The 72,089-nt window shown below is 41.2% G+C and overlaps 1 protein-coding gene across 1 annotated transcript; it reads left to right on the top strand.

Annotated features, from left to right (window-relative positions):
- The first annotated feature begins 34,289 nt into the window (after window positions 1-34,289).
- On the top strand, window positions 34,290-60,237 carry LOC103696109 (GATA transcription factor 19-like). Its single transcript, XM_008777638.3, has 8 exons — window positions 34,290-34,615; window positions 36,327-36,410; window positions 36,498-36,613; window positions 41,356-41,478; window positions 41,661-41,766; window positions 59,285-59,353; window positions 59,451-59,539; window positions 59,702-60,237. Exons 1-8 carry the CDS (start codon window positions 34,331-34,333, stop codon window positions 59,844-59,846), a joined length of 1,017 nt encoding a protein of 338 aa, XP_008775860.2. The 5' UTR covers window positions 34,290-34,330; the 3' UTR covers window positions 59,847-60,237.
- Window positions 60,238-72,089: the final 11,852 nt, after the last annotated feature.

Below are 72,089 nucleotides of genomic sequence, written 5' to 3'. Positions count from 1 at the left end.
CTTCAGATTGTTTGATTTGAAGCCCGAGGAAGTAGTTCAGCTCTCCCATCATGCTCATCTCAAACTCACTCTGCATCAAATCAGCAAACTTTCGCAGAGGCGATTGTTAGTAGCACCGAAAATGATATCATCAACATAAATCTGTACTAATAACATATCCTTATTTTGCTTTTTCAGAAATAATGTTGTATCTACATTTCCCTAGAGAATTCATGTTCTAATAGGAATTTACTAAGTCTCTCATACCATGCTCTAGGTGCTTGTTTTAATCCATAAAGTGCTTTGTTCAGTTTATACACATGATTAGGGTATTGATGATTTTCAAAACCAGGAGGTTGTTCTACATACACTCCTCATTAATATACCCATTTAAAAAGCACTTTTTACATCCATTTGAATATAGTTTGAAGTCCTTAGAGCATGCATATGCTAATAATAGTCTAATAGCCTCAAGTCTAGCTACGGGAGCAAAGGTTTCATCAAAATCTATGCCTTCTTCTTGATTATAACCCTTTGCACTAGTCTAGCCTTATTCCTTATAACAATTCCATTTTCATCTAGCTTATTTTTATATATCCATTTTGTACCTATAATTGGATATTCAGAAGGTCTCTCTACTAGATCCCACACTTTGTTTCTAGTAAATTGGTTTAGTTCTTCTTGCATTGCATTTATCCAATTTACATCATTTTCGGCTTCTTCTATATGTTTGGGCTCAAAGTGTGAAACAAAAGCTAGATGGTTATTCAAATTTCTAAGGAATGCTCTAGTCCTAACCGGTTGAGATGGATCATCTAGAATTAGTTCCTTAGGATGCCCGTGAGCATACCTCCAAGCTTTGTTAGCCCATGATCCACAATAGGCTCTTGGCTTGATGATTCTCCTTCAATCAACTTTTGATTATCATCTTGTAATCCCATCTCATCTATCTTTTCTTCAAGTATTTCAACATCATCATCAAAATTAACTTCTTACTAGAGGAGATGTCACTAGAGTCATCAAAACAACATGTATAGATTCTTCTATAACTAAGGTTCTTTTATTAAAGACTCTATAGGCTTTACTAGTTGTAGAATAACCTAAGAATATTCCTTCATCAGATTTAGGAGTCAAATTTCCCTAGATTATCTTTCCCATTATTATGTACAAAACACCTACATCCAAAAACATGAAAGTAATTAACTTTTGGTTTTCTGTTTTTCCACAGTTCATAAGGTGTTTTCTTTATAATGGGTCTTAAAAAACTCTATTTAATATATGGCAAGAAGTATTAATGGCTTCTCCCCAAAAGTACTTAGGGAGGTTACTTTCACATAACATAGTTCTAGCCATTTCCTCTAGTGTTCTATTTTCCTTTCCACAACTCCATTTTGTTGTGGTGTCCTAGGTGCTGAAAAATTATGGGTTATCCCCTTTTTACTACAAAATTCTCAAATGATTGATTTTCGAATTCGGTACCATGGTCACTTCTAATGGCTATGACTGAAGACTCTCTAGCATTTGTTACTTCCTTATGGAACTTCTTAAACAGAAAATGCTTGATCCTTATGTGCTAGAACATGACCCATGTGTACCTAGAGTAATCATCTACTATAACTAGACCATATTTATTTCCACCTAGGCTTGTTGTTCTAGTTGGACCAAATAGGTCCATGTGTAATAATTCTAGAGGCCTAGAAGTAGAGACACATTTTATGGATTTAAAGAGTTCCTAGATTGTTTGCCAAATTGACATGCTTCACATATTTTGTTCTTTTCAAATTTTAATTTTGGCAAACCTATCACGGAGTCTCTTTTAACTAGTTTAGTTATTGTGTCCATGCTTGCATGACCTAACTTACGGTGCCATAACCAACTAGCATCATTATCTTTAGTTTCATTTACAACTAGACATTGGTTATGTTTTGCAAGATCTTCTAGGTCTACAACATATACATTTCCACGTCTAATCCCTTTAAAAACTAAACTATTATCATTAGGATTTGTTATAATGCATAGTGATGGTTTAAACATAACATCATATCCTTTATCACATAATTGACTAATGCTTAACAAGTTATGCTTAAGACCATCAACATATCTAACATTATCTATAAAAGTAGAAGGGGTGATTTGAACTTTACCAATACCAATGATGTGACCTTGGTTGTTGTCTCCAAAGTCACAGCACCTCCCTTCTTAGCTTCAAGGGTGAAAAATTGATCTTTATCACCCGTCATGTGCCTTGAGCAGCCACTATCCAAATACCAGCAGTTTTTGTTGACCTTGGCTGCAAGACACTCCTACACAAGCAAATCATGTCATCTTAGGTACCCAAGTTTTCTTGGGTCCTTCATGGTTAGTCAAGTTGGTTCCTTTTGGAACCCATACCCTTTTAATTTTTCTTTTAGTTTTACTTTTCCTATAGTCACATGCATTTGCTTATGTCCTATAGTTCCACAACAAAAGCAGTTATTTTCTTAGTTTTAGTTTCCAGCTTTAACAAAGAAGTTACTAAGAAGTTTTTGTTTATTTCTTGGTTTATACCCTAAACCCGCTTTATTAAATACGGCTCGTTGACTATTAAGTATCATGTTTAACTTTTCAGAACTATATGTAAATTTTTCAACTAAGGGTTTGTATTTGTTAAGTTCTTTAGTTATGTTTGATTTTCTGCTTTTAGATCATTTAGTTCTTTTGTAGATCCTTGTTTAAGATTTGTTTATGGTTTTTAAGTTCTGAAAAGTTCCTTAGTTAGTTTTTCATTATCTTTAGTTAAGTGTTAGTCTTTTAATTAAAGTTGGTTGCTTGTCTTAAGTTCTAGATTTTCTTTGGAGATTATCTTATCCTTAATTAATAATCATGTTTATGATGTAAGTTTGGTTAGTTACTTTTAGTTCTTTTTTTAACATTTATATCCTTATATTCAATCATTAATTCATTAAACGCATCATAAAGTTCATCAAATGAAAAATCAAATGCGTATCGGAAGTTACCTCGTTTTCGTTGGCCATGAAGCAGAAATTGGCCTTCTCTTCTTGTTCTTCATCCGATGATGAAGATGATGCGTCGGAGTCCGATAGGGTGGTGACAAGGCTTTCTTCTTCTTCTGTACTTGCTGCCCTTCTTTAGTAAGGGACACTCAGCTCTTATGTGTCCCGGCTTTTTGCACTCATAGCACCCAATCCCCTCATTTTCCCTTTCCTTACCTTTGTCCTTGCGGTAGGAATTTGAGGGGCCTCTCCTTTGATGATAGGACTTCTTGTGGTTGATGAATTTCTTGAACTTGCGCACAAGAAGAGCCTCACCACCATCTTCCTCATCTTCTTCTTCTTCACTGCTGCTACTGCAAGATAAGTCCTTGTTAGATGAAGTAGATTTTAAAGCTATTACCTTTTTCTTATGGGAGGACTCTTCCTCGTTGTGTTGTTTCATGGTAGCTCGTGCGTCATAAGGGATCCAAGAAGCTCCTCAAGTGGAAGCTTGTTCAAGTCCTTGGCTTCTTGGATTGCCGTCACTTTAGCTTCCCACGACCTTGGTAGACACCGAAGGATTTTCCTGACAAGCTCACTGTTAGTATAGTTCTTGCCAAGGCTTTTTAGGCCATTGACAATATCAGTAAACCTAGTGAACATGCATGTGATTGTTTCATTTGAATCCATTTTAAATAGTTCATATTTATGAACCAAATGTTTATTTTGGATTCCTTGACTTGATTCGTGCCCTCATGGGTCACTTCAAGTCTGTCCCAAATTCTTTTGCAGAATTGCAAGTAAACCCTATTGAATTCATTACGGTCTAAGGCACAATAAAACACATTCATAGCTTTAGAGTTTAATTGTGCCTTCCTCATGTCATGTTCATCCCAATCCTTTCTAGTTTGGGTACCTTAACACCATCTACATATATGGATGGGATGTATGGGCCATTTACTACAATGGTCCACATCTCATAGTCTTGGGCTTGGATGAATATTCTCATCCTAGCCTTCCAGTATGAGTAGTCGGATCCATTGAAGAAAGGGGGTCTTTGGGTGGACTGACCCTCAATGTGAGAAGATCCAAATGGGGTTGTCATTTTGATCTTTTAACTCTTGAGTGGAAGAGTTTTTGGCTCTGATACCACTTGTTGCCCAGATAGACAACCCAAGAGGGGGGGTGAATTGGGTTTTAAATTAATTTGATAATTAAAACGTTATGGATGATTAATTAAAAACTATTGCAAGTTATTTAATTAATGCTAAGTGCTGTGAGTGATGTGAGGAAGAAGAGAGAGACAATCCAACAAACACAAGTTTTATAGTGGTTCGGAGCTAACCCTTGCTCCTACGTCCACTCCCCAAGTCTCACTTGGGAATTCACTATAACCCCCTTGGATTACAGCCGGTTGTTTTGCAAGCTCACAACCAAACTTGTTGTTTTACGAGCTCACAACGAACTCGGTCGGTTTTCCCAGGCTCACCGACTAGAACCAACCCCGATTGTTTTCCGGGCTCACAATCAAACCCTTACACACGTTGGTTTTAACTTGGCTCACCAACCAACCTTAATCCCCTTGATTCAATCCCCGATTGAATCAAGTAAATACAAGAGATAGAAGAAAACAGAAAATAGCTTCTCAAAAAGCAGATTTAAAACAATATAATCGTAAAGGAGTTTAGAAGCCCTCAAACGCTTTTAAGCTGGTGAAGAGGAATGGCTTTGAACTCCGGTCTCCTCTTGAAAGAGGTCGACTTGAATGCAGGAGGAGGAAGCTTTAATTGCTGGGAAGAAGTTGTTGGAGCAGTAAATGCAGATCTTCCCTTTTTCGTTGAAGAGCACTTGAGAGCTTGAAACTTGAATGCTTGGAGTGGAATATTGTTCTCTGCCTTGCTACAGTCCTCTGTGGCTATTTAAGCCAACCCCCACGGAAACTAGCCGTTACTCTGCTTTTTCTGCCGTTCTGCACACTCTGCGCAGCCTGACAATATGACCGTTGGTGGGTTGGAGTCGACTCGCGCGATCAGGAGTCGACTCGGCTGTAGGGAGTCGACTCAAGCTTTTCCGGAGTCGACTCGGCAACTGTTCCAAATTTGAATTAAAGTTGCCGTCTTGACTGGGAGTCGACTCGTCTTGACCTGGAGTCGACTCGCCAACTTCTGGAGCTGACTGGCAATTTTGGAGTCGGCTCATCCACTGAAGTCCGTGGATCCAATTTTGAATTTTGTCCGACTCGTCCGAGTCGACTCGAATCTCAGAGCCCGAACTCCCGATTCTCTGTCTTTTGGCTCATCCAGTCTTGGAGTCGACTCGAACTTCCTTGGAGTCGACTCGGCTCTCAGTTTCCGAAAGTTGGTCTTCTGCCTTTTGACGTGAAGCTTGTCTTGGAGTCGACTCGAGCTGTCTGGAGTCGACTCGAATCTCAGAGGCAGTAACATGGTTCTGTCTGTGATGGTCGCTCAGTCTCGGAGTCGACTCGCGTACTGCGGGAGTCGACTCGAATCTCAGAGTCCGAAAATCGTTCTCTGACTTTTTCTTTGTGTCTCTTGGAGTCGACTCTTACTACCCTGGAGTCGACTCGTTGAACATTGGAGTCGACTCGCCACTTCGGAGTCGACTCGTTGACAGTTCTGAGTGAAGCTTTCTGTCCTTCTGTCTGTTCTCAGTCGGAGTCGACTCGTACTGATCTGGAGTCGACTCGAGCTCGTGCCAGTGAACTTGATACGCTTGGAGTCGACTCGTGATACTCGGGAGTCGACTCGAGTCTCAGACATTGGTTCATGCAGACTTCTTAACTTATCCAAAATACTATGAACCAAGTCTAGAACACTTGGACAGGATTTTCACTGAAACACTCAATTGAATTCATTAGTAATCACAAGATATACTCAAATGCTTTGAGCTCATCAAAATCAAATGGGGTTTTAATCAATCACTCCACACAAATAGGTCTTGTCCGACCAATTCTTGTAAACTACTAATATTAGTGATATTTTGGAGATCCGAAACCTTAACTGGTGCATGGTCTAGACTTCACTAAGCACTCAAGTATAAATAAGTCTTACAACTTCCTAACGGAAAACTTAATAACTTCAACTTAAATTGCATACTAACCTAGAAATTGGGCTACTTAGTAATTAAAACCTTGTGTGCTTTTGAAATTCTTATCAGTTATTTACTTGAAATTTGAACTTTCATTTCATAAACCAAATTTTATTTTGGGATTGAAGTTTGTTGGGTAACTCACTGCAAACCCTCACGAGACAATACTCGTCACTAGGGTAACCTAGGGGTTTAAAGGCTTGTTGCACGTGCTAAGTGCAATCGTAATGCTCTACGAAAGTGAGTATTTATCTTAGTTCAGGTATATTTAATACATATAATAAAACAACACTTTTGCACTCTCATTTTTTTATTTCCACATTAAATTGCTAGAGACTAGCAATAAGTTAGTTGGGGGGTGTGATAAGAGCACAAAAGTGCAATCTTCATACTACTTTAATTAGTACTTTAGCCAATCATTAATGATGAAATCAACTAATTAACGTTGTATTTATGTTGAGTGCAGTAATCAATAAACCCAATAATATCGGTTTGAGGCCCAATGCCTGGCAGCCCGAGCTCAAGTCAAGCCAGCATCTTCCAAGGGGTCTGCACATCCTGACTTCATCCCGCGATTGCAACACAACATCGCGAGGCATCATCGTGTCCGCATCCAAAGATCCAGATCAACTCCCTCCGGCTTCAGCCCCTCTTCCAAGACTCCCAAATAAGCAAGCCGCATCAAATTTCCCCCTTCCAGCAAGGCAGCACCCACAGCCGTCCGTATTCATCTTCCAACTCAGCCCTCCTCCAGGCTCATCATCCACGGATCCTCCTCCCCGTCGATCCCACTTCCAAATCCACCCCGCCATCAACACCACCGCATTGCCAGCGATCCCGCCACTGCAGCCTTCACCGCGTCCTCACCGCGTCTCCACCGCATCCATGCCTGGCATCTCCATGCCAGCGAACGCATCAAGCTCCATCGATCACGGCAGGACCCCAGCTGCCTTCCGCTTCCAATCCTGACGATCCCGCGGCGATTCCCTCGCATCCAAGCGTCCGTGCCAGCTCGCCATGATCCCAGCAACGCCCCGACTCACAGCCCCTCCGTGCGTTCCTCCCATCGATCACGGATAGATCCCAGCTCTTCGTGATTCCGGCATCCTTCCCAGCAACCGAAAGAAGGAAGCCCCGTCCCCACCTTCCTCTTCAGCTCCCAGCACGCCGAAGAAGGAAGCCCGCCCCTTCCGGCGATCCCGCATTCGTGGCCCCAAAGAAGCAAGTTCCAGCCTCCCTTCCCGCGATCTTGCCCGGACTGATCCAGCCTCCACCCGCATCTCCAAGGGGGCTATAAGAAGAGGGGAGAGAAGTAATGGGAGGTGTGCTCGGTTTGGGGTGGTGGCTAGCTGGTCGAAGGAAGAAGGAGGAGTTTGGCTCCTTCGGTTTGTCCAAGAAATAGGGAAGAGGCGAACGAGGGAGAAAGAAAAAAAATGGCATTGCTCTGCAGAAGCATAAACGGCTAGTTCTGCAGAAGTACTTTTTGACCTTCCAACGGCTAGTAACGGATAGTTTTTCAAATCTAAACCAATGGGGGGTAACCTAAACATGTGGGAAAGTATTTATAATGATACTATTCATCAGAACAAATGACCTTTTGCATGAAAATCAAAGTTTCACTCAAGAAAGACAAAGCTCTAGTATTCTTCATCAAGGTGCTTCATTCAAGAGTTAAAAGAAAGTGGTTGAGCAGATCAAAAGAGGCATTAAGAGCTGCACCAAACCTTTGAAGAGTGAAGCATTCCTTGACAAGAAGAGAAGAGCTATATCAAAGCGGATAACTATATTCTAACTCTTCTTTGTAGCTTATATTTGTTATATCTGCTCATCTAGGAGTTTCAACCTTCTTCTTCTTCTTCTTAACAATCTTGTAAGGTTTGTTGGTGAGCTTGTAAAAACAACGGTGTAGGTTCGTTGGTGAAACCCGTAAAACCAACGGTGAGATTTGTTGGTAATCCCGTAAAACCAACATAGGTTTTGGTGATCCCGGAAAACCAAGTGTAAAATGTTTTTGGATTGTGAGCCCGAAAAATAATCCCAACTGTAATCCGCGGAATTATAGTGAATTCCCAAGGGGTCGCTTGGAGAATGGACGTAGGTGCATAGGAGAGTACCGAACCACTATACTTCTTGTTGTTTGTATTGTGTATTGTTCTTAACTTCACTATTTGTAGTTAATCTATATTAACCAAATTCACTCACTCATCATTAGCATAATTAAGAAATCGAAAATCAAGAAAAACCAATTCACCCCCCCCACCCCTCTTGGCTTGTCATCTTGGGCAACAAGTGGTATCAGAATAAGGTGCTCTCATAATAATTGTTGATCTTACGATCAAGAGTCAAAGATCATGACAACCCAAGTAGGATGTTCTATTAGCAAGGGACAATCCACAAATAGACCATCCTTATTTAATGGCACTAATTATACTTATTGGGAAAGCTAGAATGAGGATATTCATTCAAGCACTAGACTATGACATGTGGAACATCGTAACTAGGGGCCACACACATCCACAGTTAGTATAGAGGGCACAATCATTCCTAAGCCTGAAATGGATTGGAATAAGAGTGATAGAAGACTTGCCACAATTAATGCTAAAGCAATTAATGTACTCTACTGCTCACTAGATATAAGTGAATTTAATAGAATAGTTCACATGCATCTCCGCTAAAAAAATTGGGATAAACTAGAGGTCACACATGAAGGAACTAATCAAATCAAAGAGTCTAAAATAAATATATTAGTACATAACTGAAATGGAATCCACTGAGTCCATAACTGAAATGTTTACTCGATTCACTAAATCATAAATGGACTAAAGAGTTTGGGAAAGTCTTATGTTAACTCTGAACTAGTGCGAAAAATTCTCAGGTCTCTACCAAGAATTTGGGAGGCCAAAAGTAACTGCAATTCAAGAAGCAAAGGATCTCAATACACTGCAATTGAAAGAACTTTTTGGATCACTCATGATCTACGAGCTGACTATGAAACAAAACTCAAAAAGAGGGGGTTAAGAAAAGGAAGACCATTGCCTTGAAATCCACAGCTCCAAAGCAGGAAACTGCATCAGAGGAGTCCGATGATGAGGAGGATATGATGAAGAAGGAATGGCAATGCTTGCAAGAAAATTCAGAAAATTCATGAAAGGCAAAAAAAATTCCATAAAAGCAAACCTTTCGTAAGAGGTAGCTCAAGCCGGAAAAAGGAAAAAGAAAAAGAAAAGAAAAAGAAGTGCCAATATGCTATGAGTGTAACAAGCCCGGGCACTTCAAGATAGATTGCCCGGAATTGAAATGGATGGCAAAAAAAACTTAAAAGAGGAACCTCATGGCTGAATGGAGTGAAAGCGAGGAGTCAAGTTCGGAAGAGGAAGATCAACAAGAGACGGCCCAAATCTGCTACATGGCCAATGACGATGAGGTAGATTCTGAACTTGAATGTGATTTTTCGGTAGAAGAGTTACATGATGCATTTTTAGAACTGATGGAATAACACAAGAAGCTAATTCATAAAAATAAAGTTCTAAAAGATGAAAATCATCTCTTATCAAAGATAAGCTGAAACTATCTAATGATTCTGAAACATTAAGTTGGAGGTTCACAAATGAAACCAAGAATCTAATTGCTGAAAATATCAAGCTAAAATAAGATGCAGAAAAATACAAATTCTTAGTGGACAAATTTACACTTAGTTCAACTAAATTAAATATGATTCTTGATAGTCAAAAAGCTGTATATGATAAGGCTGGTTTGGGATATAAAAACAAATAGGAAGCAAAATACTTAAAGAACATATTTGTGAAAGCCAAAACTGAAAATATAACTTGTCATTGCTGCAATAAAGTAGGACACAAAGTATATGAATGCAATCTTAGAAAGCCTAGCTATAACAAATTGAGTGATATAAGTAAGCTAAAATCTAAAAAAATCTGGGTTCCAAAAGGAACATTAAATACTAACCTTAAAGGACCCAACATGGTTTGGGTACCTAAAGCACATTCTTGACTTGGATTGCAGGAGTGTCTTACAGCTAATAAGAGGGATAAACGATGGTATCTAGATAGCGGCTGTTCAAGACACATGATAAGTGACATAAAACAATTTATCACTTTGGAATCTAAGGAGGGTGGAGTGGTAACCTATGGAGACAATGAAAAAAAGGACTTATCATTGAAAATGATAAAATCTATATTACTCCATCCACATTTATAGAAAATATTTTATTAGTTGATGGTCTGAAACATAACTTGCTTAGCATAAGTCAATTTTGTGATAAAGGTCTTAAAGTCACATTTGAAGCTTCAGTATGCATAATTACAAATCCAAAAGATAATAGCATTGTACTTATGGGCATAGGCATGGAAATATTTATATGGTAGATATTCATGATTTAGGCAAGAAAAATGAATTATACTTAATTACTAATAAAGAAAGAAAAAGTAAAACAAGTTGGCTTTGGCACCGTAGACTTGGACATGCTAGTATGGACTTAATATCAAAACTAGTCAAGAAGGATCTGATAAAAGATGTGCCGAAATTAATCTTTGAAAAAGACAAAATCTGTGGACCATGCTCATTGGAAAAGCAAACAAAATCATCTTTCAAATCAAAGAATATAGTATCAACCACTAGGCCCTTTGAACTCATACACATGGATCTATTTGGGCCTACTAGAACTGCAAGTCTAGGAGGGAAAAAGTATGGACTAGTCATAGTAGATGATTTCTCAAGATACATATGGATTTCATTTCTTGCATATAAGAGTGAAGCATTTTCAATATTCTTGAAATATTATAAAAATATCATAACTGAAAAGAAGCTCACCTAAATTGCAATTCGAAGTGATCGTGGAACTGAATTTGAAAATCAACACTTTGAAGAATTTTGTAATGAAAATAGTATCTCCCATCAATTTTCAATACCTAGAACGCCTCAACAAAATGGGGTTGTTGAAAGAAAAAATAGGACCTTGGCAGAGATGGCACGCACGATGTTGTGTAAATCAAATCTTCTAAAGTACTTTTGGGCTGAAGCTGTAAGTACTGCTTGTCATATTTTAAATCGTATTTTAATACGACCTATAACCAAGAAAAACTCCTTATGAACTTTGGAAGAATAGGAAGCCAACTGCTAAATATCTTAGAGTATTTGGATGTAGATTAAACAATGGCAAGGAGGATCTAAGTAAATTTGATGCCAAGTCAGATGAAGGTATCTTTTTAGGATACTCTACATCTAGCAGGGCATACAGAGTATTCAACAAAAGAACTCTTGTAGTTGAAGAGTCAATTCATATCATTTTTGATGAGTCTGATAGTGAGTCTCCTAGGAGAGAAAATACTTCTGATGATGATGCAGAAATTCTTGAGTTTGAAAAATTGAATCTTAATGACGTACCAAATCAAGATAAGGAAGATGACCATGTACCACCACACTATCAAGACTTGCAAAAGGGATGGAGGTACGCACATGGGCATCCTAAAGACTTAATCATTGGTGATCCATCTCAATGGATAAGAACTCGATCCTTTCTTAGAAATATAAATGACTATCTTACTTTTGTTTCACAAATAGAACCTAAGAATTATAAAGAAGCTGAAAAAGACGTAAATTGGATAAATGCTATGCAAGAAGAATTAAATCAATTTAAAAGAAGCAATATATAGACATTAACTGAAAGACCAAAGCGTAATTCTGTAATTGGAACAAAATGGGTCTTTAGAAATAAATTAGATGAAAATGGGGTAGTTATAAGAAATAAAGCTAGACTTATAGCTAAGGGATACAATCAAGAAGAAGGGATAGATTTTGAGAAAATATTTGCTCCTGCAGCCAGATTAGAAGCTATTAGATTACTTCTAGCTTTTGCATGCTTCATGGATTTCAAATTGTATCAAATGGATGTAAAAGTGCCTTCTTAAATGGTTATATAGAGAAAGAAGTATATGTAGAGCAACCTCCTGGTTTTGAGAATCATGAATTGTCAAATCATGTGTTTAGATTACATAAGGCATTATATGGATTGAAACAAGCACCTAGGGCTTGGTATGATCGATTAAGCAAATTTCTGCTAAATAATGATTTCAGTAGAGGAAATGTAGATAAAACACTTTTTCTCAAAAGAAAAGACAAAAATTTGCTAGTAGTACAAATATATATAGATGATATAATCTTTGGTGCCACTAATGATAATCTTTGTAAAGAGTTTGCTAAATTAATGTAAGGAGAATTCGAGATGAGTATGATGGGAGAACTAAATTTCTTTCTTAGATTACAAATCAAGCAAACTAAGGAAGGCATCTTTATTCATCAAACTAAGTATACAAAGAAAATACTAAAGAAGTTTGGAAATGAAAATCGCAAGGGGATAGGCACTCCTATGAACCCCACTAGTAAACTAGACAAAGATGAACAAGAAAAAAGTATAGATATGAAGCTCTATAGAGGATTAATTGGATCATTGCTTTACCTAACTGCCAGTAGGCCAGACATAGTATTTAGTGTAAGAATATGTGCTAGATACCAATCAAATCCTAAGGAATCACATTTAAGTGCTGTCAAAAAAATCCTTAGATATTTGAGAGGAACCGCAAGAATAGGATTATGGTACTCTAGAGACTCCTGTATTGATTTGCTTGCATATTCTGATGCTAATTTTGCTGGATGCAAATTAGATAGGAAGAGCACCAGTGGAATATGTGAATTCTTAGGAAATAACTTAGTATCATGGTTCAGCAAAAAGCAGAATTCAGTAGCTTTGTCAACGGCTGAGGCCGAGTATATAGCTGCCGGAAGTTGCTGTGCTCAAGTACTATGGCTCAAGCAACAACTAGAGGACTATGAAATTAAATTAGACAGCACTCCTATAAAGTGTGATAACACTAGTGCCATTAACCTTACCAAAAATCCAGTTCAGCACTCTAAAACCAAGCACATTAAAATAAGGTATCATTTCATTAGAGATTATGTGCAAAATGAAAACATATGTATTGAGCATGTATGTACTGAGAAACAATTAGCTGACATATTCATAAAATCTTTAAGTGAAGATAGATTTTGCATGCTTAGGAGGAAATTAGGCATATGTGATCTCTTTGATTGAGAGGAAATGGAAGGAATAAGTTGCCTCATGATACTCCTCTCTTATTTTGAAAACCCCATGAAACATGAGTAAAATTATTCATTTCTAGATTTCTTACTCACATATCAATGTCCCACAAAAATTTGGCAAGGATCGGAAGAAAAGAAGAATTTTTTTTAAAAAAAAATTGTTTGGGCTGAACTGGGGCTGACTCGAGCCAGAATGGGGTCGCCCCATGTTGAGTCGACCCTAGCAGAAACTGGGGTCGACCCAACGACGGGACCCCATTTTTAAAAGGGACCCGTGAGCTATTATAGGGCACTGTTTTATCTTGTCTTCTTCCTAAAATTCTATTTTCCACTTTCCAAATTCTTCCAATCATCTCCAAACAGTAGAAGATTGCTTCCCCAAAACATTGGATCAAGACCTAAGGAAGCATTTGGTGAAAATGGGACCCAAGCGAGAGCTGTTGCTAAGAGATCCGGGAGAGTTTCACGGCCAACCCTTGTTGATAGACATGCTAGAGAGTCTTCTACAGTGCCTCCACAAGGTGAGACACATGTAGAGCCTCCTCCTCCTCCCTCCCCTTCAGTTCAACTTGCAAAATATGCGAGAAGATCGGTTACCATAGGGAGAAGGATCCATTCCGAATTTTTGGATCAAGAAGGGTTCCATTTGGGGGATTGGATCCGAAGGCAAGGATGGGAGTATCTTTGCTCCCTAGATTTGGTGACCTACCCGGGCTTGGTTCGTGAGTTCTACGCCTTCCTAAAAGTTGGACCGGGAGGGCTTGTGTCTGAAGTCCGAGGAGTAAGGGTTAGGGTCTCGGAAGAAAGTTTGAGTGAGTTGCTTCATCTCTCCTGCGAAGGTACAACTCCAGAAAGACCGGAATGCAAGTTAAGAGCTCTACAGTTGATCTTTGAGAGAGATGATTTTGATTACTCCGAAACTGTGATAGCTAGCTCTCTATCAGCTGAGATGAGGTTGTTGCACAACTTCATAGGTCGGATTTTGTTTCCGAAGAGTGGAAGATTGATCACATATCTGAGCGAGATTTGGTCATTATAGAGCACGTTATTTAGGGCATTCCCCTGAACCTCCCAGCTATGATGATCAGGCAGATGAGAGAGGCTATATGTAAATCGAGGGTTTCTCTGCCCTATGGTATGATACTCATCCTGGTCTTCCGACAGCATGACATATCTGTGGAGGAAGAGATCTTCAGGCATGTATTATTCATTGACACTTACACTGCACGGTCCCTAGTTCGCATGGGTTATGAGAAGGTGAACGGGCAGCGGGTGCGTACAGGAGCAGGGATACATGCACAGGAGGGTGATGCACCAGAGGTTGGAGACCCCATCCCTGAGGCTGAGGTACCTGAGGATCATCCTACGGCACCTTCAGAGGCTGGCCCGTCATCATCTGTACCCATGGGGTGCGCGGAGGAGTTTTGGAGTAGGATGACTGAGCTTGTGTTAGCTCAAGTGAGGACTCTCTCTGACGGATCGACGAGCAGGATGGACATTATGACTGCTGAAATTAGAGACCTCAGAGAGCAGGTGGAAGCATTACAGAGAGAGAGAGAGGCTCATGGTCCATCTGTGCCCCGAGCAGTTGAGTCGGAGGTTTCGGCATAGAGTCATCCAGCTCAGCGAGGTCCACGCCAGACTCAGTCCCATCAGGCTCGATCTCCCCTCGCCACTTATACTAGGAGGATGAGGACTAGATCACAGCCCTTAGATATTCCCTAGGCTGATGTTAGCATTATGATTAGTGCCTAGGATTTATCTAGCTCTCATATATATTTTGCTTTGTTGATGTACTTTGCACTTTGATTGAAGAACATTGTACTTTTGGCATTAATGTACTACAATGTTCCATTTTGATCAATGAAACTTGAATGTTTCTTATTTACTGCCTCTACTTATCTATTGCCATACACTTGTTTGATGATAACAAAAAGAAGGAGAAGTAAGGAAAGAAAGAAGTTGCAATATAAAGGGACAAATAAGTTGACAAATAAGTTTGAAAACAAATAAGTTGACAAATAAGTTTGAAAATTATAGTAGGAGATAATATTCACTTAAGGGGGAGCAATCTGTAACAATGAAAATTTTAAAGTCTAAATTTTCAATCAAAATTTCAGAATTTGGCACATACCTCTCATGCCTCGATACATAAGAAAGGGGGAGAAAATCATAAGTTTCATCCTTAACTTAAATTTTTGAAGTTTCATCCTTAACCAAATACAAAAGAAAGGGGAGAAAATCATAAGTTCTAATTTGCAATATTTGGATGAAAAAGGGGGAGACTTCACTTTCAAATTTGAAAAGCTGAAATCCAGCAACTTAAGCTCTTCTAAAATAAATTTTTTAATTTTAAGATAAGTATCAATTTGCTCATACTCAATATTTTGTAATCATCAAAAAGGGGGAGATTGAGGATGATAGTGTTATTTTGATGATTAACACAACCATTGAGAAAATATCTAATTAAGTATTACAAGCTAATATGATACATCATTACTGAGTTCGACACTCTCGATACATTAGAAGAATGAGATTAAGATGTCTTTCAATGATTAATAATGAGATAAATTTATGATAGAAAAAGGATAGTGAATTTTAAATTCTAATTCAGCAAAGTTTCAAGTGAAACGTACTCTTAAGGGCAAAATAGTAATTTTTATTGTTAAGAGTATGTAGCACTACCATGGTATACATTCAAAATTGCTTGAAGTATATTTCATTGATTGTATGGATGAGTCTAACCAAAAAATGCAGCAAAGTGTGGAATGAGTCGACCCCAACAAAGGTAGAGTCGACCCTGGCACATCATGGAACCATCAGGCACACCTCTACGAAAATGGCACGGATGAACAGTAGTGGAGTCGACCCCAAGTATGCTTGAGTCGACCCCAGCTTCAAGCCTCAAGAAAACAAGTCTCTGAAATTTACTGAAAGGGCCAACCCCAATGGAGTCGACCCCAGGAATGCTTGAGTCGACCCCAATGGAGTCGACCCCAACTGAACATGAGTCGACCCCAAGGCTATGTCGTTCAAAACTGTGTCTCTGGAATCCCTGAGAGGGTCGACCCCAATAGAACTTAAGTCGACCTCACTGTAGCTTGAGTCGACCCCAGTGAAAAACAGTTGAAATACAAGGTTCTGTGATTCCTGAGAGGGCCGACCTCACTATAGCAGGAGTCGACCCCAGTGAAAGTTGGGTCGACCCCACTATTGGAAGTTGAGCCGACCCCAGTGAAAGTTGGGTCGACCCCACTACTGGAAGTTGAGTCGACCCCAAGTATGATGAACAGTGGTTTGAGTCGACCCCAGAAAAGTTTGGGTCGACCCCAGCATGGGCAGAAGCATAACGGCTAGTTCTGCAGAAGTACTTTTTGACCTTCCAACGGCTAGTAACGGATAGTTTTTCAATCTAACCAATGGGGAGTAACCTAAACATGTGGGAAAGTATTTATAATGACACTATTCATCAGAACAAATGACCTTTTGCATGAAAATCAAAGTTCACTCAAGAAAGACAAAGCTCTAGTATTCTTCATCAAGGTGCTTCATTCAAGAGTTAAAAAGAAAGTGGTTGAGTAAATCAAAAGAGGCATTAAGAGCTCCACCAATCCTTGAAGAGTGAAGCATTCCTTGACAAAGAAGAGAAGAGCCATATCAAAACGATAACTATATTCTAACTCTTCTTTGTAGCTTATATTTGTTATATCTGCTCATCTAGGAGTTTCAACCTTCTTCTTCTTCTTCTTCTTAACAATTTTGTATGGTTTGTTGGTGAGCCCGTAAAACCAACGGTGTAGGTTCGTTGGTGAACCCATAAAACCAACGGTGAAAGTTTGTTGGTAAGCCCGTAAAACCAACATAGGTTTTTGGTAATCCTGGAAAACCAAGTGTAAAGGTTTTTAGATTGTGAGCCCGGAAAACAATCCAACTGTAATCCACGGGATTATAGTGAATTCCCAAGGAGTCGCTTGGAGAGTGGACGTAGGTGCATAGGAGAGCACCAAACCACTATACTTCTTGTTGTTTGTATTGTGTATTGTTCTAACTTCACTATTTGTAGTTAATCTATATTAACCAAATCACTCACTCATCAATTAGCATAATTAAGGAATCAAAAATCAAGAAATACCAATTCACCCCCCCCCCCTCTTGGCTTGTCACCTTGGGCAACAATTTAAATCTCGGTATTTATTTTTATGGTAGAGATCAGATCTCATGCATACATAAAAGTTAAAGAGCTTAATTTTTAATAGCTTTCGCTGATTTCTAGAAAATTTTTAAAATCATGCATGTTGCCCGCAAGGGTTTCTTTCAGCATGATCAAAGTTTCAGTTGATAGCATATTTAATTAAAATTTTCAGATCTGAATTATGTGCATGAGATGCATGACGTATGACCCAATCATGGATTCATGATCATAAAAGGATATTTTTGTTTATGCCTATGCTTAAAAATAAATTGATATATGCATGAGATGTATATACATGCTAAGCAATTTTTACATGAGATGTGAATAAAAATCTTAATAGGTTAGGTCAATTACATAAAATGTAAACCTAAACAAATATGTGATTTACATAAGATGTAAACACATAACATATGAAAGGAGTTTCATATTCGCATAAGATGTGAACAAGGGCCAAACAATTTGTCATTTACATAAGATGTAAACCCTAATTGAGACTTAAATGAAATTAAATCTCCTCTTTCAATCATAGTGAAAGATATTTTGAGCTAACCCATCATTGATTAATTGATCAATTGGTGTCTACAAAAGTATTAAAAGTGGTTACTTAATTAGGACGGTGCTCGCACGGAGAGCCTCCCACCTACTTACCTGGCCAATTGGATTAATTATCTTTTATGGATGGCTTAATGTTGAAATCACTAGTCTAAAAACTTAATATTAAGTCTAGAGGTCTTTCACCATAGTAAAGTTACTAAGGTCTTTCCAGCGTTAATTTATCTCGGCTGAATATAGTGGGCAAGTTGCATCGGAGGGCCGGACCTCTCTATTGTCATGAGATGTGTTGTGGGGGCAAAGGTAGGGTTGGGCGCCAATAACTGTTAGGTAAGGACCTAATGACGACTTTACTTCTACAAAAAATATGGTGGGTCTAACTTAACTAAGGAATAGGACCAATAACTGTTAGGCGAGGTTCTTATGACTTGAAGACCAAGTTAGCTACAACTTACTTTAGAAGCATTGTACAAAGAGTTGTACAATCATCATTTATGTGTCACCAATAACTGTTAGGTAAGGTGTGTGGAGTGATTGATTAAAACCCTATTTGATTTTGATGAGCTCAAAGCATTTGAGTATATCTTTTGTTTACTAATGAATTCAATTGAGTGTTTCAGTGAAAATCTTGTCTAAGTGTTTCTAGACTTGGTTCAAGATATTTTGGATAAGTTAAGAAGTCAGTTTGAACCAAAGTCTGAGACTCGAGTCGACTCCGGGATATTACGAGTCGACTCCAAGCGTATCAGAATCACTGGCACGGGCTCGAGTCGACTCCGGATCATTACGAGTCGACTCCGACTGAGAACTGACAGACGAACAGAAAGACTCAACTCAAAACCTGTCAGCGAGTCGACTCCTGAAGTGCGCGAGTCGACTCCGATGATTACCGAGTCGACTCCGGAGTAGTATGAGTCGACTCCAAGGAGTTACAGACAGAAAAGTCAGAGAGCGATTTTCGACCCTGAGATTCGAGTCGACTCTTGTGGAACGCGAGTCGACTCCGATGGTTGGCAGGTCGACTCTCAGTGGTACACAAGGCAAAAGTCAGAGAGCAGTTTTCGGACTCTGAGATCCGAGTCGACTCCCGCAATACGCGAGTCGACTCCCAGACAGCTCGAGTCGACTCCAAGGCAGCGCTACATCAAAAATGCAGAAGGCTGTGTTTCGGAAACTGAGAGCCGAGTCGACTCCGGAACAGTTCGAGTCGACTCCAAGACTGGACGAGCCAAAAGACAGAAGATCGGGAGTTCGGGCTCTGAGCGCCGAGTCGACTCCCAGGATTGTCGAGTCGACTCGAGTGGGCCAAGTTGAAAAATTAGCTCCATGGACTTCATGGGATGAGCCGACTCCGAAAATGGCAAGACAGCTCCAGAAGTTGGCGAGTCGACTCCGGGTTAAGTCGAGTCGACTCCCAGTCGCGGAGGTCACTTTAATTCAAATCCGGAACAGTTGCCGAGCCGACTCCAGAAAAGCATGAGTCGACTCCCGCTACAGCCGAGTCGACTCCAGATCACGCGAGTCGACTCCGACCCCAACGGACATATTGTCAGGATGTGCAGAGTGTGCAGAACGGGCAGAAAAAGGTGTCTAACGGCTAGTTTCCGTGGGGGATGGCTTAAATAGCCACAGAGGACTGTAGCAAGGCAGAGGAGCACTATTCCACTCAAAGAAATCAAGCATCCTATCTCTGCCAACTGGTTTTCAACAGAAAAGAAGGAAGAGCGCCATTAACTCCATCCAGCTACCTCTTCCCAGCATTTAAAGAAGTCTCCTCCTGCCTTCAAGTGGACCAGACATTCAAGAGGAGACTCACAGTTCAAGAAGCCCTACTCTACTCCAACTCAAACGTGTTTGAGGGCTCTTAACTTCTCTCTAGTTTATATTGCTGTATATCTGTTTTTTAGAAGCTCTGTTTTTTTGTTTGTCCTTGTTCTTTCCATCTTGTCTTTGCTTGATTCAATCAGAGGATTGAATCAAGAGTGTAGAGGTTGGTTGGTGAGCCGAGGGTAAAACCAACGTGTAAGGGTTCGATTGTGATCCCGGAAAAACAATCGGGGTGGTTCTAGTCGGTGAGCCTGGAAAAACCGACTGAGTTCGTTGTGAGCTCGTAAAACAACAAGTTGGGTTGTGAGCTTGTAAAACAACCGGCTGTAATCCAAGGGGTTATAGTGAATTCCCAAGTGAGACTTGGGGAGTGGACGTAGGAGCAAGGATTAGCTCCGAACCACTATAAACATTGTATTTGTGATTGCTTGTGTCTCTCTCTCTCACTCTCATTTCACTCACAGCACATAGCAACTAATTAATCATCTTGCAAAAGTATTAATTAGTCATCCTCAAATGTTTTAATTGCAAAATTATTTTAAAACTCAATTCACCCCCCCTCTTGGGTTGTCTATCTGGGCAACAAGTGGTATCAGAGCCTAAACTCTTCTACCCTAAGAGTAAAAGATCAAAATGACAACCCCATTTGGATCTTTCCACATTGAGGGTCAGTCCACCCAAAGACCCCCATTCTTTAATGGATCCGACTACTCATATTGGAAGGCTAGGATGAGAATATTTATCCAAGCCCAAGACTATGAGATGTGGACCATTGTAGTAAATGGACCATACATCCCATCCATCTATGTAGAGGGTGTCACTGTACCCAAACTCGAAAAGAATTGGGATGACCATGACATGAGAAAGGCACAACTCAATTCCAAAGCAATGAATGTGCTTTACTGTGCATTAGATAGGAATGAATTCAATAGAGTCTCTACTTGCAATTCTGCAAAAGAGATTTGGGATAGACTTGAAGTGACCCATGAGGGCACGAATCAAGTCAAAGAATCCAAAATAAACATATTGGTTCATAAGTATGAACTATTTAAGATGGATTCTAATGAAACAATCACTTGCATGTTCACTAGATTTACTGACATTGTCAATGGCCTAAAAAGCCTTGGCAAAAACTATACTAACAGTGATCTTGTCAGGAAGATTCTTCGCTGTCTACCAAGGTCATGGGAAGCCAAGGTGACGGCAATCCAAGAAACTAAGGACTTGAACAAGCTACCACTTGAGGAGCTTCTTGGATCCCTAATGACGCACGAGCTAACAATGAAGCAACACAGCGAAGAAGAGTCCTCCCATAAGAAAAAGGTAATAGCTCTCAAATCTACATCATCTAACAAAGACTTGTCTTGCAGTAGCAGCAGTGAAGAAGAAGATCACGAGGGAGAGGATGATGAGGCTCTTCTCGTACGTAAGTTCAGAAGATTCATCAACCAAAAGAAGTCCTTTCATCAAAGGAGAGGCCCCTCAAATTTCTATCGAAAGGATAAAGGTAAGGAAAGGGAAAATGAAGGGATTGGATGTTATGAGTGCAAGAAGCCGGGACACATCAGAGCTGAGTGTCCTTTACTGAAGAAGGGGAGCAAGTACAAGAAGAAGAAAGCCCTTGTCACCACCGTATCGGACTCCGACACATCATCATCATCATCGGATGAGGAACAAGGAGAAAAGGCCAATTTCTGCTTCATGGCCAATGAAAATGAGGTAACATCCGCACCACATTTAGATTTTACTTTCGATGAATTATATGATGCTTTCAATGAATTAATGGATGAATACAAAACAATAAACGTTAAAAACAAAGAACTAAAAGTAACTAACCAAACTCATCTCCGTAAGTATGATTCATTAGTTAAGGATAAAGATGTTCTTATCAAAGAAAATGCAGAACTTAAAACAAGCAACCAAATCTTGATACAAAAGAATAATACCTTAACTAAAGAAAATAAAAGGCTGAACAAAGAAACATTAGAACCCAAAAACAATAAACATATAAATGAGAGTCTCACAAAAGAACTAAATGATCTAAAAGCAGAAAAACAAACACTAACTAAAGAACTTAAAAAATACAAACCCTTGGTTGAAAAATTTACATATAGTTCTGAAAAATTGAATATGATACTTAATAGTTAACGAGCGGTATTCAATAGAGCGGGTTTAGGGTATAAACCTAAACATAAGCAAAAACTTCTTAGTAACTTCTTTGTTAAAGCAGGGAAAAGTAAAACTAAGAAAATAACCTGCTTTTGTTGTGGAACTTTAGGACATAAAGCAAATGTGTGTAATTATAGGAAAGGGAAAACTAAAAGAAAAATTAAGAGGGTTTGGGTTCCAAAAGGAACCAACATTACTAACCATGAAGGACCCAAGAAAACTTGGGTACCTAAGATTATATGATTTGCTTGTGTAGGAGTGTCTTGCAGCCAAGGTCGACAAAAATTGTTGGTACTTGGATAGTGGCTGCTCAAGACACATGACGGGTGACAAGGATCAATTCTTCACCCTTGAAGCTAAGAAGGGAGGTGTTGTGACCTTTGGAGACAATAACCAAGGTCACATCATTGGTATAGGTAAAGTACAAATTACCCCTTCAACTTTTATTGATAATGTTCGATATGTTGATGGTCTTAAGCATAATTTATTAAGCATTAGTCAATTATGTGATAGAGGTTATAATGTTATGTTTAAACCATCACTATGCATCATAACAAACCCAAATGACAATAGTTTAGTTTTTAAAGGAATAAGACGTGGAAATGTGTATGTTGTAGACCTTGAGGATCTTGCCAAACACAACCCATGTTTAGTTGTTAATGAAACTAAGGATAATGATGCTAGTTGGTTATGGCACCGTAAGTTAGGTCATGCAAGCATGGACACCATATCTAAACTAGTTAAAAGAGATTCTGTGATAGGTTTGCCAAAATTAATGTTTGAAAAGAATAAAATATGTGAAGCATGTCAATTTGGCAAACAATCAAGGAACTCCTTTAAATCTATAAATTGTGTCTCTACCTCTAGACCTCTAGAACTACTACACATGGACCTATTCGGACCAACTAGAACCACAAGTCTAGGTGGAAATAAATATGGTCTAGTTATCGTAGATGATTATTCTAGATATACTTGGGTCATGTTCTTAGGCCATAAGGATCAAGCATTTTCAATTTTCAAGAAATTTCATAAAGAAGTAACAAATGCTAGAGATACTTCAGTAATAGCTATTAGAAGTGACCATGGTACCGAATTTGAAAATCATTTATTTGATGAGTTTTGTAGTAAAAAGGGGATAACACACAATTTTTCTGCACCTAGGACACCACAACAAAATGGAGTTGTGGAGAGAAAAAATAGAACTCTAGAGGAAATGGCTAGAACTATGTTGTGTGAAAGTAACCTCCCTAAGTACTTTTGGGGAGAAGCCGTCAATACTTCTTGTCATATACTAAATAGAGTTTTATTAAGACCCATCATAAAGAAAACACTTTATGAACTTTGGAAAAACAGAAAACCAAAAGTGAACTATTTTCATATTTTTGGATGTAGGTGTTTTGTTCATAATAATGGAAAAGATAATCTAGAAAAATTTGACTCTAAATCTGATGAGGGTATATTCTTGGGATACTCCACAACTAGTAAAGCCTATAGAATCTTTAATAAAAGAACCCTAGTTATAGAAGAATCCATACATGTTGTTTTTGATGATTTTAGTGATATCTCTTCTAGCAAGAGAGTTAATTTTGATGATGATGGTGAAATTCTTGAAGAGAAGATAGATGAGATGACATTACAAGATGTTAATCAAAAATTAATTGGAAATGCATCATCAAGCCAAGAGGCTATTATGGATCATGGGCTGACTAAGGCTTGGAGGTTTGCTCACGGGCATCCTAAGGAATTAATTCTAGATGATCCATCTCAACCTGTTAGGACTAGAGCATCTCTTAGGAACTTAAACAATCATCTAGCTTTCGTTTCACATTTTGAGCCCAAACACATAGAAGAAGCTGAAAAAGATGTAAATTGGATAAATGCAATGCAAGAAGAATTAAACCAATTTACTAGAAACAAAGTATGGAATCTAGTTGAAAGACCTACTGAATATTCAATTATAGGTACCAAATGGATTTATAAAAATAAACTTGATGAAAATGGAATTGTAATAAGGAATAAGGCTAGACTAGTAGCAAAGGGTTATAATCAAGAAGAAGGTATAGATTTTGATGAAACCTTTGTTCCTGTAGCTAGACTTGAGGCAATTAGACTTTTACTAGCATTTGCATGCTCTAAGGACTTCAAATTATTTCAAATGGATGTAAAAAGTGCATTCTTAAATGGGTATATTAATGAGGAGGTATATGTAGAACAACCTCCTGGTTTTGAAAATCATCAATACCCTAATCATGTATATAAATTGAACAAGGCACTTTATGGTTTGAAACAAGCACCTAAAGCATGGTATGAGAGGCTTAGCAAATTTCTATTAGAACATGAGTTTTCTAGGGGTAATGTAGATACAACATTGTTTCTAAAGAAGAAAAACAAAGATATGTTGTTAGTGCAGATTTATGTTGATGATATTATTTTCGGTGCTACTAACAATCGCCTCTGCGAAGAATTTGCTGACTTGATGCAGAGTGAATTTGAAATGAGCATGATGGGAGAGCTAAATTATTTCCTCGGGCTTCAAATCAAACAATCTGAAGAAGGCATCTTCATCAATCAAGCTAAATACATCAAGGAGATGCTTAAGAAGTTTGATATGGAGGGGAACAAGTCAATCAGCACCCCCATGAGCTCATCATGCAAATTAGACCAAGATGAATCAGGTAAATCTGTAGATCAGAAACTATATAGAGGTATGATAGGATCTTTATTGTATCTTACTGCAAGTAGACCTGATATCATGTTTAGTGTTTGCATGTGTGCTAGATATCAGTCTAATCCTAAGGAATCTCATCTAATTGCAGTCAAGAGAATCTTTAAATACCTAATAGGAACAAAGAATATAGGGTTATGGTATTCTAAAGAATCTAGCCTAAACTTAATAGGATACACAGATTCAGACTTTGCTGGATGTAAACTTGATAGAAAAAGTACCAGCGGGTCATGTCAATTCCTAGGAGAAAACTTAATCTCATGGTTTAGCAAGAAACAAAACTCGGTTGCATTATCTACTGCTGAAGCTGAATATGTTGCAGCCGGGAGTTGTTGTGCTCAAATCTTGTGGATCAAACAACAATTGGAAGATTATGGCATTAAACAAGATAAAATTTCCATTAATTGTGATAATACAAGTGCCATTAACCTAACTAAAAATCCAATTCAGCATTCAAGAACTAAACATATTGAGATAAGACATCACTTCATAAGAGATCATGTACTGAATGGTGATGTGACACTTCAATTTGTTTGCACTGATGATCAATTAGCTGACATTTTTACAAAACCCTTAAGTGAGGAGAGATTTAGTGTGCTTAGGAGGGGATTGGGAGTGATTGATCCATCCTAGTGGTATTTTCCACTAGTTCATTGATTTTGATGATTAGATTGTGGCTAATTTAGAGTTTCTTTACAATGATCATCAAAAATCAGATCATAACTTAGTGATTTTTCCTCATTCGGCACGAACATAGCATGATTTTTAGGTGCGTGCCAGAGTTCGAGACGACTCGAGCAAGTTTCAGAGTCGGCTCGTAACGGAGAGTCGACTCGCATACAATCGGGAGTCGACTCGAGGTCAATAGGCGCATAAGGAGAGTCGACTCGCGCATACTTTGGAGTCGACTCGAGGTCGAGTCGACTCGCGACTCAGAGGAGTCGACTCGCAGTCGGGATCCGATTTTTTAACCCTAACTTCATCGTTTACTCAACACTTCTATTCACCGCCGCCACTGTTCACAAGCCCTAGAGCCGACTCCTAGAGCGTCTCCGGCCGACCTTAAGGTTTTTTCCCGTCTATCTTCCTCGCTTCTTTAGGTTCCTTCCTCTTCCCTAGGTCAAAATGCCTCGTAAAGCCGTTGTCCGGAAGAGACCCCAACCCGCGACCGGTGCCGAGCGGCGTTCCAAGGCTCGGAACGATCCCGCGAGGCCACAACCTCCAGCTCATTCCCCACCGAGGGAGGTTCCCTCGAGGCCGTGCGCCGGGAAGGCGGTCTCCACCGGGAGATATGTCGATTTCGACTATCTCTCCCGGGAGGGCTTTACTATAGGAGAGAGACTGCGGGCCCAGGGCTTAGAGTATTTTTGTTTCCTAGATCTCCCCACATACCCTGGCCTAGTTAGGGAGTTCTACGATACTGTACATAGGGGCGATGGGGGTATCGAGGGCACGGTAGCCGGTGTCCCATTGTTCATTTCGGAGGATATCATTGCTCAGGTCCTCCATCTTCCACAAGTAGGGGTGGCTCCCACACACCCCGAGGATAGGATTGAGGCCCTTACGGCCATTCTAGGACATCCACCTCAGTCCCCCTTAGATGAGGTGTCCGCTAGCTCACTTTCAGTTGAGATGCGGCTCCTCTTGAGTATCATCTCTAGGTCCCTCTTCCCGAAGACTGGCCGCTTCGATTTTGTATCTGAGAGAGACCTAGCTCTTATGTTCTACATCCTCCAGGACACCCCAATCAACTTTCCCAAGATGATGTATAGATACCTATGTGAGCCACTAGATAGACCTAGGCTCACCCTCCCCTATGGCATGATGTTCACTCTTCTATTTAGGGAGGCCGAGATTCCCATTCCTGAGGGGGAACCCTCTCGCGCATTGCGATGGACAGATCGCATGCGTCCGGGAACCTTACACAGGATGGGATTTCGGAAGGTCGAGGGAACCTGGGTTAGGAAATCATCCACCTCCACACATACCACCAGACATTCCCCCAGTCCTGACCCAGACTCAGACTATCCTACCTTTCCCTCCACCTCTGCTCCCACCACCTCTGCCGAACCCTCCTCCTCAGCTCCACCTACTCAGCCCATGGAGGTCCGGATCTCTCCTGAGCAGCTCCGGGAGTTGCGGCAGGAGATAGTTAGAGATCTCCGGGACGACCTGCTTAGGGAGCTCCGAGGTACAGTGACTGCTCCCTCTCCTGCACCTTCTTCAGCGTTGGTCCCTTCCCTGTCAGCCGTGACTGAGATGACGGCCCATGTGCGGGAAGAGATCTACAACGTCAGGAGCTTGATTCAGGCCCAGTTCTCCAGTATGAGCGATGTCACGAGCACCACTCGGAAGATGCGCGATGACATGCGACACGACATGGGAACCACTACCCAGGGGGCCGAGCGCTTGGCGAATGTGCTCATCGCCAAGCTTGACACACTTCAGCAGTCGGTGACCGAGCTCGATACGACACATAGCAGGGCCACCTCGGCCATTATCCGACAGCTCGAGCACGTCACCAATGCAGTCACACTACTTGCAGAGCGCATGCCCCGGGGAGCCGCATCCTCCTCGAGGAAGCCTTAGATATCTTTTTGTATTTTGACATGTATTCTTTTTGCTTTACTTATTGTATTCACAAATGTATTTACATACACATCAATACAATGAGTAGACATATTCTCTTCAATTTTGTGCAATTTGCTCTCTAAATGATTGAGTGTTATACTCACTTCCTTTTTGATACGATGACAAAAAGGGGGAGAAATATTTAATAGATATGTAAATGGAATCAACATAAAAGAAATCAAAAATTAAAACATAATTTGTTCTTAGTGGATTTGGTACCTCGAGGCTCATTATCTCTCTGTTGGGGCTCCTAATGGAGTAATCTCCAGAATCTATTCAAGGGATATTCGGAGATTAGTTGAATCCTACTCAAAAACAAATTGACAGATTTTTCCCTCTAAAATTTCAGTTCAAAAACTTCAATGCATTAAAAGGAAATTCAGAGAATCAAAACAAAGTAGAATGCATATGTTGAGGGGGAGAATCTGAATTTTTAAGAAAGTCAAATCATTAAATATATATAAGCCAAACAATTGAGTGCATGACATGAAGGCTTATATAATTCCAAATGAAAGGGGGAGCTTTAACTCCAAAATTTATTGTTTCACACCTTTCAAGTTTGGATAAATTAAAAAATCAGACACTTGAATTCATTTATAGATTTCATTTTCCTTGTTTATTGAGCAATTCACTTTACATGTACTCAATGTTTTGTCATCATCAAAAAGAGGGGAGATTGTGGAGTGATTGATTAAAACCCTATTTGATTTTGATGAGCTCAAAGCATTTGAGTATATCTTTTGTTTACTAATGAATTCAATTGAGTGTTTCAGTGAAAATCTTGTCTAAGTGTTTCTAGACTTGGTTCAAGATATTTTGGATAAGTTAAGAAGTCAGTTTGAACCAAAGTCTGAGACTCGAGTCGACTCCGGGATATTACGAGTCGACTCCAAGCGTATCAGAATCACTGGCACGGGCTCGAGTCGACTCTGGATCATTACGAGTCGACTCCGACTGAGAACTGACAGACGAACAGAAAGACTCAACTCAAAACCTGTCAGCGAGTCGACTCCTGAAGTGCGTGAGTCGACTCCGATGATTACCGAGTCGACTCCGGAGTAGTATGAGTCGACTCCAAGGAGTTACAGACAGAAAAGTCAGAGAGCGATTTTCGACCCTGAGATTCGAGTCGACTCCTGTGGAACGCGAGTCGACTCCGATGGTTGGCAGGTCGACTCTCAGTGGTACACAAGGCAAAAGTAAGAGAGCAGTTTTCGGACTCTGAGATCCGAGTCGACTCCCGCAATGCACGAGTCGACTCCCAGACAGCTCGAGTCGACTCCAAGGCAGCGCTACATCAAAAAGGCAGAAGGCTGTGTTTCGGAAACTGAGAGCCGAGTCGACTCCGGAACAGTTCGAGTCGACTCTAAGACTGGACGAGCCAAAAGACAGAAGATCGGGAGTTCGGGCTCTGAGCGCCGAGTCGACTCCCAGGATTGTCGAGTCGACTCGAGTGGGCCAAGTTGAAAAATTAGCTCCATGGACTTCATGGGATGAGCCGACTCTGAAAATGGCAAGACAGCTCCAGAAGTTGGCGAGTCGACTCCGGGTTAAGTCGAGTCGACTCCCAGTCGCGGAGGTCACTTTAATTCAAATCCGGAACAGTTGCCGAGCCGACTCCAGAAAAGCATGAGTCGACTCCCGCTACAGCCGAGTCGACTCCAGATCGCGCGAGTCGACTCCGACCCCAACGGACATATTGTCAGGATGTGCAGAGTGTGCAGAACGGGCAGAAAAAGGTGTCTAACGGCTAGTTTCCATAGGGGATGGCTTAAATAGCCACAGAGGACTGTAGCAAGGCAGAGGAGCACTATTCCACTCAAAGAAATCAAGCATCTTATCTCTGCCAACTGGTTTTCAACAGAAAAGAAGGAAGAGCGCCATTAACTCCATCCAGCTACCTCTTCCCAGCATTTAAAGAAGTCTCCTCCTGCCTTCAAGTGGACCAGACATTCAAGAGGAGACTCACAGTTCAAGAAGCCCTACTCTACTCCAACTCAAACGTGTTTGAGGGCTCTTAACTTCTCTCTAGTTTATATTGCTGTATATCTGTTTTTTAGAAGTTCTGTTTTTCTGTTTGTCCTTGTTCTTTCCATCTTGTCTTTGCTTGATTCAATCAGGGGATTGAATCAAGAGTGTAGAGGTTGGTTGGTGAGCCGAGGGTAAAACCAACGTGTAAGGGTTCGATTGTGATCCCGGGAAAAACAATCGGGGTGGTTCTAGTCGGTGAGCCTGGGAAAACCGACTGAGTTCGTTGTGAGCTCGTAAAACAACAAGTTGGGTTGTGAGCTTGTAAAACAACCGGCTGTAATCCAAGGGGTTATAGTGAATTCCCAAGTGAGACTTGGGGAGTGGACGTAGGAGCAAGGGTTAGCTCCGAACCACTATAAACATTGTGTTTGTGATTGCTTGTGTCTCTCTCTCTCACTCTCATTTCACTCACAGCACATAGCAACTAATTAATCATCTTGCAAAAGTATTAATTAGTCATCCTCAAACGTTTTAATTGCAAAATTATTTTAAAACCCAATTCACCCCCCCTCTTGGGTTGTCTATCTGGGCAACAAGGTGGCATATAGATTGGTGGGCCCGTAGCACTTCACTTGAAATCTAGAGTCGTAGGTTTCTGTTTCTCTACTGGAGGAGTGTAGGAGATTCGAGAAAATAGTGGGAGGTATTAATTTTAAAAGTTTCTAAAACAAATAGAAATTCAAGTACAAAATTCTAATTAGAATCTTTACCCTCTGCAGATAAAATATCAGCCTCTAATTCCTTGACCCGTATCCTTAAGAACAACCGATGAACCGGACCCAATTATAAAGATTGGCTTAGCAACTTGAAAATTGTGTTAAGTTGTGAGAAATTAGGATATGCACTGGACCATGACACCCCTGTGTTACCAGCCCGTCCGAATGCTGAACAGCATGAGATGCATGCTAAGTGGACGGACGATGACAATAAAGTTAGGTGCTACATATTGGCATCTATGTCCAATGAACTACAATGCCAGCATGAGAACATGAAGACTGCCAGAGACATATGGAATCACCTGCAAGAGTTGTATGGTGATCAGAGTCGCACAGCTCGGTTTAAAGTGTTCAAGAGGCTCTTCAAGGCCAAGATACGCGATGTGCAGTCTGTCCATGATTATGGTTTGACCATGATAAAGGACTTGGAGGAGCTTGAGAAGCTCGACATAACCATGCACAAGGAATTGCAAACGGATTTGATCATGCAATCCCTTCCTGCTTCATATGGGCAGTTTATAGTAAATTACCATATGAACAAGATTGAATGCACCAAGACGGAATTGTTAAATATGTTGGTAACTACAGAAGGGGCCTTGAAGAGTTCAAGGGGCACAGTTCTCGCTATCGAGTTGACTTTTACTTCCAAGAGAAAGTCTACCTGGAAGAAAAAGAAGTCTGCGAAGAAGCAGAAGTCCGAGAAGAAGCCAAGAAAGGATGTTCCAAAGAAAAAGACCGATGACAAGGGAAAGTGTTTCCATTGCAACGAGGACGGCCATTGGAAGAGGAACTGTTCTATCTACATGAAAAATATAAAGAGCAAGAAGGGTGACACGCCTTCTGAAGGTATGTCAAATATGTTCATTATTGAAACTAATCTAACGGTTTCTTCTACTTCCAATTGGGTTATAGATTCTGGCTCTAGTGCTCACTTGTGCACTACTATGCAGGATCTAAAGAAAAGTTGAAGGCTCACGGAAGGTGCGATAACCCTTCGGGTTGGCAATGGAGCAAGAGTTGCTGTCGTTGCTGTAGGCACCTATTCTCTGCGATTACCATCTGGATTTAGTTTAATACTTAGGGACTGTTATTTTGTACATGCTGTTAGCAGAAATTTTATTTCTGTATCTTGTTTAGCACAGAAAAATTTTGAATTCAATTTCAATAAAGACTACTGTTCTGTTTATTTGAGAAATAAAATGGTTGCACGTGGTTTTATGATTGACAGTCTCTATCACTTACATTTAGATGTATCTGTGAATGTATCTGAGCACACAGTAAGTACCATAGGATCCAAAAGATCTAGAGATGAGATAAATCTAAAGTATTTGTAGTACCTCAGGCTTGGCCATATAGGAGAAGACAGAATAAACAAATTAAAGAAACATGGGCTTCTAGGCTCTCCTACACAGTGGGGATCTACTCCTTGATTGACTGCGCTCCTCGTCCGCGACTTGATTTCGGAGCGTCTGAACTTGTCGCTCCAATTCTTCGACTTTCTAGTCGAGCTCAGTGACGGATGAAGCTCCTACCAATTGGTCTTGGACAGCCGCGGTAAGTGTTTGGACATGCTGTGCGAGCTGGTCAAACTGCTTTGGCTGGACTTGAGGGGTTTGGTCCATCGGCGTAAGCGCTGTAGGGGGTGGGCTCTGGAGCAAGTTGCCGGGCGTTGGTTCGGTTTGCCGACGTAAGTGCTACAATTTTCCCTTACAGCTTTGTCCCATAAGGGGCGCCTTGCTATGAGCATCAGAAAAGGTTGACGTAGGTTGTAGCAGCGGAGAGACCTGTCTAAGGTCGGCTGAGCCCTCGACAAAGTTCAAACTCGGATTGACTCTTAGTGGGGCCGAGCCCTGGCTCAACCGATGCTGGGGTTTATTTGGCTGAAATTGGGTGGCGCTATTGTAGTGAGTAGGACGATCCATTTTGTCCCCCATCACTATGCATCTTGATTCTTGAAAAAATTCGGATCGTATTTGGTCCGATTGAATCCAGATACAGACTCAGATAGTTAGTTCAAAAATCTTTTGGACATGTTCAATCCGGGAGCGACAGCCGAGAGCAGAGTGAGCGATCTTCTAGTTTCCGGGAGCCCAGATGGAATGTTGCCGGATTCATCTCCTTTTCAGTGACGACCTAGCCGAGAGGGTACTAGCCACACCTATACCTCTTGAGGGGACGGCAGATAGGAGGGTTGGAGCTCGACTGGGAGGGCGAGAGCTACAGTCAGTGATCTCCAAGCGATAGTGGACACAGGGTCTGCACGCTGGCTGGAGGGTCGCTGGATTTGGCGGTTACGTGTGCACCCACGTGTTGCTCTATTTCTGTGGCGGGTGGCATGGGGCATTCTACCTACTAGAGGGATCTTGGTGAGGAGGGGGATCCCAATACCAGCTGACTGCGAGGGATGCCCAGGGGAGGAGGAGACCACCGGTCACGTTCTATTTACATGCCCACGGGCGCATCAGGTGTGGGGCCTCGTAGTGACCCACCGATAGTCTTTCATCTCTACTGAGGCCTTTTTGAGTTAGGTGAGGGACTCAGCTCGGAGATTCGACACGGCAGACAGGGGAGTAGTATGGGCTTATGTGGCATATTACATCTGGTTGGATAGAAACACGAGGATATTTGAGGACAGATGTTTCTATCCAAGATCGGTGGGTACTAGAGCTTATGCACATGCAGCTGACTTTTCATCTGGAGATGACAGGGACACCTGGGGCTCCTATTCTTCCCCGCATAGGTATGCGATGATACCACTGGTATCCTGGGAGCCCCCACCCCCTGGTTCTCTCAAGGTGAATTTCGATGGTAGCGTAGCGGAGGGCGGTAGCAGATGTAGCGTGGGCTTTGTGATTAGAGACCACGACTCCAGACTGATTGTGGCCGGAGGCCGGCGCACATTTGATGGATCCGTCCATGTGGCGGAGTTGCACACGGCATGGGAGGGTCTTGTATATGCTAGAGTACACCTAGGTGCTCGACGGATTCTTCTAGAGGGTGACTCGACTACATTAGTGGACTGGATTCGCTGCCGACAGGCCAGGTCGGACTTGCACCCATTACTCTAAGACTTCCGGAGCATGGGGGAGGAGTTAGATTTACTTTGGATTTTGCATGTGTTTTGGGAGGCGAACAGGGCTACGGACTGGGTTGCCTCCTATGCAGCCCAACATTCTGGTTTTGTATGTTGGGGTCCCTCCGATCATGTGCCGCAGGCATTAGATCGTGTTTTGTTATGTGATAGTTCTGGACTCTCTCATCGTCGTATGTAGTGAGAAGCTGGTTTACCCAAAAAAAAATCTTTTGGATACGAATACAGATACAGATACACATAATTTTTTCAGATTCGGATTTGGATCCAAATATCCGTATAACAAGAGTAAGTGAAAAAAAAGAAGTTTAACTTAAGTTAAATTAGGAAACCAATTAAAGGATTAACTAAACCTAAATTTAAAAAAAATCTAGATATCGGATGATCGTCACTTAAGATAGTAACCCAAATACGAAATACCTAATTCGAATAAAATTTTTTGAATCATCCGGCATGCCTGAAAGGCTCAAACTTCTCGTTCGTCCATTTCATCCTTCTTTCTTTTTCGTCCTTTTCGAACAACTAGAGTTTCGAAGGTCCTGTCCATTAACTAGTTTCCACTTGGCGATTGCAACCGGCTACAGTCGTGAGATGCCTTGGAGGCACCATATATCCCGTCTACTTCGATGACAAACAATCTTGAGTAGTAAATCCTTTATAAAATTATTAGTTTTTATTATTGATAAATATTTGTTAAAATTATAATTTTTTAATTGAATATTCTTTTATGATCATATCATTATTGTTAGTTTTCATCATTAAATTTTGCTCAAATTTGATTAATATCTAAAACATTATCTCATTTATATTTGTATTTGGATCCATATCCGTTTATAATAAATATAAATATTCTTAATTACGATTTCTATTTCTATTCTTTTAAAATAAATATAAATATTAATTTTTATATTTATTTAATATTTATATCTGCAGTAGTATTCATTGAAATATATGGATATAAATATAGATACATCCATCTTTCGTCCTAACCATTTTCGGTCCCAGAAGAGATCAAGAGCCGAACGCATCACACGTGGCCATCAACTAAATCAGGCCTTCGAAGTGGGACAGAGGACATCATCATCATCGTAATCGTCTATATCCGGGCGAGACAAACGGCTGTGATTCGGTCACCACTCAGCCAGCAGGGGTCCCCTGCACCCCCCACCCCCCCCCCCGCCCACCCCACTCTTTTTGGGCTCCTCTTTGCCGCCGCTCTTAACGATGCCGGAGGTCGATAAGAGGGCACATCCAACGGACGGCCAGGATGTACCGCCGGCCAGCGACACAGCAGCGCTTGAGAAGCAGGAGATCCCCGTCGGCACGGCCGCCGTGGTCGACAAGCCCGCGGCGGCCGACTTGCCCATGTCGACCACGGCGGCCGACTTGCCCATGAATCACGACGACGGCGTCGATGCGGCGGTGCCTCTGGTGAGCCCCACCTCGAACCAGCTCACGCTCCTCTACCAAGGAGAGGTCTACGTCTTCGAATCCGTCTCACCCGAAAAGGTTCGTAATCCTCCACATCTTATTCACTTAATATTTAGGTTTATATTTATTTTTTGCAAACATTTTATCGTTGGAAATATGTTAATTACTTTTTTTTTGTCCTGCATTAAATTGTTGGTGCGTTTGGTAGTTCCAATGGAATGGGTGGCTTTTACTTTTCAAGTTCCAACATGAATATAATGAAGGTTAACGCAATTAACGGGAAATAAAGAAGCAATGTTTTCTGGATTTGCATTCAAATGCATTCCTAAATATTATTTACAGTACGAACTACATGTATTGGTCAAGATAGGGAGATTTAGACTCTAAATGGTAGTGAATTAACATGCTACTGGACCCTGCATGCTAGGTGGATTCAGAAGTTTCCCTTGTTGGTCACACAAAATGAACACCAGAAAGTTATGTGTTTCTATGGCATTACTATGATTCCATGTATTGTTTGGAGGAGATGGGCAGCAGCTGAACAAAACAATCATCATTTTATCATGCAAGAAGTGGCAACAGAAGGAATATCTGTGGGTCACAAAGACATAGAACTAACCCTGGGACTCTCGGAAGCTTGGAACTATAAAACAAACAAGGGAAAAATTGCAAGCAAGTCAAAGTTGGGTGAAAATCACCATCTATATTCTTGTTAATAACAGCCATTAGCATAATAAAGACCACTGTAATGGTTCCAGAGGTTCCTTCTACTTTATTTGGATGCACAATGGGCACTGACAAAAAGTTGTTGGTTGTCCCTTTTCCTGTTTGGACTGCTACTGTATTACAATAGTAATGGATTTTCTACTTTTTCACTATTCTTTAAATTAGATCTAAAATTTGATATGTGCTATGAATGTTTTATGGTGATGTACGACACCTTAGCAGACTGCTTGGAAGTTTCCTTTTATTAGTAGAATAGATAGTATAGCTTTAAATTTAAATCTTTAGGTTAGTTGAAAAAAAAAATTAATCATATGAGTAGTGACATCATTACAATGCTCCACTATTTTACTGTTATTATCCATTATTTCAGTTAAAAAAGTGACTCGTATAACAACCGCAATTTTACTCTAATCCAGCCAAAGGCTTGACTGAGCAAATAACTGCTAGAATGATGATGACTCTATCTGGATGGATTAACAGAACCATGATTTTGATAGCTCTTTCATTAAATGTTTGCAACCCTTTTCAGACTCTAATTTGCTTTATTCTTGAACCGTGGAAACCTCAGTAAGTTTTCTAATATTTTTAGTTTTGACTTCTAAATCATTAAGTAATTTAATTAGTCATTCAGTTCTTTGTCTGGTGCTCTTCCTTAACAGTTTAGAACTACTAATTAACAACTAAAACAAAAATTGGAGCCCACTTTCTAAAATGATAAGGCAACTAAAGTAAGGAACCAAGGTTTGCCATCTTGGTACCATACATTGTATTGGTACCATGTTAGTACAGTGTTAGTAATACTCGATACGGAAGTCGGTTCGGTGTAACGAGACTCAGTACATCCCTCGTACTGAGTCTTGGTTTAGTACTTCTATGGTACGAGACACCCAGTACCGAATGGTATGCTCCAATATGGTGAACATTGCTTGGAATATTTTGTTTGTGCATGATTTTGTGTATTAATAATGCTTCGTAAGTCTGCTGCCATTGAGCAGCAGTCTGCCTACCTTCTACTTGCAACTTTTTGAAGATATGCTTCTTGAGTAACATGTTTATGCTGCAGGTGCAAGCTGTATTGTTACTATTGGGAGGATGTGAAATGCCTGTTCTAGCTGGCATGGCACTACCCTTTCTGCAGGATGATAGGGTACTAATGTTCTGGTTGAATTGTATGCTTTTGCTTGTTATGGCTTTATTTGCTATTTCTAAATCAGTTTTGGATGATATTTGACAGCACACAACTATGCCAGCAAAGAGGATTGCTTCGCTGATTAGATTTAGAGAGAAGAGAAAGGAGAGATGTTTTGATAAGAAAATTCGATACAATGTCCGCAAGGAGGTAGCTCTCAGGTATCCACAGGGTTTCGCTGCATGGAGTCTGTATTTTCCTATGTTCAACTATCTCTTTGTGAAAACTATCTGACTTATCAATGCCTTAAGTGGAAGTGAAAAGGAGTACTTAGGAAAGATAAATTTGGATGATGATAGCTTTTCTAGTATATAACTTTCTAAATTAGGTTTGTTATTTCAATTTTTCACTAATCTAATCTGGCCTCTATACAAATTGGTTGTGAAGAATGCCTATTTGCATGGTTACCTCATTAAAGAAATCTGTCAGGAAACCAAGGTTATTGCTTAGTGAGAGGAACACAAGATCTGCAAAATTGGGGAATAAAAATAAGTCATCTTGGCCAATTTTAAGGAATTCTACAAAGTGATTCACATGGCTTGTAATTTTATGGTTTGTGATGCAATTAAGTTTGAAGGTCGAGCATTTTTTTTTTTTTTTTGGTACAACGGCGACTCACACACAACGGGAGTGGGTGCAGCCTATAAAATCAGAAAAAAGGAAATAGTGCAAAGGAGAAAGGACAGACACGTGGTTCTCTCAAATAAAACCTCCGGAGTGATAGGTTTCTAAGTTGATTTAATGCGATTTTGGTTAGCTTTCCTTTTTTTCAGTTATTTTGGATCTGAGTCTGAATTTAGGTGTTTAGAAATTTTTTTTGATTATTTTAGATGTCTGGCTTAATGAAAATTGAGATTAGATCTCACTGCAGTCCTTTTATTTTTATTTTTTGTTTTTGTTTTATTTTTGACATGTCTATGACTTGCCAATCCAATGCAGCAAGAGAGGGTCTAACCATTTTATTGGGTCTCCACGATAAGAAAAGAAGGGAGGTGGAAGCAGTCTGCTCTCCTAAAATCCATATGGACTAGAGAGGATGCCTAGTTCCTTTTAGGTGGTGTAAAAAAAGAAAAGAACAGAAGGAAAAGTAATAGAAGAGGAAAGAAAGAAAGGAGTAGGATGCCAGAAGGTTATGCCAAGCCATCCATCCACTTCTTTTTTTCTTTTTTACTCTCTACCATATGTATAAGGACCCATGCAAAAGTGTGTTTAGTCCTATGTTGGCTATGCACTAGGTAGATGTTGGGTACTTATATACAAGACCAAGAAAAACAAAAAACACTTTCTAGCTAGCCTTTTTGGGTGAGATTTTGGATTGTTACAAATAGTATTAGAGTAGATCTGGTCCATGGCCTATGTGGAATTGGGGACACTGCAACATGGGCCCATTTGGACTGACTATGAGATGATCGCGGTGCTTGTGATTGGATTTGTAGTACTTTTGGTAGAATTTGAATTGATCTAGGGCATAAATGTGGAGAGTATATGAGGACCCATGCAGGTATATGTTTAGTTCCACATTGGCTATGCACTGTGCAGATCTTAGGTCCTTATATAGGGCCAAAAAACCCAAATGAATAACTTCTAGTAGCCTTTTTGGGTGAGGTCCTGGGTTCCATTATTATTTGTTAGGAGTCTTATTGTCCTTGAATTAGGTCGGGTGTTTCTTGTATTTTTAAAACACAAACAAAAGTGTATTAATATTATTATTGCAGTGATGTAATAAGGTTTCAGACTTTTCTTTGTTCCTCTTCCACTTTAATTTCTTTTTATCAACTTTTGGCTGAGTAACCTCGGGAAAGACTTGTTCTTCATCTCTGGAGCATCTCTATGTTCGTTACAAGCAGATTTTCTGCAATTTGTTCTGAAATTTTAGATTTTCAGTTTGAATTCAAATATGAATCAAAATTTTAGATCTAACAAATCTTGTAGATAGGCCATTGTAGAACTGGTCCACTCCAATTTGCACTTTTATTTATGAAATAGTGCGATATAGTCCATACTAGCGATTGTTGAACTTATCTAAATCGACGCCAAGTTAGGATGGTTCAACAGTTCAGGTAGTTTCAATTATCAAACCCCTCCCCTACCCCTGGTTTGATATTTTCGATGGTTCGAGAGCACATCCCCCCGCGAACCCCCCCCCCCCCCCCCCCCCCCCCGGCGCCGTGATCAAGAGCCCCCATCCCTACTTGCAATGGTTCAAGAGAGCCCTTGGCCCTCCACTTCTTCGTCTGGTCACTTGCTCTTTTTCGATGCCGCTTCATTGTTCGCTCACTTTGCTAAATCTGAAAGAGCCACCTAGAGGAGATTCACTAGTAAGCCCCCCTCTCTCTCTCTCTGTCTCCTTCCTCCTCCCTGTCCCTCTCCTTTTCGCCCTCTCTCCCTCTCTATTTTCGATATGCCTCGAAACAACATGGTCCAGATCCGTACCATACTGAACCTGTTGTTGGCCGATACGACTTCCGGTATTGGATCGGCGGACCTTGGTCCATACAGTAGAGGAGATGTTGAGCGGCTCAAATTGGTACACTTTCTTCGAAGATATTTTTGCACTTAATTTGAATAAATTGTGGGAGTTAGATAACTTTTTCCAAGTAATTGATTTATGCCAACAACATTGCCATTATGTGATCAATCATATGATAGCAATTAGGATTGTCTGCTTTGAGACATGCTGATTCTCCATTAGGTCTAAATCAAAGCTCGTGTTTTCAATGAGTGCTTCTAAAATGACTTGGTGGGGAACAGTAGAACTTTAAAGTTTAAACCATGATTATCATGTTTTCTATGTTTCTTTGTGGAAAAAGATATGACACATAAGGCTAATATGGATACTTAAAAATGAAAACGGAAATATTGTTACATAGTAGCTTGTTTTGTAGAAGTCATATAAAGGTTTTTTCTTATTGATTCAATTAATGAAAGAATAAAGAGCTGGAAATATGAGTTTCCAATGGTTAGAATAGCTTCCATTTTGTTTTATTTTGGAACGTGCTTTTGATTTGCTTAAGGAACTCCCATATAATTGTTTTTTTCGAGAAAGGTTGTAAAGTGGGTTTCACACGAATTACTATCTAAGTTTAAGAATTCTTGTTCTCAGAAATCTTAGTTCTTGGATCCTTCATCCTTTAGTATTACTCTTGTTCTGAAATCTTTTTCCATGATTTCACTTGCTCTTGGTTTGACTCCATCTGATATCCTTATCTTATTTAATTAAACTCCATTTTTCTACTATTCTACTCGGCTCAACTAAGCCTTAATCCAAACTAGTTGGGCTCTGCTGCACGAATCCTTTTGCTCTATTTGATCTACTTTAGACCTAGTTAATCCATGGATTGGGTCCGGTTTGGTTCATGTAAGAAAGATATGACCTAGACTAAATCTGATTTGTCAAATAGGTCTTCTTCTTGACCCAGACCTGACCCATGGGTTTAAAAATCAAGTCAGTCCAGGACTCACTGGTCAAAATGAGGTCATGCCATGGGTTGAGCCGAGCTATTTGCAACCCTTGCCATAAGAATGTAAAGAAGTAGATCCACCAATGAATTAACAATATTGATAGTCAAGATAATATGGGTCGAATGGTAAAAGATAATGGGGATTTTTGCAAAAACAACCAACCTACTTTTGCAAAATCCCCAAAATAAATCTCTCAATGGCAGTCAAAAGACATTTTGGGTCAAGAAGCGATGTCAGAAACTAGATATATGCTGTGTGAAACACTTTTGACATCTGAATTAGATAGGATTATGCACATAAGATTAGTATGTCATCTTGAAGGTGGCAAATGACGAACTAAACCCTAGGAAGTCTGGGGTGACAAAGCTTGAAGTTCAGTATGCCATCTGGTTTCGACAAAATGGTATGTGGATCCATAGAAGTCAAAACTCAAAAAACTGGCTAATGATGGGAAAATAATTATCTAATTGAAGATGAGAATTCCACCCACTTGAAAGAACTGAATTAGTTTTAGATCAGGATAATGGTGGCCTGAAGGTCATGAGGGAGAAGAGGCTATGTATGTCTTAATGTCTACAGTCCAGAGAAAAAGTAATGTTTGAATAAAAAACCTTTGCTATTCGCTTAAAATGAGAAGGTTGTGGCCAGGTTCAAGCTCCTTGAGGGATGTCATGTTACAACCTTGGAATCTGAAAACATTTCTAGTGCATAGCAAGGTTTAAGTTGTTGGTGTATTAGGCAATAGCTCACTGGTGTGGGTTTGATGATGAAGAGGATGTTTTGATGATTCCATGCTACAATGATAATGTACGGAGGACAAGCTAGCCACTGCTCAAAACAAATAAGAAAAGGCTTTGCAAGGAGGCCTTTGAGGCTTTCTTCATTTGATGTAGATTCCAGAATTTTGTTGGGTCCCTTTGCCTGTAACATCTTCTTTTGTGGTGCATGTATGTTACAGAGTTATAGACGTAGATCACCTGATCAGGTCTTGTCACAGTGAGCTGACATGACTGATGGAACCACATAGTAAGGGATCCTGTCTCTTTCAGTAGGGTCCCTGAGGAATTTCTAAATTTTAAATAATATTTCAAGTTGGATATCATCTTCAGAAAGGCCCCATCGTTCTATCCTCTCTTTGTCATATAACATGGGTGCCAAATCCTTGCATTTTAAGATCTAAAAGCAGTTCAGACACTCTCTTGTATTAGTCTTGAAAATGGAGCTTCCCAAAAGTGTTTTCTTGCATTATTGAACTCATGCAAACATTCCATAATGCATTCATAAAGCAGATGCAAAAAATGCAGAGAGAATATGCTACAATGTTCAACACTCACAAGGCACAAGGTTACAGGCTACAAAACTAACAATTTTCAATGACTTTTATTGATCTTTGCCTTCATGGCCATGTTGTATTTATCATTTGTAAGATTGTTCTTGTCAGGATGAAGCGCCGGAAGGGGCAGTTTGCTGGGAAGGCCAATCCTGAGGATGAGGCATCAGCCTCTTCAAGTTGTGATCCTGCTCAAAACTTTAGTTATGATGATAATCCTCGAGAAACAAAGAAGTAAGTTTTTCCTCATGTTTTTGCTGGCTTGTAAGATTACTTGTTGATAATATTCCTCCTAGTGAATTCACATGAAAGAATCTAAAATAATCCTTGTGACTTCACATGAAAGAATTTAATGGCTTTATTTGATTTCTTGCTTGCTTCTTGTTTGCTGCTTAATGTCTATGTGGTTTTTGCAGTTGCCAAAACTGTGGCATTAGTGAGAAAATGACACCAGCAATGCGTCGTGGACCAGCTGGTCCAAGGTCTCTTTGCAATGCTTGTGGATTAATGTGGGCAAACAAGGTTTGTGCAAATTTTTTGTCAATATTAGTATGGCTTTATCTTGATTTAAAGACTTTTACCTCCATCACATGGTTGATTGTAGCCTTTTGTGCAAGGTATACAAAATCGGTACCGAGAACCATACCAGTATGTTACTGGTTCGAAATGGTACAGTACATGTCCTATATCGAGCCAGGCTTCTAATACCTTTTCCGATTCTCAACCACGGTACCACTTAAATCCATGTCGTACCGGGTGGTACGGGTTGGTTCCATTTAGTTCAGATTGGTATGGATTAGCGAACATTGATACCATGGTTCGCCATACTGGTCCGAACTGCACGGTATAGAGCATACCGTACTATATTGGTTCGGTATCGGTACCTGGTACGGAAGGTGTACCGACATTTGTTATGCCAAAAAGATTCCATACTGATACAATGTTAGTGTGTCATCGGTATAGGGTCCGACATCGAAACGACGAACCTTCATTGATACGATACTTGTACCTTATTGGTATGGTACAATACGGTATAGTGGTACAACCGACTTTGCTTGTATGCCTACTTTTTGACTAAAAACTAATTTTGAAAGTATCATCATTAAACACTTACAAATTTCTACTAGTAAATTTGTTTCAAACTCAGCAAAGGCGAGCACTATATCATATATCAATGACCTTGAACAAGTGGATGGTGCATGTATCCTTCATTCCTCCATTTGGTGTTTCTTGATTGACTAAAACTGTGGATAGGAACCTTTTTATTCTTCATTTGATTATTAACTGGTATTATTGTTTTTTGGGTATCATCATATTTTGTCATTTGTTTGACTTCATTAACTTCTTATCTATCAAAACTGCCACTATTGTGTCATTATTTGATCACCTTACCTTAGTTGTAGCACTTCTCTTTCTCTTTGTGATCATCCACATGGTGTTCTCCAAGAAGATTTGAACTCTCTTCAGGATGCCTTGTGTGATTATCATCATATTTTATCATTTTTTAACTTCATTAAATTATGTATCAAAGTCAGCACTGATATGTCATTATTTGATCAACTTATATTGTTCTAGCACATTACTTTTTATTTTTTATCGTCCACATGGGGTTCTCCATGGAGATTTGAACTCTCTATAGGATGTCTCCAATGGTTTACCATTCAACTTGGTTTCAAAAACCCCCATAACATCACTAATCTTTTAATCATTACATGTAGAGCAATCATCATGATGACTACCTTTCATTTTATTTGACGGCATAGCTCATATTTGCAAAGATGAATGTATATCGTTTAAGACTGAGTCATTACACACTCTCTAGCAGAAGTATCATTTAGTGGATGATTTAATGGTTAGACATGTCCATTAAAAAATGATCCCAAAGTAAGGTTTGGTAGGCTTTAAATTCAAAAAGGATCCTCCAGCTTAATTCTTGAATAATGGAAGTACTTTGGTTTATGAGCACACCCGTTATGATACATATTTTGGTGCACAGTATCTGGGATGGGCAGGCAGAGTGCATCCTCAAGAAGTATCCAGATGTGTGGGTGAGCATTCTTTTCTGCCCTGGTCTAGTATTTTTATAGTCAAGAGATTCATGTGAAACTCTAGGAGATGATAATTGACTTCTTTCTTCCATCTCTTTGAGATGCATGAAGAGCATCTTTACGATGAGATGATAAGAAAGGTATTCAGAATGTTGCAGTCCTGAAGTCTATACATCTGGAATGAGCACTAGTTTAACTTCGTTTACAAATACATCAAGAGGAATTGGAGATTAAGGTGAGGACTAGTTTAATTACATTTAGAACTACATCATGATAAATTAGGGATTTAAGGGTCAGCATGATATGATATCAAGATCAGGGGTTTGAGGCTGGGTGTCATATTTCTGAATACGTTAGATGATCTGGATGATTTTCTGAGAGGTAGTCCATCCTTATGGGTCCATGGTCATCAGTAATTGGAGACAATGGCTGGAGCTAAAGAAGAGCATTCTTGATGTAATTCTAGTCTAGGTGAGAACATCTAGATTGAACTACATCTACACAAACAGAATGCTAGGTAGGATAGCAAGCGTCATCAGAAATCCTCTATATCTTGATAAGCAGACAGCCAAAAGAACATCATTGTATGCTTGCACTTGTGTCAGTGAATTTGCCGGACTATATAGAGGTTGATCTAGAGAGTTTTGGGTCAAGTAGGACTAGAGGCCAAATACATATCTAAATTGCAAGCCTGCGACCATGGGGTTATTATCATTTTACCATTAAAGGTATGGTGATGAATCCATTTTGTCCTCTACAAGCTAGAGCAATGTTGATAGGACAAGCAGGAGAAAGGAACAATATGAATTTGGGCAAGGAATACACAAGTCTTGACAATGGAGCTGTCCTTAACATGCCATCTATTCCTCTCTCACCTAAGAAAAGTAGAAAAGAGTAACGTAGATCTAAAAGTTGAGGTCTTCCTTTGTTGTCTTGGGGCCTCGGAGAAGACAATGGATTTGGTTGAGTTGAAGGGGCCTTAGGAGCTGATGTTTGTTTAGTTTGCTATATAATCTTGGGGAGTCGGTTCGGCCAAGGTGTAGTTGTTCCCCATGCTAGCATAGCGGCCGACTCTATGAAGTGGGTTGTTCTAATATATGAGTTCTTTGATAGGCCTGTGCTTCTAGGGTAGGGGTGCTAAATCAAATTCATCCAAGAAAGGTGCCAATTAGATTATGTTACTTGGACTCTCACATTCACCCCGTAGAACATGTCAAATACTTATCTTCATATTGGATAAGAGCCAGAATTCTAGACCAAAACTATAACCATAACCATTCAGAATTTTCCTAACTATTTGGATTATGGTTTTATGGATTCTCATTTTCAAAGTATTTTTATTTAAGGCTAGCTCTGATGTTATTTTAAGTTTCTTCATATCATTGCTTACAATCTCTCTCCACAAATTAGAGCCATCTCTCTTTGTTGCTGTCTCCTCATATCTTCGTTGCATAGGTTCATACTATCTCAATCGATTTTTCATCACTTTGTTCTTAGTTTCCGCAACTCCTATAGCTCCTCTATTATTACACCTGCTTCCCAATCTATTTTTTTTGGTTTTACCACACATCATGCTCAACTTGTTTTAATGTAATATTAGAAATATAGACATATGATATTATATAGTTGTCAGTTTTAGAGATCAGCAGATAGTTGGCCTTCCTAACAAGTTGTTGGATCCCACCATAGTGATTTTGGAAGAAGGCTTTATTGTTTTTAGTACTTAGTTAAGGATGTCAATTTTAAAATAACTATGTGAATGGACTTTTGTTTTATCTTTAACCTATTTTTGGATTTTAAACAAGGAAAGTTGATGCAGCATAATATTCAAAATAACCCGCGGAATCCACCAACGGGGTGTTGGAATCCACCAACAAAGACAATATAAGAGAAATTTTTTTCATTCAACAACCAACATGTTAACAAGCCCTACTAGCCTTTACATAGGCAACATGGAAAGAGCAAATCCCCAAAATACCCCCACAGAGAAAAAAACCCAAATACCCAACAAATAAGCTCTCACTCACAATCCATCACCCAGCCAAAGTGTCACCGGGTGGGCTGCCTTCCTGTGTCTGCGACTATACATGTGCCTGATCGAAGATTTAGGGCTGGTGTCCGCACCAACTCTCTCGAGGTGGGAGAAACTTGACCCCATCGAGTGGGACAGCGGGCGGCTCTGGTGGTGCTCCAAAAGATCTGGTGGTGTCTGCACCAACTCTCTCCGGATGGAAAGAAGTCGACCTCGATGAAAGCGGCTCAGTGTAGCCCTGGTAGCACTCCAACAAGTCCGGGTCGATCTGCTGTAGCTCCTCGCGCGGGATCCAAGTATAGTCGGACTTTGGTCGTCCTCTCCAACGAACCAAGAATGGCTGAATGCTCCCATCACTGGCCTGGTGGAGGGTGACGACCAAAATGCGGTGAGTCGACTTGTCAAAGCTTGGGGACCTGCTTTCAGCAACTTGTGGGCTGGACCAAAAGAATTCGGTTGATCTTATGGTGGACTTTCAGGGTTGCGGCTCAGGCCTGATGGGCCCACGGACAAAAAAGGAGAGAGTAGACTGGCGGCGGGGAAATTGAAGAGAAGGTGGCGCGGGGGAGAAAACAATGGTGGCGAGGAGGGAAAATGGTGGAGGAGCGAAGTGGTGGAGAGTGTGGGGAGTGCAAGTAGGGCCGCAGGTTGGGGAGGCGGGGCTGCGACGGAGGGAGATGGAGCCTTGGCGGAGGGTGGCGAGGAGAAGGTAAGGGCTCGGGAGAAGGAAAGGGAAAAGATGTGAGCTTTTCGAAGTGGGGAGGAGGACGGAGATCGAGATGGATTCTCAGAAACAGGAGGACAATGACGACCACTGGAGAGCCGACCTGAATGGCCGGAGGCGGCAGCGGCCGCGGAGGAGGTGGTGGCGGCAGGAGAAGGAAAGGGCTCGGGAGCGTGCGAGGGCTCGGGAGCAGGAGAAGAAACACAGTGGCACGCACGTGACTTATGGGTCACGTGAGACCACCTCCTTTTCTTTTTTTTCGGTCACGTGCGAATCACGTGCTCCCTCTCTTTTTTTTGCAAATCACATGCGAATAATGTGTTTTTTTTTTGTGCTGATGGATTCGGGCTAAAAGAGGAGGGTAACAGATCAGAACTTACCCATTAAGTGGACCCGTTAGGGTTTCTTCATCTTCTTCGCGAAAAGGGATCGAGAGGGGGAAGGAGGCGGCGGCGGCTTCCACGGCGACGACCCCGGCTTGTGGCGACGACGAGGACATGGCGGCCTGCGGCGACGATGTGAAGACCTCGACCGTCCTCTCGGTTGGGCTCGTCGACGAAGATGATGGAGGCTGGAAATTTGGCGGGCATGGCGTTGCGGCTCGATCGAAGCTCCTCGACGGGAGAACCTCCTAGATCCGGGCAACGGTGGCACTCGAGGGTGGGCCGCTCCTTGGATTTGGTTGAAGCCGGCCCGGACATAGCCTCCCCTTAGATCCGACTGACGGGAGGAGGCAGTGATTGTGGTCGGTGGCGGTGTCGTTGACGGGCTTGCAGCGACAGGCGACAGTCGACCACGACACCCACGGGCGGCGATAACAGGCAGGGAACCTCGGGCGGCGGCATTTTCTTGGGGATGTGGCGCCTCCGACGGCGGGCTCGGGCCTTCACTGGGCGGTGGTGGGCGGCGAGGATGTTCACCGGTGGTTCGGGCGTTGCTGGTGGCGACTGATGGCGATGGTGGGCCAGGTACGACAATGGGTGGGAAGGATCTTGCTGATGCAGCACCGAGACGGGAGAGGGCTGTTGTGGCGATAGATTAGAGAAAACAGGGGAGGAAGAAAGGAGGAGAAGAAGAGAGGAAGGGGAAAGAAGGAGAAGAAGGGAAGGAGAGGAAAGGAGGAGAAGAGACGTGGGGAAAGAAATTCTTAATTCACTTCATTAAACCCTAATCACAATGAGGGTCCCCTATATATATAGGGCCCAAACAAGAAAATTAACACAACCCCTTACCCAAAAATAATTTTCAATAAAGCCCAAAATAACACAAATAAAGCCCTAGAACAATAAAAAAAATGTAAACAAGCCCAAAAATAAAACAAAAATAGAATCAAAATAAAAATGGACTAGACGAGCAGATGACCAGCTCTGATGTTCCCATCAACTCAGCTCGCGAAATCCACGTCGCATCCGATTTGGGTTGACCTTTCCACCGAATAATGTAACGCCGGTAACTTTCTCTCCTAGTAGATATAACCTACTCATCTAATATATGTTCTATGTGTTCTCTGCATGCATGAAATGTTGGACGTGGAGGCTCAACAGCAGGCAATGGGTCAAGGTGATCAACAAAGGCGGGTGTATCAACAAAGGGGTCAGAAGGAATGAATGTTGTCTTTTTGTATGGGACTAAATTTTTAATATTAAATGCCGCACTAATCCCATAGTCTTTGGGAAGATCTACAACATAAGCATTCGAATTGATTTTCTTTAGGACTTTGAACGGTTCCGCACTATGAGCTTGCAACTTTTTGAACGTTTCCGAAAGAAGTCGTTCAGGTTTAATTTTCACCATGACGTAATCTTCTACATTCAACTCTTTATAACATCTGTGCAAATCAGCAAGAGATTTATATTTTAAGTTATTGGAGTGAATACGTTTGCTGATTTTCTGATGCGATGAATGCAGATGTGATGCAAATGATTGTGCAGACTCAGAGACTTTATATTGATGAGACATGAAAATCAGGTCTATGAGTTGTCTAGGTTTGTAACCATTCACCACTTCAAAGGGACTCATGCCTAAGCACATATTGACCAAACTATTATATGCAAACTCAGCTGTCGGTAACACTAAATTCCAAGTCCTAGCATGCTCACCCAAGGTTCGTTGTACCGGTCGGTACCGAGCGTACCGTACTCGTACCGATGGATACCGGTATCGGTATATCGGTACGGTCGGTACGGAGCGTACCGTACCGTACCGACACTCGGTACGCCTATACTAGTGCGGTACCGGTACGGCGAACCTTGCTGCTCACCTATCAGATATCTTAAAAGATTTTCTAGACTACGGTTAACTTCTGTTTGGCCGTCAGTTTGTGGGTGATAGGTAGAAGAAAATTTCAATTGGATGCCCATCATGTGCTAAAGGGTCTTTCAAAAGTAACTCATGAATTTTACATCCCTATCGGGCACAATAGATTTTGGGAGGCCATGGAGTTTAAAGACTTCGTCAAAATAAAGTTTTGCAATCCTAGAAGCATCATAAGTCTTAGAATAGGAAAAAAAATGAGCCATCTTGAGAAATCAGTCCACAACTACAAAAATGTAATCGTGTTTGGTGGAAGTACGTAGAAGCTCTAACACGAAATCCATACTGATATCTGGCCAGGGATACTCGGAAACGGGTAGTGGAGTGTAAAGACCAGTGTTCTGTTTACGTTGTTTGGCTAGATGATATGTGCGGCACTGACCGATAATTTTGGCCATGTCTCTCTTGAGACTCGGCCAGAAAAAACGTCTCTCCACCATAACAATAGTTGTCTCTTCCGAAATGTCTAGAGAGTCGTCTAACATGTATTTCCCATGCTAGAAAATCTCTTATGAGGTTCAAGGGATGCACAATCGGTCGAAGCGAAAGTGGTAATCGCTATATAGGAATAAATCATTTTGTTCTTTCTCTACTCCATCTCGTAGGGTCAGGTATACTTTACTAAAGTCAGGACAAGTAGTATATTGTTCCTTGATCCTCTCAAAACTAATTACTTCAACCCTTATCACGGATAAGAGGAAGATCCGTCGACTGAGCGCATCAGCAGCTTTATTCTCAACTTCAGCTTTATGTTTCAAGACAAAAGTATAGGCTTGAAGAAACTCGATCCATCGGCCATGTCTATGGTTCAGTTTCTTTCAGGAGTTGAGATGCTTTAAAGCCTCATGGTCTGAATACAATACAAATTCTTGCGGTAGCAAATAGTGTCGCCAATGTCGCAAAGCTTGCACTACCGCATAGAATTTCTTATCATAGGTGGAGTAACATAACCTGCCGTTGCTTAATTTTTCGCTAAAGAATGCGACAAGGTGACCTTCTTGGCTTAACACGCCACCTATGCCAACGTTAGAGGCATCACATGCAACCTTGAATATCTTTGTGAAATCAGGAAGGCGCAAAATAGGAGCTTCGGTCATCCTTTTCTTAATTTCATTAGATGTTTGGGATGCCGATTTAGTTCAGATAAAGTCTCCTTTCTTCGTGCATCCGTAATGGAAGACATTATCAAACTAAAATTCCTAATGAAGCGGCGATAGGAAGTAGCCAATCCATGAAAACTACGTACTTTCGCTAGGATCTTGGGCTCAGGCCAGTCTACTATCGCGCTTTCTCCGGATGAGCGGAAACACCTTTAGAAGACACTATGAACCCTAAGAAAGTGACGTGATCGGTCAGGAAGGCACACTTCTTGGGATTTGCAAAAAAGCTCTCCTAAGGACATCACAAACTTGCCTTAAGTGTGAGAGATGGAGCTATTGAGTTTAACTATATATGAGGATGTCATCAAAATATACACCGACAAATTTATTCAAGAAAGGTCGAAAGATCTGTCATCACCTTCATAAAAGTACTGGGAGCATTTGTTAACCCAAACGGCATAACTAACCATTCGTAAAGTCCATCTTTGGTTTTAAAGGCAGTTTTCTATTCATCCTCAGGACGAATCCGAATCTGGTGGTATCCACTCTTCAGGTCGATCTTGAAAAAGACCGTAGCACCAGACATAAAATCTAAGAGGTCGTGCAGCCTAGGATGAAAAATGGATACTTAACCTTGATTTTATTGATGGCACAGCTATCAACGCACATCCTCCAAGAACCATCTTTCTTGGGGGTGAGTGCGGGTACAGCACAGGGGCTCAGGCTCTCACGAACATACCCTTGTGTGAGGAGTTCGTCAACTTGACGTTTCAGTTCACTATGCTCGTTTGGGTTGAGCCTATGATGGGGAAGATTGGGTAAGGATGCTCCAGAAACGAGATCAATTGCGTGCTGGATATCACGCATCGAAGAAAGTGTATCCAGAAGATCCTTAGAGAAAACAAAGTGAAACTCCTCCAGCAAGGAAACTATTGCCGGTGGATTCTCGAGGTCCGACTCCACATTGATGACTCTAGCCACAAGGGCAAATATAGGTGATTGGCTTTCGATATCCTTCATTACCTCTTTTGAAGTAATGATGTGAAGTGATTCATCTTTTTGCAAAGTGGCACTCTTCTTTTCAGGAGCGGGCTCTCTAGGAGGCAATGAGTTCAGTATAATTTTCCGACCCTAGAACATAAAGCTACACGAATTCGAACGTTCATGAAGTGTGATATCCATATCGTATAGCCAAGGTCTCCTCAGAATGACTTGACCTACATCCATCGAAATGCAGTCATACCAGATTTCGTCTTTATAAGATAGAAATTGAATCGGGACGAGGCATCTTTTCGACACAGAAATGGATGTCTTATCTACCCAAGCTACCTTATACGGATTGGGATGGGTAGATTTCAAGCCGAGGCGGGAGACAACACCGGACGTAATGGCATTGATGCAACTCCCGCTATCAAATAGGATTTTGCACATTTTACCATTGATCTTAACGAGAGTGTAGAATAGGAAGGTTCCACGCCAATCTTGCTCAGTTTTAGTCTGGGCGAGGGTGCATCTAACCATATGAAGCCGAGGGTTTTGGTTATTTGGATCAGTGAGCTCCTTTTGTGGTTCAGTCTGGATAAGCTCTAATCTAGCCTGTTCGTCTTGAAAGTCTTCTGCATAGTCTTCGATGTTTGGCTCATAGACTTCTTCGACATACTCATTCTCTTGGGTCGCAGCTTTTAGTTCAGTCATTAGGTAGGTTTTGGCATTACATTGGGATGCTATATGGCCAAACTTTTGATATCTAAAACATTGGGTTTGGTTTTGAGGAGGGTTGGGACCTAATATGCCCTTTTCTTTATCATTTGAAGGGTTTGGAACAGGCATCGGGGATACCCTAGTCGGTGCTTGGCTAGGACCGGGCTGGTTAGGAGGATTGGAAAGCGGTATGGGTTGCGGGAGATAATTTTGATTAGGTCAGGCTCCTGAGGCCATGGGTCAAGAGTCGATACGCCTCACTACAAGGGGCCGTAAGAAACTATCCACATCTTGAGCCAACTGGTATGGTTGGCTAAGAGTGGTAATCTCTCGTAGGATAAGTTCTTTCTGGATCTCCTCTCGGAGTCCTGCCCGGAACCTAGAGAGGGTAACAGTCTCCTCTTCTATTACACCACACTTCATATGAAACTCTTCAAATCGTGCGATGTAATCAGCGACAGTCGATGTTCCTTGAGTTAGTTTCTGCCACCTATCTATAAGACATTGTCGGTAAGAAAATGGCAGATACTTCTCATTCAACTTTTTCTTCATATCCTTCCATATGGTGATACGAGGAAGCCTTTGTATCTCACGCATATGTTCGACATTATGCTAGTACCAGTGAGCTTGCCCAATAAGCTTCATCTTAGCAAATTGCACCTTGCGATTATTGGACATCTCATACCACTCAAAATAGTTGTCCATGCCTGCTCTCCAATCAAGATACACAGTTGGCTCTAGTTGACCAGCAAAGGTAGGGGCATCTACTCTTACGGTTCGCAGTAGCCTTTCATCGAGATCGTGCTGGTAATCGGAAGGCTATTAGTTTCTAGGAGGATGGGGAAGGCCTGCAGGTGGTGCGGCCAAACCGAATTCAGGTCGAGCTACGATTGGGGTTTGCAGTTCGGGGGTCCTAATGTGTTGCACTAGCGCATGGACCTCTCGTTTGAATTTTTCATTTTCAGCTCGCATAGCAGTGAACTATTCCATAAGAACTTGTAGAGCTTCGGAATCCATGGTAGCTAAGGGAGCTTTAGGTTGAATGAAGTGGTACTCCCTACCGCTACAGATTGGCATGCAATGACAACGCTAGTTGATGATGTGAAATGGAATGTTACTAATAAAACCTAACTGACCAAATGTGATGCAAAACAACCTACTAATACAACCTATTATAAATTCAGAAATCAACAAACTTTCACAAAAGTAACTTACAATTAAATATTATCGATTTATACTTCAATTACTTCAGAATTAATGTATGAAATTAATCACTATAAGAAGTTAGGTTGCAAGCACGTATTACAGTAATTCTAATCCTAAAGTAATATGATCGAAGGATGTTGAGAAACGTCCTGTCGCTAGGGTGTGCTAATTTAACATCTAGATTTAGATGATAAATAGGATGCGTTTGGTAGTAGATGTTTTAGGTTTTGAAGTTTGACAGCAAAGTAAATTTTCAAAATGGGGCTATCATATAGAGAATTAGAATATAATTAGATAAACAAGCCCTAAAGAAGGAAGAACCTGTTACCCGTTGTGGATGCAGTCAATTGGAAGCGTCCGTTGTGGAGTCTCGAACGCGAAGAGGATGACGGGCGCAGTGCAGAGAGCTAGCTGGAGCTGTGGACCCGGATTTGTGGCAAGGTGGAGCTCTCGGGCTCTTGGAATGGCCAGAGCAATATGCTGGCTTGGGCTTGAGAAAAGGCATGCGGCCGCTTGGGCTTGGGCCGCACTCAAGGAAGCGGGCGCGCGGTCCCGAACCTGCGGCCGCTTGGGCTTGGGCCGTGCTCAAGGAAGCTGGCGTGTGGGTTGGGCTACCGGGATGCGAATGGGGGTTGTGGGTTTGGGTTTGAGACCTGGACCCAGAAGACAAAAGGGGTGGAACTTGACGGGGTGTGGGAGGTGCTATCGCTGGGGAGATGTGGCTGAAAAAGGGTTGCAGGGGAAAATGATGAGAGGAAAGAGGGGAGGCCAAGGGACGATGAAGGGAGGGGAAGGCTTGACGAGTGGGGGAAGAGGGCGCGACGGCCCTAGAGGAAGGTTGGGGTTTTGCTTCTCAGATGAAAGGCGGTCGAGAGGAGGGGAAAAATAGAAGGGGAGAGGGCAGCGGATGGTGATGGGCGGCGGAGGAGCAGTGGCGGTTCGAACGTGGGAGGGGCGGTTGAGGATGGCGGGGCGAGGGAGGTGTTGGCGAAGGCGGTGGATCGCGGGCGGTTGGCGGCAAGGGGGAAGCGGCAGTGGAGCGGCGTGGAGGGGACGACGCTGCGAGCGGCGTCGGAGGATGGAGAGGCGGCGCAACGGCGGGGCGTCGACGGCGGCAGCAGTGGTGGAACCCTAACAGTAGGGTTTCTCTTCATCGAGAAGAAAGAGGCAAGCAGTTTTTTTTTGGACAGCATGTGCAGGTCACGTACTTCCTCTTATGTTTTTTTAACGTGCGGCTCAACACGTGCGGGAGCGGAAATTTTTTTTCCTTCTTTTTTTTCTTTTCTTTTTTTTTCTTTCGGAACGGATCCGGGTTAACCAAAAAAAAGAACTAGCGGGTCTGGATCTTACCCGTTAGCAACTTTAAACCTCCCGATAGTTTCGGGAGGCCGCGCCGAAATTTGTGCCGGCAGCTGCGGGCGAATCTCCGTGGCCTGTGGTGGCAGCCGGCGACCGGTCACCAACTCCGGCTTGTGGTCATGGGCTCTCTTCCTTAAGAGCGGTGGCCACTGTTGATCTGTGACTGCTACAGCAGATCTGAGGACTCCTTTTCCTGTGGTGGTGGCCTGCGGCTGCTACGGTGGATTTGAGAGCAGAGACGAGAGAAGGAAGGTGATGCTCCCTCTCTTTTTGGCGACGCGAGTTGCGCGTGGGCCTTCGACATGCTTCGGCGTTCGCGGCGCGATGGGTACAGTGAAGAACTCGTGCGGCATCCAGGGACGTGGAATCGAAGGCTGCTCTGCCATATACCAGGGTCTGATGATTTGGCACAGAGGCAAAGCACGGGCTCTGATACCAAGCTGATGCAGCACTGAGACGGGAGATGGCTGCTGTGGCGACATCAGAGAAAACGGGGGAGAGAGGGAGGAAGAAAGGAGGAGAAGAAGAGAGGAAGGGGAAAGGAAGAAGGGAAGGAGAGGGAAGAGAGAGAGGAAAAGAGACGTGGGGAAAGAAATTTTTAATTTATTTCATTAAACCCTAACCACAATGAGGGTCCCCTATATATAGGGCCCAAACAAGAAAATTAACACACAACCCTTTACACAAAAATAATTTCCAATAAAGCCCTAAATAATACAAATAAAGCCCTATAACAATAAAAAATGTAAACAAGCCCAAAAATAAAATAAAAATAGAATCAAAATAAAAATGGTGGACTAGACGGGCGGATGATCAGCTTTGATGTCCCCATCACTGGCGCAAGGGTTTTTTTGATGTTGGAAATGTTGTCATTGTGACTGGTGGAAGGAACAGGGGACGTGTGGGTGTTATCAAGAACAGGGAGAAGCACAAGTGGTTTTCTTTTTTTTTTATTGTTCTTTGTGTGAGAACCGAGAGAGAGGGAAGAGAAAAGAGATCTAGGGCTTTGGCAATAGAGGCAAAGCCAGAGGCTCTGATACTAAAGTTGATGCAGCACAATATTCAAAATAGAACTAATCCACGGAATCCACCAACGGGGTGTTGGAATCCACCAACAAAGACAATATAGGAGAAAATTTCTTTCATTCAACAACCAACATGTTAACAAGCCCTACTAGCCTTTATATAGGCAACATGGAAAGAGAAAATCCCCAAAATACCTCCACAGAGGAAAATACCCAAATACCCAACAAATAAGCTCTTTCACTCATAATCCATCACCCAGCCAAAGTGTCACCGGGTGGGCTGCCCTCCTATGTCTGCGACTATACACGTGCCTTATCGAAGATCTCGGGCTGGTGTCTGTACAAAAAATGTTTATTGAAACACCTTGACCAAAAATCTTCCATGTTTTTGTTTTGAAATTTTATTAGAAAATGAATAATACCATTTGTTGAATTGTATATCTTTTTTTCCTTTTCTCAAGTTTTAGACTTGCCTTGGTGTTTGAATCCAATTCTTGCATCTAAGTCCATGCACAGTTGCAGGACCGGCAATTTCTTCGAGAAGGGGCATTGTGAACAACTAAAGATCTTTGAATATTTCCTAATAAAAATTTTAGCAGTTTAAATGACTAAATTGGTTGCTTATATCACTTAAATAGTTTCTCGTAATCAACTCAGCATGTTACCGCCTGCTCTATTAGTCCATTAAGAAGAATAGAACATCAGATAGCAAATAATTATTGTAACCAATGGATGTTATTTTGTTGAGGTCACCTTTTCAAACAAATTTCTATAATTTAATTAACATAATAGACACACATGAGATGTATTGATCACAACTTTCTTAGGAAATCATAGTTTCCAAATGCATCCACAAAGACACAAAAAAGAAATAAAGAAAGTTTCCCAAAAGCAAAAATAAGACCTAAGTAAAGCTATTTTTTTGAGAAGAACTTCAAGAAACATTTAATAAACATGAAGCCATTTTTACAACATTAATTCCGAAAAATAGTTACTAAACATGAGATGATTTATGGAAAAGAAGGATATGAGAGTGAGGGCATACTAGTTATTCGTGGTTGGGATTAGGAAGGGAATGAAAAGTGGGCACCATGTTGGATGGGAAGAAAACTTAAATACATACATACATACATATACATACGTATACATATACATACGTTTATATATACGTACATGCATATACATATATACATATACATGTATGTATGTATGCGTGTGTGTGTTACCCAGTTACGATCCCAAAGTCTGAGGTCTTGGAAGGGGTGAATTGGGGACAATGCTAATCAATGGCATTTCTTTTACCCAAAGTGGCTGCTCCAAGACTTGAACTTACACCATTGCACTTGTCTGCCCAAACATTTTACTATTGTACCAAGCAATAACCCCTTATTTATTATATATAATATAGCCATGGCTACATCCTTTTTTTTTTGAATTTCTTTCTTCTTTTCTCCTTTTTCACAAGCTCTATGAAACTCCTAAAAAAAAATAGAGAATAAAAGAAATTAAAGCTTTGCGTAAAAACAAAGTAGTGCTATCACACTACCACAAGATTGTTTTAGATGCTTATTGATTATAGATCAGTACTTAGGCAGCAAAGGAGGGCGAGGGGGATGCTCCCCACCAGATATAGACTTCTATATTTAGAATATCTAGGTCCCTAAAATTCTGAAAATCATTATAGCATTCCCTCTGGCATGGGTACTATGAAGCAATTAGGTGGCCAAATAAAATAGGAATACACTGTTTTCTTTTCATGAGCTAATCTCAGGTTTGATTGGTAGGGAGACTTCCGGAAAGCAGAACATTGTTATTATTTTTTCAGAAAAATGTTTATTAAATGTAAGTCATTGCTGATATTGGTTTCAGTCAAGACTGTGCCTTGAGTGGAACTATGGATTCTGAAATTGCCATCCACCTGGATATAAGAGGAACAAGCATTGGGCTCAAATGATACTTGGGAATGTGATGTATATGGACTTACTAATTTTTCATCCCAGGGGGTGCTTTTGGAATGAAAGGGAGGAATAAGAGCATGGAATGATATAAGGTCCAGAAAACCCAAAGTGAAATATCTTTCATGTGGGAAACTTGTGGAAGAAAGGAATTGAAAAGGAAATAAAAGAGGGAAGGATAAGACATTGCCGAAAATCCAAAATGACTGTAGAGTGACTTGAAGCATGAAGAAGAGAGGTGGAAGAAACCATTTTTGCCCCCTTCAGTTTTAAGATGCATAGTTATTAGACGCTGACCAGACAGGCTAATCTGATGAAAAACCCAATGAACCCTGCCTTCGTCCAGTTTGGGTCACTTAAAAGACCGGATCTGCATTTGATCCGAAGCCTGACTAACTTGACTGGATTTAGGGTGTCTCAGCCAATCTGGCAGGTTTCAGAGACCCCAGACTTGGGTCATTTTATTTAAAAAGAAGAGCATCATAAAATCAGTAGAAGATCTAAATTGAACCTGGACCTACTGTAAGATGCTTAAGTATCTTAACCATTAAAACATGCTACCAACTTATCCTATTATCATAACAAAATATACTTATAAGTTATAAATATAACTATTTTAATTTAGTTTTTATGCTTTTAGTCTAACTGGTTGAACTGACGATTGGACCAGTGAATCAGTTATCCTCCTTGTTTGGGTCATTGTCTGGTTCAGTTCTAATAAATATGCTTAGATTATTTTGATACAAATTAACAAATGATAGCATGTTGGTTCTATGGGTATGCATGCTTTGTAGTTGGGTTTTCTATGGATTAGAATATCTATAGCGAACGAAGAGTCTCAGAGATTAGATTGGCTTTACTGTACACGCCTGTGGTGCAACAAGCCTAGTGATTAGCATACAGTAAAAGATTATTGATTAAAAAAAAAAAGAAAAACATATTCACCCACAGAGGGGAAATAAACAGTATTAGTTAAACCCTGGCTACTCATCTTGTCCAGCAAGAAATGTGCTTGCTCACCGTGGATAACCATGTTCTCTGCTATGCAGCAGAATAAAGTGAAAACCATGAATATCGACGAACCACCCACCGCAAAGCTTTTGAAAGCTTGACCTCCTGTCATTGACAGATTTTAGCACAGTCAAGAAGATTGCTATGTGAAGGATGCTGTTATAGATTATGGTGAAGTACTGGGTTAGAAGAATCGGATATGGTCAAGCTTCTTAAAGGAAGAGATTTCACTAATTGCATGAAAAACCGATTTGACATTTATGTGCATTTATACAGAGTTGCACAAGGTGGTGGATGGAAGGAGGAGGGAATATAATTCTTACTTTGCTGTGAGTGAGATTAAATTCCGAACAAATAAGGATAGTATGAAGAAGAGAAAAAATGTTAATAAATTTGTTCAGCCCAAAGAGTGCCAATTGAAGCAGCAAATCTTTAGCTTCAAGCGAAGATGTGCCTCTTGACTTGGAATATATGGTAGTGACCAGAGAGTCTGGAAGAATCCTCTAATTTCATGTGCAGGTAAATCAAAGAAGGTAGGACTACAGTGTTGAATGCTTTAGTATAGAACTTGTGAGGTTTTTGTGTTGGAGGGGAGTGGAACAACAAGTGCTTTTCAGGGAGGGTCTCATGTTGCACAAGATCTATTTGATCCAGATTTTGTGAGTGTTCCATCTGAATAACTTTTTACTGCCCAAGAAAGAACTGTGATCGCTTATGGTGTCTCATTTTTTCTACACATTGACTGTACGAAGACCTCTTAGTCTTTAATCTACCTCCATGGTGTCCTGGTCATCCCATCACACGTTTTACTGAGGACTGAGGAAGGTGCTTATTTGATATCTCAAATATTCTTCTCCATTTAGTCTGTATCTTGTTATTGTTCAAAGGAAAATGTTTCCTGCTGGCTATGTATTAGCCCTGCATCTTGAATGGCTGAAAAAGGGACATTTGCAGTTCTGATGGGATTGGACCTAACTTTCCAAATAAAAACAGAGAAATAATTAGGGAAGGCAGACAAGTTAGGTAGAGTATAAGTTGGATAATTAATGGGTTTCGTGCATGGTTATTAAGGTGGTTATGAATGGAACTAATTTAGGGCCTGTTGGTATTGCTTATGTTTTCTGTTTTTGTTTTCAGAGATACAAGAAATGAACTAGACTGAAAAACATGTATAATGAAACCCTTATTTTCGAATTGTTTGTAACATATTTAGAGCTTTTGGTAGCAAAGATTTGTTGTTTTTTGAAAAAGTGAAAATAAAAGCAAAGAATAGCAAAAAGATTTGTACATATGTTATCTGCAACATCAATCTCCTCGTGTTATTTGATAATTCTAGAGAAACAGAAAAACAAAAAACAACAATACAAAAGAAGTCCTTAATACTTATTTTTTTGTGCTGTGATTAAATCATTTTCATTCAACCTACTACTAAGATCCACATTATATTCAAATTTTGTAATTCTGTCTGCAAAAATGGTAATTTTATTTTGAAATTTGGTATTTAGTTAACAGTTGGTCTGTTTCTGTCGTGACCTGAGACATTCACTTGATTTTTGACATCTGCAGGGTACTCTGAGGAGTGTCTCTACAACCTTCAAAATGAGTACCCAGAATCCTTCCAATCCAGATGAGAAGGTGGGCTGTTTGCAGCAATATCAGGAAATTCTACAGAGCAGCGTATATATAGATGGTTAAATTCACTGACATACTGACAAGTTTCTTTCTTGCACAGGTAGGACACATTGGATCAGAAATGAAGGATGACAAGAAGGCAGTTCTTCCATCAAACAATCGTGATTCAATTGTGACCTCCGCTGAGATGTGAGTGCTAGAAGCTCGTAAATATCTACAAACTAATTTTATGCGAAACTGCAGCTGTATCTACTTTTTGATTTCCTTGTTGAGAACAGTGCAAGGATACTGGCAGATATGCAGTGTGAACTGAAGACATGAACTTGTGTTTTAACAAAAATATTAAAACAGGTTGATAGTAAATAATTGGGAGGCTTCCACGATCTGTAGAAAATATCTGTACTTACAGGATATTGGAGATGGCAGAATTTCTGGTGTCCAAGCGTACATGATCAACATCTTCACAAGAGTGCCATGCTTAACCTGTTCGTACTGAAAACTCTATGACTGGCTGGGACTTGATGCAAATCTCTAGAACTCTAGATATCCTTGAGGATCCTGAAAAATAAACAAATCATATGATTTTAGCACTAAGTTACAAGTTATATTCAACTCTGTTGTGTTGCAGAGAGTCTAGATCAATATTTTGAATGTTTTGAACAACGGGGCTCAAGAAGTCGATTTGCTTACATGTTAAACCTTCTGAGACATTGTTCCTTTTAAGAAGTGCAGTAATCTAACTTGAACGGTTGTGGATGGTTTTTGTAAGGCTGACACCTAGACATCTTGTTTGTATCCATAGATGTAGAATGATGTGAGAACAATGGGCCTGTACTTGTTAACCAACGCTTTGAGATGGCTTATCTTTAATACATTTTGGTTTGCTTTGTCTGCTGCACAAACAAAGATAGGATGAAGGATCCTGGTTCAAGGTATTCGTTTCTTGCTGATGCAAAAAGCTTATGAGAAAACAACTAGTGGCCTAAACAAGTTTATCCTAAAAATAAATCACAACTTTAAACCTTGCAGTGCATTCTGACGAGTCTGCTTATGATTATAACAAAACTAATGAGGCAGATGGCATATGAAGGCAAAACTTGAAAGCAAGAGATTGACACGTGAAGGAACTACAGCCTTTTCCTGACAAGGCTCATTATAACTGAAAACCCAGAGCCTTGTAGCTCCAATTTGTGCAGGTGTTGTTAACGTTACTAAATGGGAAATTTTGGAGGCTTCAGTGGAGTGGGAAGTGGCGGTCTGTTTCTATCAATCTTATTCTTTTACCTTGTTTGCTCCCCACGGACTCTGAACTCTAGTGTCAAGTAGCTAGAGAGCTTGGAGGACCATGGCCCCAATGCTCACAAGGTGTTGCAGTCTGAGGACTGTCAAATGAACAAGGTGTTTGGGAATGGTTTGTCTTCAGCTCCGTAACGCCCTTCACCATGGCAGTGCCATGAATAGTGGTGCACCATCACCATGTTAAAAGTTACTTCAATATGCTCAAATCATGATCTTAGGGATTGGATATCATCATGCCATCTTAAAATCTTTGCTATCAACAGGAGCCCTGGGGGTGTAGCTGCAGGTTAGAAAGTGGCAAAGGTTGTATCAGAAAGTGGGTCAAATCTTGAGGTAGGGGGCCACGGGAGTATTCCTTTCAAGCTTGGGCATGCCATGAATAGGCGTTGGTCTATGCCTATGAGTTATAGTGACTAACAAAAAGACTTGCTTCATAAATCTTCATTATAAGTCATAAATTCTTTGGAATTTGATGGCTAGGATTCTCTTTCCAAACTCATAAATTCTTTGGAATTTGATGCCTATGAGTTTGGTGATTATTCGAACTAGGAAAGTACCCTGGGAAGTAGGGATGAAGATGGAGTTGAGGAGAAATACTTGAGAACTAGGAAAGTCTTCTTGAGGAAAGGTAAAGGTGTAAATAATAAAAAAAATAGTACGCTCAGATCTAAAAATAGAAAAAGATTATGTCAATCTATCAGGACGTTTTAAATAATAAATAGTTTAACAATTTATGATACTCTCTTATTTAGCAAGGCATAGGTCTGTTCGGTTTGGTGTAAATAGGTCATATTTTTTTAAATTAGGTTGTTGTGGAAACTCACTTCAGCTTTAGTTGGGTTAACCAAATACATGGAGTGGGCACCATATAGGCCGAACTGAGTACGTATGTCCACTTACAAGCAGGGGTGGCAATGGGTCGATTTGCCTCATATTTTGGTCGGATCAAGAAAGAACAATATACAAAACCATGATCCAAACCAGAATCGACCCAACATGAGTTCAAGACCTCTCAACCCATATCTATCCATGGGTCATTTCAGGTCACCTGTTTGATACTCATATTAATCTATTTTGCAAGATTGAACTCCTAATAGATAAAGCCTAACGTATCAAATCCAAATTTTATAATTTTATTGACTAGCTTTCAAAATGATTTAAACAACCAGTACTTTTAAAATATTAACCATTCAAAATTTTTATCCAAAATCATAACTCAATCTGACTTGAATTATTTTGATTCAAATATAACTATGCTCATGACCTAAGTTGGGTAAAAGTTTCGACCCATATCTAACTCATTTAAAGTTCAGGTCAGAAAATATGACAAGCATTCATCCAAACCTGACTCAAATAGGGTTAGATTGATCGCGTTGGGTTTTGAAGTTAGGTCAAGTTTTGCCACCACTAGTTAATGAAAAGAGGAGAAAGCTCATCCAAAAAATATTGATGATAATCAATAATTTTCTACAATAAAATGGGACAAAAATGAGAGTATAGAATTAATTGTTAGAATTTTTTTTATTATCTATATAATTCAAAGTATGCTATAAAGTCTTCGAAACTATGCATTTAAAATAAATTTTTGATTGTCCCAACGTTGACCAACATCCAACTTGATCAAGTCGCCAATCAAAGTATATCAATCTTTTACTCAAAAAATAAAATGCTCAATTAATTTTTATGATCAACTCATTAAACTAATGGCATCATTGCTCAATTTACATCATGGATGAAGAAGTAGTCTTTGTTAAATTTCTGTTTTAACTATCCAATTTTCTTTAGGAAGCATGTAAGATTTATGTAATGAATCTAACTCCAAAAAAAAAATAAATGACAAAAAAATATTATTTAAAACTAAATAGCATAAAAAAGGTATAAGAAACATAAAAAAATAAAATATCATACTAGAAACAAGGCACAAATAGAAGAATTACATATGCTTGTTTTACTCTTTAGTCTAGGTTCGTTAGCACCACCTAATACGCCTCGGAATTGACCACAACTAATGTTAGTAGACCGTCCAATTAGAGCGCCATGAAGCCTTAGATCAACTAGTCAAAACCTACCATATAGCCAACCTAGAGGTGCAAGAAGAGTCCTTCAAATTGCAAATTCTCTCTAAACAACGGCATGTCAACTACGATCGTGAGCGGTTTCCATAGCCACATGGGAAAGATGCGCGACATTCTCTGGAAGAAGACTTTTCGTCTTGGTTGTTTTAGGTTGGATCCAATGTTGGAGCGAAGTACTGAGCATGTCCCCTCTTTCCAGCACCACCTCGAGAGCCACCAGCATTAGAGCCATCACTACCCAAGCATAGCAACCTTGACCAATCTCTCTAGCATGAACAACCAATTGTCCGAGCCTTCAACTACTTAGCTAGCTCGGTGCCTTGGTCAGGATGATTTTTAATATCAACATATTGGGTCTAGAGGAAGAGCTCATGATCCCACTACTCGAGGTTCCACTAGATGGTAAAGCACTCACAGTCATGAAGTCTCGAAGAGCATAGGCAGCACCCTCGACTACTTAGCCAAACACACCTATAGAATCCGATAGCACTGTATGAAGCCCTCGGAGAGCTCCGCTTCCATCAGAGCCACAGACGACCCAGCGGTTACTGTGAAGTAGTTTCAGCTGCTCGTATAGCAGGTTTAGGCACTGACTATATTTGTCCAAAACTTGTAGCAGACGACCGCCAATCAACACCAGCAGTAGTAGGCTCGCGAGCCAAGCGACCACGGAGTTCCGGCTTAGCCGAGTCACCACTCCCTTTCTCAAAGTCCAGGGTGGCTCAGCAAAGCCATCGCTCCCATCCTTAAAGCATGAAGAGGGACCTGCATAGCCACCATTATCATTCGTGGTGCCATGGACGAGAGAGGAGGCATCGATCCTCAAGCTCACCAACTTGGAAGGGATTAACGTTTGGCCACTCCTTACCTTACTGATTAGAGAGTGCCTCCAAGAGGGAGGTCAACCTTAACCACAACCTTGAAGAGATGGATCCCCATCTTGACAACTTTAGGTAGCACCATGCTGAGCTCGGAAACAATGTCAAGTTCACCACCAAGCCCATGGTTTTGGTGAAGATTATGGAGGAGCCTTTTTCTCCTCGATTCAAGATGCTACAGCATGAGATGTACGGCGAGACTGCCGACCCCTCGGACCACTTAGAGAGCTTCAAAAGCTCTTATGATCCTCCAGGGGCCACCGACTCGATATTGTGCAGAGCCTTCCCGACCATACTTTGAAAGGTGGCCGGACTGTGGTACACTAGGCTTTAGCTAAACTCCATCCATTATTTAGAGCAGTTTGGTTGGATGTTCATTGCAGCAGCTGGAGGCAGAGAAAGGATTTTGACACTCTTTTCGGTATCAAGCGATAAGAGGATGAGTCCTTTAGGGACTACGCCAACTGCTTCAACGTGGCCACTTTAGAGATCCGTGACCTAAATCATTCATCGCTGTGTCCACGATGAGGAGTGGACTGAAGATGTCCCAGTTCCTCCTCGGAGAAGAGGTTTTTGAGAGATTACACCAAGCTCTTGGCCCAAGATGGCAAGTAAATTAATGCAAAGGAGGCCATGTCAGCTCGGCAAGATTCAGCTGGGGGCAAACTTGGCAAGAAGAAGGAAAATAAGTGGGCTCAGGAGGACCTAGAACGGCCTAGCAAAAAGCCAAGGAAGAACAAAGAGAGTTCTCACTAATTGAGGAGTCCTCCTTGGAGGTTTGAGAGGTACATACCTCTCAATGCCTCCCGAGGATAGATCCTTATGGCGATTCGAAATCGGAGCTATGTAAAATGGCCTTAGAAGATGAAGCCAGCCACCCGTAAGGACATGACCAAATTTTGCAAGTTCACCGAGATTACAGGAACGACACCAAGGATATTGTCCATCTTAAAAATGAGATTGAGGTCCTCATCCAGCAAGGCTACCTTAGTGCATACATCAACAACTTGCAAGATTGAACCGACACCAGTGGGAAGTAGCTTGCTCCCAAGTTGCAGATCGACAATCGGCCGATCGTGGGGGGTTATCAACATCATCTCAGGTGGACTGGTGGATGGTGGAATGAGCTGATATGTACAAAGAATCTATGCATGGGCAACCTAGAAAGGGAGCTCGACGCCGAAGAGGTAGAGGACAGATAAGGTCATCTCCTTCTTGGGTGCTGATATAGAAGGCTTCCAAACTTCTGATAATGATGCCGTCGTAGTTTATATTACTATTGCTAATTTTGATGTAAAAAAAATTTAGTTGATAATGAAAGCTTGGCAAACCATTATGATGCTCGACTTTTTGTTCGTCAAAATCCCCTTGGCTAGAATGTTATCTTAGGACATCCTACCCTAAACACCCTACATGCTGTAGTCTCCAACTATAATTTGCTGATGAAGTTTCCGACTAGGAGCGGTGTAGAAGAAGTTTGAGGCGACCGAGCGATAGCTCGACAGTGCTACATTGCGACGCTCCGAGGAAAGAAGCCAATGAAGGCACTACCCATCCAAAGATTTAATGCTTGAGATGAGCAGAGGCCACAATGTGGGGAACTGGTCGAGGAACTCCTTCAGTCCCTTTTGATGAATCGGACTTGAGAAAGATGGTGCAGATTGGGGTTCACCTTGATGAAGCAGCCAAAGTTCAGCTCGTATATTTCCTTTAAGCAAATGCCGATGTTTTTGCCTAGTCTTCCTCCAATGCTAGGTATAAGTCCTGATGTCATTGCTCACACGTTGAGCATACACCCAGCGCATCGACTTGTTCAAAAATATAGCATACCATCAACGAATAGGTGGACTAGCTCCTAAATGTGTGCTCTATCCATAAAGTTGACTACCCTAACTAGTTGGTCAATGTTGTCCTGATGTAGAAGGCTAACGGAAAGTGGCGAGTGTGCATTAACTTTGCTAATCTCAACAAAGCATATCCTAAGAACAACTTTCCGTTGTTGAGAATCAACCAACTTGTAGATGCTACATCGAGGCACTAGATGCTAAACTTCATGTATGCATTCTTGGGTTACAACCAGATCCATATGGAACTTGAGATGAGGAAAAGATCTTGTTCATCACTGACAAAGGACTATATTGCTATAGAGTTATACCCTTTGATTTAAAGAATGCATGAGTCACCTACCAGTGCCTCGTCAACAAAATCTTCAAGAACTAGATCGACGATAATATAGAGGTATATGTTGAGGTCATGCTAGTTAAGAGCATGTAGGCAGAGCATCACATGACCAACCTCAAGAAAACCTTTTGAAATCTAAGAAAGTATTGCATGAAGCTCCATCCAAGCATGTGCACCTTCGAGGTTACCTCAGAAAAATTCCTTAGGCTTATAGTGACACAGCATGGGATTGAGGCTAATCCGGAGAAGATCCATATTGTGCTAGAAATGTGCCCCCGAGAATGAAGAAGGAGGTATAGTGCCTAGTAGGTTGCATCGCGGTTCTTTGCAAATTTATGGCAAGAATAACAGAGAAATGTCTTCCCTTCTTTAAAGAGCCGAGTCAGATTTTTAGTAGTCCGAAGAGTGTCACGATACCTTCGACTAGCTCCGAGACTACCTCAGCTCACGTTGCTACTTATAAAACCGAGCCTGAGGAAAATACTTTATTTTTATTTAGCCATATCACCCTCGGTGCTAAGGTCGGTTCTTGTCTGCGAAGAAGATAGAGCATAGAGTCCGATCTACTACATGCACCAAGTCTTCTAATATGCCAAGACTAGATATGCTAAGCTCGACAAAGTAGCATATACGCTCATCATCTTCGCTAGGAGACTTCGGCCCTACTTTCAAGCCTATTCATCACCGTGTTGACCGACCATCCACTAAGGCAAGTCCTACAGAAATTAAATACGTTAGAAAGGTTAACTAAATGGGCAGTCAGGCTCGGAGAGTTCGACATCTGCCCCAACCAGTCATCAAAGCTCAAACATTAGCCGACTTTCTCACGGAGTGCACAATCTCTGAGGATGCAGAGGTCAGCAAGGAGCCAAAGGAGCACAAGCAAGAAGGCTCCATGTTGACGGATCCTCCAACTTGAATAGAAGCACAGCTAGGTTAATCCTTACCAATTCGGATGAAGTTGTGGTAAAGAATGTCTTGCGTTTTAGCTTCAAGGCATCCAACAATGAACCTAAGTATGAGGCCCTCCTCACCAGCCTCAAGCTTGCCCAAGAACTTGGAGTTCAATGCTTGAAAGCTCTTAGAGACTCCCAATTGGTCATCAAGATAGGTCCGAGGAGCTTTGAAGCTAGGGTCCCTAGAATGGTAAAGTACCTTCAAAAGGTCAAGGACAACTCTTGACTTTTAAGGAGTCCAAAATTCTGCAAATCCCTAGGTTGGAAAATACTAGAGCTGACCTACTCTCGAAGCTCTCAACCTCGGAATGTGTTGATCTACAAAAGACAACCTACCTTGAGGTGCTTGACAAGCCGAGCATCAAGGAGGAACCAGCCCCAGTTCTGCAAGCTAACATCGAACTGAGCTGGATCAACCCCCTCGTCAACTACCTTCAAGATGGGAAACTCCCCAAAGACAATAGGAAAGCTCTGGGGCTCAACAACCAATCTGCACACTACATCCTTCTAGAGGGGAAGCTTTGCAAGAGATCATTAATCCTACGTCTCCTCCAATACCTTGAACCTTCCAAGGCCAAATACATACTTTGAGAGTTCATTAAAGAATCTGTGGAACCACCTAAGGGGCAGGGCCTTAGCTTACAAGATCCTACAATAGGCTATTACTGGCTAAGCATCCAAAATGAGGAAGCTGACTTCATGAGGAGGTGCGACCAATACCAAGGCATGCAAACATTTAGGGACAGCTCGTGGCCCCACTAACACCGATCAGCGCTTCTTGGCCTCTCTCCCAATAGGGGATGGAAATCCTCAGACCATTCCTATAGGCAACTAGACAGAGAAAATTCTTGATAGTGACCATTGACTACTTCACTAAGGGGTTCAAGGATGAGCCGTTAGCCCAAATCACCATAAAAAATGCCTGAGACTTTTTCTGGAAGTTCATCATATGCTGCTTCAGGCTTCCTTGGACCATCATTACCAACAATGGGAGGTAGTTCAATAATGCCTGCTTTAGGGAGTTCTATCTTGACCTACATATAGATCACCAGCTCATCTCGGTTGAACATCCCCAAGCCAACAGGTAGAAGATCTTCAAGGCAACTTAGAGTTTCTTGAAGAAGCAAGAAAATGAGCTAGGATCCAGATGGTTGCATACCAACGAAAAGTAGCTCAATATTACTATTCTTGAGTGAAAGTTAAGTTCTTACAATCTGGAGACCTGGTGCTCAGAAAGACTGAAGTGGCCCAACTAGTAGAACAAGAAAAGCTCACCCGATGTTCCACGTGTCCCTGTTGAAACCATTCAAAAAGGACACAACTGACCCTTCTCGGGCTCAAAGTGGGCGAGCTCCAGTGGCCGTACGAGTTCATTACACCAAGAAGGTTTCTGAAATCAAGGTGGATAGGAAAAAGAGTAACCGTGTGCAATACTTAGTCCGATGGAAAGGACTATCAGATTCAGAAGCGAGCTGGAAGTATGGTGACGAACTATGACAGTTCGAGGACATCATCAATGAGTACCGCCTAGCCTTGTCCGGGGCGACTTCAGCTTAGGTGGGGGAGGGTGTCACAGCACCTCGAATCGGGGCTGGACCGGACGCGGATCAAGGTATAAACCAGATCGGGTTGCTGGACGGGTTCGAGGTCTAACCGTGCTTTTTAGAGATTTGGACAACTTAGAGACCAAATCTGGGCCCTAGGATCACCTAGGGAAACGTGTGCAAGATCTAGGAGGAATACCCAAGAGCATGGGGTCGGGGGCACGTGTTCCAAGGCATGTATTGGCAAGAATACATGTTGGTTCATCATTAGGAGGAAAGCTGCTGCAACGAGTCTGATTCAGTATTGAGGGCTTATCTCGAAGCATGGGCTGAATCCGAAAAATTGGGATGCATAGAAGGCCGGATGTCTTGCAGTGGATTGATGCTCCGAAGGGTTCCTTCTTTGTTCGTGGTGTTTGGGAGTCGTTGCGCCCACATCATAGTAGAGTGGACTGGTGGAAGCTTATTTGGCATAGCCAAGCTATTCCAAGGATGTCCTTTATTCTTTGGTTAGCCATCCGGGATGCCTTGTATACTCAAGCTCAGCTTATATGCTTTGGCATTATTCAAGTCACCCAATGTGTCTTGTGTGGGGGTGGGCATGAGGAGTGGATCATTTATTTTTTGAGTGCCCATTCTCTTAGCGCATCTGGTTCGTTCTTTGTGCCAAGTGTAATATTCCGTGGGCCTCGCGTAGATGGATGGATACGATCTCTTGGCTTTCTCACATGGATGGTCGTTCACTCTTGGGTCGAACTGCAAAGCTTATGGTGGCAGCTGCAGTCTACTACATTTGGAGGGAATGTAATGCTCGTTTGCATGGCGATGGCCCTACACATGAGTGTGTTCTTCTGAGAGAGATTACTTTTTGTATTGTGACTCGGATTAATCTCACACGGGGTGTGATTCCATCTCCTGCTAATAGATGGCTTCACAGTTCGTGGGGATTCTCTGATGATATCTTTTGATACTCTCATCATTTTGTTCTTACAAGCTTTGTAGTTAGTTGTTGTGGCTAGAGGGGTATACCCTCCTAGCCTTTGATTTCTGGGGTATGCCCCTGTGCATTTGTACGTCATTTCTTCAATTTGGATATATACACAATTACCTTTATCCAAAAAAAAGAAATGTGTGCCACTGATGGAGGTACGTGGCATAAGTCTCCAGAAGGCAAGGGACACGTTTTAACACATTTTCATAACCGAAAGATGGATGGTTAGAAAACGTGGCTGTAATGCTGTTTCCACATGTTCTCACATTGAGGGGCATTTCGAAAACTCTACAGAAGTCCGTTCAAAGTGGAAAAGGTGCTATCTGGAAGGATTTTTCGTTCCGAATCCAATGAATCCAGTTTTGCTGTAATCCGAGTTCGGTTGGGGCATGAACTTGGCCGTTTCATCCTTCCAGATAGCGAGTACATTCTTGCAAGTGGAAAAGGTTGCGCAGAATCTTGCAAGAATGGGGGTTTTCCTATCTTTCTAGAATTCATCCTTATCTTGTACATGGAAAGTTGAGTTCGTGAGAAACTTGTAATTGGAGGTTGTTCCTCTATAAGAGGACCCTCAAAGGGGAGGGATTGGTATTGGGTAGAGCTCGAGAGACCAGAGAGACCAGGAGAGCTTATTGTAATCAGTTGAGTGGTTATTCAATAAAGTTCTTTTTCCCTATATTTCTCTCTCTCCTTCGTGGTATTTCTGGTGTTGTGCTTCGCTGCATTATAGTTGTTAGGCATGACCTAAGTCATAGAGACTAGGTTCCCACGTCAGAAAGGCTGATCGGTTATCTTCGGTAGACCAAGCCGCACGTTGTTGGGATCCACTCTGAAATCCCTTCATATGTGACATCAGCAAGGCCGAGGTTGCACATCCTAGACGGCCTTCCAAGGTTGCCTGTTTATCTTGTGAAGGTGTAGATGCCTTTATGCTTACTCGTTTTCAAAGTCCCGAAGAATTTTCCTCGGGCTTGCTGCTAGGTACAGATCCTTTGTCGAACTTTGTGCCACCTTGATGAGGGTAATAACTCTCAAGAAATTATGTTCTGAAAGACGACTCCGAGAGAATATTTTTTGAAAGCAAGGTAGACTGTCAGTGGCTCGGTGAGCTCAACACATAGCGAGTGATCAGGTAGGACGGTTGCTTGAGAACTCTATAAAAGGAGAGACCGTTTACCCCTCGTAGATGGAAGAATTTCCATCTTCTTCTTCCTCTCCATCTTCTTTCTTACTTGCCCTATCCGTCACGTACGAAGGGATCTCAGAGCGGATCCCAACAACATACAGCTCGATCTACCGAAGAGAACCGATCAGCCTTCTTGGCGTGGGAACCTAGTCTCTATGACTTAGGTCACGCCTAACAATAATAATGCAGCGAAGCACGACACCAGAAAATACCACGAAGGAGAAGGAGAAATACAAGGAAAGAGAACTTTATTGAATAACCACTCAACAATAACCCCTCCCCTTTGAGGGTCCTCTTATAGAGGAGCAACCTCCAATTACAAGTCCCTCACGAACTCCACTTTCCATGTACAAGATAAGGATGAATCCTAAATAAGATAGGAAAATCCGCATTCCTGCAGGATTCTGCGCAATCAGATGAAACGGCCAAGTTCGTGCCCCAACCGAACTCGGATTACCACGAAACTAGATTTCTTGGATTCAGAACGAAAAATCTTTCCAGATGGCATCTTTTCCACTTTGAATGGACTTCTGTAGAGTTTTCGAAATGCCTCTCAACGTGAGAATGCGTGGAAACAACATTACAGCCATGTTTTCTAACCATACATCTTTCAGTTATGAAAACGTGTTAAAACATGTCCCTTGCCTTCTGGAGATTTATGCCACGTACTTTCATTAGTGGCACACATTTTCATGCATCCTAATTTTTCGGATTCAGTCCATACTTCGAGATAAGCCCACAAAACTGAATGAGACTCGTTGCAGCAGCTTTCCTCCTAATGATGAACCAGCATGTATTCTTGCTAACACACGCCTTGAAGCACATGCCTCTGGCCCCATGCTCTTGGGTATTACTCCTAGATCTAGCACACATTTCCCTAGGTGATCCTAGGGCCTAGATTTGGTATCCAAGTTGCCCAATTCTCCAGAAAGCACGGTCAGACCTCGAGCACGTCCAGCGACCCGATTTGGGTTATACCTTGATCCGCGTTCGGTCCAGCCCCGATTCGAGGAACCGTGACACCCGCCCCCACCTAAGCTGAAGTCGCCCCGGACGAGGTTAGGCAGTACTCATTGATGATATCCTCGAACAGCCATAGTTCATCACCGTACTCCCAGCTTGCTTCTGAATCTTATAGTCCTTTCCATCGGACTAAGTATTGCACACAGTTACCCTTTTTTCTGTCTGCCTTGATTTCAGAAACCTTGTCTTGTTGGCATAGCAGACAAGTGCGAACATACTCCTCGATGTCATCCTGTATCTTCGGCCAATAGTAGTAATGTTCTATGAAAGCTTGTGATGCAAACCTCAACGAACCTGCCGTGAGACCCAACAACAATAGTTTGGAAAATTAATTCTCAGATCGTCCAAAAAGGTTAAAAGGAAAGGAATATAGACCCCGTTTCTATAAAGAGCAAGAAACCTATATTATCAAAGGATGAGGAATATTGACCCCGTGACTATAGAGAGTCAGAAACCAATATAATCAAGGGTTGGAGGTTCAAGTGGTTGTACTTGAAACTACCGTAAGTTCTACACAAGAACAATAGAGAGAAAATTCTCACAAAAAGATTATATTTCGGAATTGCTTGATTACAAGTGAAAACACTAAGTATTTATAGGCAAAAC

This window comes from Phoenix dactylifera, unplaced genomic scaffold (genome assembly GCF_009389715.1).
Source record: "Phoenix dactylifera cultivar Barhee BC4 unplaced genomic scaffold, palm_55x_up_171113_PBpolish2nd_filt_p 000444F, whole genome shotgun sequence".
Classification (NCBI taxonomy): Eukaryota; Viridiplantae; Streptophyta; class Magnoliopsida; order Arecales; family Arecaceae; genus Phoenix; species Phoenix dactylifera.
This window is presented reverse-complemented; position numbering and strand designations above follow the sequence as displayed.

Bases quoted from the DNA above. Each gene is read 5' to 3' on its own strand.
- LOC103696109 (XM_008777638.3), top strand. From the start codon at position 34,331: ATGCCGGAGGTCGATAAGAGGGCACATCCAACGGACGGCCAGGATGTA. The intron at 41,479-41,660 runs GTAAGTTTTTCC...TGGTTTTTGCAG, and splicing joins AATCCTCGAGAAACAAAGAA to TTGCCAAAACTGTGGCATTA. The intron at 59,540-59,701 runs GTGAGTGCTAGA...ATATTAAAACAG, and splicing joins ATTGTGACCTCCGCTGAGAT to GTTGATAGTAAATAATTGGG.